Source organism: Quercus robur, chromosome 4 (genome assembly GCF_932294415.1).
Source record: "Quercus robur chromosome 4, dhQueRobu3.1, whole genome shotgun sequence".
In the NCBI taxonomy this organism is placed as follows: Eukaryota; Viridiplantae; Streptophyta; class Magnoliopsida; order Fagales; family Fagaceae; genus Quercus; species Quercus robur.
The window spans coordinates 47,037,156-47,109,244 of record NC_065537.1 but is presented as its reverse complement, the minus strand read 5'-3'; the positions used below and the strand labels follow the sequence as shown (position 1 = coordinate 47,109,244).

The following is a 72,089-nucleotide window of genomic DNA, read 5'->3' as shown; positions in this document are numbered from 1 at the left end:
TCTGGTTCTCACTTTTTTTGTCAAAAGCTTTCCTAAGCCTCCTTTGGTAACCTTGAATATGATACAAGATCTTAAGTCTTTTCTCATCTAGCATGCATAACTGATCATATCTACTTTACAACCAATCTGCTTCAGAGATTTCACTTTCCAATATTGTCTTTAGTGATCGGACACCCATCTCAATGGGAAGGACTGCTTCCATCCCATACACCAATGAATAAGGAGTGGCTCCTATGGAAGATCGTATCAATGTTTTATACCCCCAAAGTGCAAAAGGCAATTATAGGTGACAATTCTTGTAGTTCTTTGTGCTCTTCTTCAAGATTCGCCCAATGTTTTTATTAGCAGCCTCAACTGTTCCATTGGTCTAAGGATGATAAGGTAAAGACTTGTGGTGCCGAATGTTGAATTATCGTAGCAACTTTTCTGTTTGTCCTTTGAAATGCTGCCCATTGTCAGAGATAATTTCATGCGGTACCCCGTATCTGCAGATGATATTGAACTGAATGAATTGAGCCACTTTCTCTGAATTCAAAGCTTTGTATAAGGCAGCTTCTACCCATTTAGTAAAGTAATCAATGGCTACAAGTATAAATTCATGGCCATTGGATGCTGTAAGGTGGATCTTCCTAATAATGTCTATTCCCCATGTAGAGAATGGCCAAGGTGATGTCATGGTACATAATGGCATGGGTAGCATGTGCTTTAGATCTCCATAGACTTGGCATTGATGGCATCTTCGAATATGAGCCGCACAGTTGGATTCCATAGTGGTCTAGTAGTAACCCTGTCTCATTATCTTCCTTGATAGCATGTATGCGTTCATATGTGGCCCATAACTTGACTCATGAACCTTTTCAATTATCTGTTGTGCTTCCTTAGTAGTTACATAGAGGAGATGAATTTCATCATATGATTTTCGGTAAAGCCTATCACCACAAATAATATAATTAGTGGACAACCTTCGGATGGTTAACTAATCATTCTTGTCTATAGACTCCGGGTATGTTCCATCCTTGAGGTATTGTAGAATGTCTGAATACCATTCACCTTGCCCATCCTTTCCTTCATCTTCTTCTATTGATATGCAGTAAGCTGGTTCTTCTTTTTGTTCCAACACTATCGATCTAGCTTCATCTTCTTTTGACCCATCCATCATGGGTTTCATGGTTGCTAAAGCATTTGCAATTTGATTCAGCATCCTCGACATATACTGATATTGGATCTCGCTGAATTTTGATGACCACTTCTGGAGACATTGATGATAAGGCATAAGCCTCTCTTCTTTTATCTTCAATTTATTCTATACCTGAGAGATTATTAGAGCTGAGTCTCCATACACCTCCAACTCTTTCACTCCTAGGCCTAAGGTTGTTTGTAGGCCCATGATGCAAGCTTCATATTCTGTGACATTGTTGGTGGCAGGGAAGTTGAGTTTGGTAGAAAATGGGATGTGTGCCCCTTTTGGAGAAATTAAGAGAACTCCAATTCCATTTCCGTTTTGATTTGTTGCTCCATCAAAATACATCTTTCATGATTCTACTTCAATCTCCATGATGACTTCATCTGAAAAGTCTCCTTGAATCTCTTCAGCTTCTTCTGGTGAACAATGGGCTAGGTGATCAGCAATTGCCCTCCCCTTTACAAATTTTTGAGTCACATACTTGATATCAAATTCTAACAAAAGAAAAACCCATTTAGCAATCTTCCCATCTTGCACAGGTTTTTCCATTAAATACTTCAAAGGATCTATTCTTGCAATCAACAGAACCTTGAAAGCTAGCACATAATGTCTAAGTTTATGGGTTGCCCATACGAGTGCCACATATGTCTTTTCTAATGGTGAATACTTCTCTTTATAAGGCATCATCTTCTTGCTGATGTAGTATATGGCATTCTCCTTTCTAGTCTTCTCTAAGTATTGAGCAAGTAAAACCCCCATTACTGTATTTGTAGTGGTGAGGTATAACAACAATGGCTTTTCAAGAGCTGGTGGAACAAGTATTGGTGGTTTCATTAGATAAATTTTGACCTTCTCAAAGGCTTCTTGGCATTGTTTGTTCCACACGGTTCGGACCTCCTTCTTGAGCAGTCAGAAGATTGGTTCACATGTCATAGTGAGTTGAGCTATGAACCTGCTGATGTATTGTATCCTCCCCAAAAATCCTTGGATCTCCTTTTTAGTCTTTGGAGGCTTCATTTCTACGATTGCCTTAATTTTGTCAGGATCAACTTCTATTCCCTTCTGGCTTATGATAAACCTTAACAGTTTTCCGAATGTGACTCCAAAAGTGAACTTCGGATGCAACCGCAACTTATAGAACCAGATTCTCTCAAAGAACTTCCTCAAAGCTAGTATATGCCCTTCACGGTCTTTGGAATTTACTATCATATCATCAACATAAACTCTTACTTCTTTGTGGATCTAATTATGCAGTAAAGTGGTGGTTGTTTGTTGGTAAGTAGCACCAGCATTCTTAAGGCCAAATGGCATGACCTTGTAGCAATATGTTCCTTATGGTGTAATGAAGGAAGTCTTCTCCATATCTTTTGGAGCCATCTTAATCTAATTGTATCTTGAAAATCCATCCATAAATGAGAGTAGCGCATGCCTCGCTATGTTGTCAACCAGGATGTCAATATGAGGCAATGGAAAGTCGTCTTTTGGGCTGGCCTTATTTAGGTCTCGAAAATCTACACACATTCTAACCTTCCCATCCTTTTTTGGTACCAGAACCACATTAGCTAACCATTCTGGATAGTTAACCACTCTCAGGAATCCTACATTGTACTGTTTTTCTACTTCTTCTTTGATTTGAGAGTCCATTCTGGCTTCATTCTTCTCAACTTCTACTTGATTGGCTTCATGGTTGGATCTGTTGGAATGCAGTGTTGTACTATATCTGTATCAATCCCAGGCATGTCTTCAAATGACCAGGTAAAGATATCTTTGAACTCTGTCAGCAGTGCCACTAATGCATCTTTCTCTAAGGCGGTTAGGGTGTTGCCCACATGGGTCATTTTGGGTTCATCATTAGTTCCCAGGTTAATGGGTTTGGTTTCTTCTTTTATAGGTTCTAGGTATCCATGTTTTAATTCCTTATTATTAAGAGTTTCTTTACCAATTTTAGAAATAAAAACATTCAAAGCCAGCAAATAAGCAAAATCAGAAGTTATATTAAAAGGGAAAGAGTTTTTAACAGACTCAATGTACTTAACAGGAAAACTATCACAAAATGACTTAACAGGAATAGAAACATTAGCAGAATTAGACTCAATAGGAACAGAAACAATGTTTTTGGCAGGAGAGACTGGTTCGGTGTTCTTGATCTTTTTGGCAAAAGTGATTGACTTGACGATCTTGATTTTCCTCACGGAGTCCTCCATAGGGTGGGCGGCTCCCTTCCATACCCAGTTCTTCAACTCGGTCTTGGCTTCCACAATGGTAGGTGGCTCCCAGTAAGCTTCTTCTTCCCTCAACATTAGTACCGTGGGATCTACATCCATATAATCTGTAGCTTCTTCTTCAACCTCCATATCTATGGGCTTGTTGGTCACAAGAGAATCCAGGCACTCTATGCCATCCATCCATTCATCAAATAGCTCATCCTTGTCTCTGTTACCCAAATCAATGGGTTGAGGGAGATGCTCTGGCTCATTTCCTTCCATTCTCTCCCCATTATATTCAGCATTCTCAAGTGTCATGATTCTGAGACTGTGGACCATTAGTTTTTGGTTTAAAGCAGCTAGCCTGGCATCTATGTCATCATCCTCTATAGTATGTAAGGTTAGTGTACTTGGTTCTGACTCATAATACGACCCCAATTCTAGAATCTCTCTTCCATGGTTGTCATACCTAGGGCCAAACCTTAAGCTGACATTGGTGACATCACTCCAATCTGAAAGATGCCCATAGGGATATTCTTTATGATGCATCTTGTTGGCTTGTGCATTTTCCTCTCTTGCATCCTCTAACACTTTTATCAACCTATATTGATTACTATTAGTATCGCTCCACCTATTTGTTTCAGTATCATCTTTAATATCTTGATCATAGTAGTCCACATCACTGTCATATTCCTCATAGAATAGGCCTGTGTCTTCATCTTCTTTATCATTAGGGGGTTCACCCCAATCATCTCCGCTGTATGGGCTATCATAACTTCCGTTACTGTTGTCATCACCATTGGTGTTGCTATCATCATCACCATGTCCATTATCATTGTTGCTGTTATCACTACTACTATCACTCTTGTCTTCACTTCCATCTTCATCATTATCTCTTAGTTCATACAGGCTCTTCAATGTATGCTGGCAAGCCTCCCAATATTCTTGTTCTTCTATGTGGTAGATATGATCTCCAAGGAGCGTAGTCATGACATAAGGATCCATGTGATCAGCCCAATCAGTAGGGACCCGGGTTGTATCTTCCTTCTTCAATTCTGGATCGTTATTGTGACAATCGAGTAGTATCTCGAAACCGGGCACCATTTTCTTTGTTATAGGATCGAATTTTGGTTCTAGGAATCCCCAATAATGTTGACTTTCTCCAGCTTTTACAAACTTCCCATTCAGTGCAGGAGGAGTGTAGGGCTTCAGAGGTTTTAGAGGATAAGGGAGTCCTTTTGCTTTGGCTCAGGCCATCTTTCTCATTTCCATCTCTAACAAATCATCATTAGTGGGCTTATAGCCTAGCCCAAAAGGTGGTGTGGTAGTAGGAATTGCCAAGTCCTGAACGGTTGGTTTCTTCACAGCTCTCCCTAGATTCATCCTGGGAAAGTAGTTCCTCCTTCTTATCATTGCTACGACATTGCTGTTACCATAAGGAGTAAGTCCATTGGGATCTTTTCAACTTCTTCTTCTTCTCTCTTTTCGAAGCCAAGCTTCTCGATCTCAAAGCCATCCAAGGTCAATGGCTCCTTCTTAGAATCAATGCCATAAACGGGTTTAGGCACAATCAAAGTATCTCTATAGATGGTCACAATAGCCCCTTCATGTGGAAAACGAACCTTTTGATATAGGGAAGAAGGCACAGCTTTTGTGTCATGGATCCATGGTCGCCTAAGGAGCATATTAAAGCATGAAGCTATATTAAGGACCTGAAAATCCACCTTCTTGACCATCAGTCTGATAGTAAGCTCTAATGTTATGGTTCCCAAGACTTCTCTTCTACTGTTGTCATATGCCCTCACATGTTAATCTATAGGCACAAAGTCTTCAATGCTCAGGCGAAGGCAGCTTGTAGTGTTCAAAGGACAGACATTCAAGGCACTTCCATCATCTATTAAAACCATTGGTATCATTTTCCCCATGGAATCCACAGTAATATGCAATGGATCATTGTGGTGCTTCCCCTTCTTGATTAGATCCTTGTTGGAATAGGAAATAGTGAGTTCCCTATTTATGGACCCAATCATAGCATTCAAATCTTAGGAGGTTGTGGTTGTTGGGACTTGGATTTGGTTGAGCAAGTCTACTAGGTATTATCAATGTTTGTATGAGGCCGTGAGCAAACCCTATAAGGATATGTTGGCTTATGTCGTCTCCAGTTACTTGAGGACTTCATCTTCTTCAGCAAGTGTTTGTTGAGTGGACCTGTTCAGTGCTTCAACTGGGTTGTCGATCTCTAAATGTAGGGGTTTAAAGTGTCTCCCCCCTTGTGATGTGGGCAATTTTGGTTGAATCATGGGAATCAATGTCTCAAGGTTTGAAGTGTCTCCCCTCATTTGTGGATGTTTGGTTGTTTTCTTGGGAATAAATGTCTCGGGGTTTGAAGTGTCTCCCCCCATTTGTAGATGTTTGGTTGTTTTCTTGGGGTTTGAAGTTTCTTCCCCCATTTGTGGGTGTTTGGTTGTTCTCTTTGGGTTTGAAGTGTCTCCTCCCATTTGTTAATATTTGGTTGTTTTCTTGTTCTGGTACTTCATTCCATATGTCATATTTTGTGACAGTAGCAGTTGTTCTATCATTAATTCTTCCTACATCATCATGAAACACTCGGGTAGGTCATAGATCAAGTCAGACAAGTTTTTCTTATTATCTTCTGAAAGTTCAAAAACGTGTACAAAAACACTTTTGAACGTTTAGACCCCCAAAAACCAACTTAATCAACACAAGCAATATGTTAAACAACTAGTGTGCGGAAACTTAACATATGCTATAATATGGAATTGGTTGAACAACTATCTAAGCCATAACAAAATAAACCACAGCAGATAAAGTAAAGGCAGAGATAGAGAGGAAGGAAGATGCAAACACAGAGATAACACCCGGATGTGTTATCGAAGAGGAAACCGAAGACCTCGGCGAAAAACCTCTCCGCCGCCCTCCAAGCGGTAATCAATCCACTAGAAAATACAGTTGGGATACAAGGACAGCAATAGACCCTCCAAGCCTAATCTACCCAATGCACCTAAGCCCTCCAAGCTTCTTGCTCCAACGAGGTTGCGCCGAACCTTTTTCTTTTCTAGCTTTCCGGATTCCGCTACTACACCGTAGCATCAACCAATGAAGATTGGCTCCTTCCTAACTGCTTCCCAGAACTCCAAACGTCTGTCTCACAGAGATGATAACGGTGAGAGCCAGGTTTGGTATAAGGCCTCTCAAGGATTTGACAATGGAGAGGAAGAGAGTGAGGGAATTTGATGAGACTCTAAGGTAGAGATTGTGGGTGAAACAATCTAGTTTTTCTTTAGGGTTTCTCTCTCAAAATTCTCTCTGGAAGCTCTCTTTCAATCGTGGGTTAAAAGGGTATTTATACTGGAGTGAAGAGGAATGCGAAACGTCAGGTTTTTCCAAAACAGGGGTGGCTCGCGGCTTGACCTCGCGGCTTGACCAAGTCGCGAGATCCAGTCGCGAGTTAACCGTATGGCCAGTTGTCCTGTTTTGTCCTGTAGTGCTCCAGCTAGCATGACTGTTCATCTTCCAGCAGGCTTGGCACGTGTGCATCTTCTGGCGGGTTGAAGCCGCGAGTCCACCCGCGAGTCCCAGCCGCGACACTCTGTTTTCTTGCACACTCTTTAGCAATCTTCACACTATCTCACTCACTACCCTTACAACAATCCCACCTAAATACAGGGTTACTAAATGCTGAATTACAAGCAAATTTGGCACGGAATAAAGCCAATTAGATGGTTGAATAAATTCAACCTTACATCTTCTTTGGTCATCAAGCAATTAACCCTTGTTCCTTTCCCAAAATTGTGATTGGGCGAGGGATTGTTAATGATGCTAGGCCTTGTAGGCGGCTCAATCACTTTATTGTCTATTAGGCCTTGAATTGCATGACGAAGGGCGAAACAACGGTCAGTGTCATGACCAGGTACTTGGTGGTAGGAACATCTTTTATTCATATCAAATCCTGAGGGCAAGGGGTTTGGAATTGGTCTTGGGTCTAAGGGTTTCAGTAACCCTTTTGCCTTTAGCTTATCAAACACTTGGCCCATTGGTCTTGCACAGGTGCAATGCGTGCAATCAATTGATAAGGATCATTTTTATGAATATTGGAAACCTCTACAGTCTTAGAATTAGATCCTAGATTCTTTCTAAACCTTGGAAGGTCATCAATCTTTATAGTACCATTGTTCATAGCATCTTCAATTTGAGTTTCGGCAGCAATTGAAGCTTTAAAATTAGGGAAATACTGTGCAAACAAATATTTATGGTATACAGGCAATAAGTTCTTTACAACCATGGCTAATTGTTCTTCTTCACTCCGCCTACTCATCATCTATGCAGCCTTGGCTCTCCATTTGGTAATGAAAGTAGAGAAGGATTCTTTCGGCTCTTGCTTGGTAGTCTCAAGGTCTCTTCTTGTGATGTCCACTTCTATATTATACTTGTATTGCTTGTGAAACTCTCGGTAGATGTCCTCCCAACCTCTTGCTCTTGCATCATCTAGGTTGAGGAACCATCTAAGAGTAGCTCCGATCAATGTGTTTTGGTACATATAAGCAAGTACTTCCTCAGTCGCACCTAAGGGCTGCATAGCTCTCATATACATCTTCAGATGAGACTTTGCATAGCCGGTCCCATCAAACTTGTCTAGATTTGGCATCTTCAACTTGGGTTGCAACCTTGCATTAAGGAATAGGGAAAGAGAATCGTAATCCACAAGTTCCTCCATCTTGCGGGCTCTTCTAATCATCTCCTCCATTTTATTCATCCTTTCATTGATCTTCTTCTCATTCTCTATGGCTGGTGGATCATGATCAATATTATCCCCTTTTTTATTACTTTTCAAATTCTGAAGCTGTTGCATTATACAGTTCACTTAATCTGACTAGCTACCATAGTGTTAAGTAGCTCTTGGGTGTTCATGGGTTCTTCTGTGTTTGGGTGTTCTCCCTCTTCTGTCATGTTACTAGGAACTTCAGACTTCTTGTAGCTTGAATTGTCATGGAGGTCAAAGATGGGGTTGTGATGTTGTAGCAGTGGAGTTTCTTCTATACTTGAAGGCTTCAGTATTGTGATGGGAGTGATAGGGTTGGAGCTGGAGTTACTGGCTTAAGTGTCGGGCTTTGATTCTCATTGTAGCCTTCCTTTAAATCTTGACTAGATTCTCCCTTAATGACAGGCTTGGTTGGGTTAGTCAAAGCTAAGACCCCATCCACATCCATCAGTCAATCAAAACAAACACACACAACATGCAATGCAATTTTAACCGGGACTGACCTAAGGATAAGTTCTAAGTTATTATGTTGTGGGGTGGGTTTGTTGTTTCATTGTTTCCCATAGCTAGGACATTACACCTCCCAACTTGTAATGTAATGAACATTGCGTTGGTCCAAGCAGCATGGTTTGTCCATTATAGTAAATAGGAAATGATCCAATGACTTTGGGCTATGAGTTGGTGAGTTCGCCACTGGGTACTTGAATCTAGTGAAGACCAGTGATCCATGGTTACTACCACCACAAAATTGTTGAAAGGGGTGCATACATTGTTGTTTGGATGGCACACATTATGACAGTTAGGGAAATATTTTAACACCCAAAACAAACAACAAAATATCATACACCACAATATTATGCAACATCCCATCAAACATAAATAAACAAACAACAACTATATCATGCAAGACCATGCAAAACAAAGGTACATATTTGGTCACTTAAGTCTAATACGAAGCTTAGCCCTTGACAATCCTAGCGGAGTCGCCACTGTGAAAGATGTGTCCTTTAAAAAAAGAGATTCGGGTACCTTTTTAGGGCACCTCTCCTTTTGGGTAAGTGGTATGGAGTCTCCATTTATTTTTCTTTATACAAAAAAATAAGAAAAAAAATACTAATTAATAAATACATGACTGAATAGTTCCAGTCATTGATTGAATAAAAATTACATATATGGAAAATTGAAAAGTTACATTACTTTGGGTCCTAGTTACAATCTACCAAATATTTACATGGCTTGTTGTCCTAGTTACATTCTACCCAAAAAAAAAAAAAAAAAAATGAAGACAAGGCTAGATCTACTAAACCAAAAACCTAAATCTGGAGGCTAGGTTAGGGAATAGGAAGGTGTTCGGCACCCATTCCGCCCAGAAAAAGTTTGATCTTCTAGACTTTAGTGACCAATGTACTATGCTATGCATGTCATGCACGATATGTTGAACATGTGAATGAAAAATTAAATCACACAAATTTATGTATGGATGAAATCTCTTCTTTTGTTAGAAAAATCAGATCTGTTTTTATTATTAAAAAATGATTTTGATTTGTCAAAATATCAGATCTGGTTTGTGGGATGTAAAAAAAAAAAAAAAAAAGGTTTTGTGATGACAAAAATTCAGATCTATTTTGTTATATAAAAAAAAAAAAGTGATTTTTGATGACAAAAATTCAGATCTGTTTTATTATATATATATATTTTTAAAATTTCTAAGAAGAAAACTTCACTTATAGTCTAAAATTATGCAATCATGAATTAAAATAAACACAAACACAATAATACATAATCTCTTTCTTATTTCAACAATTTGCATGTATTAAGCAAATCATATTTGAGAAAAATTTAGATCTGCATCTCATAAAGATGCAAATCTCTTTTTGTTTGAGAAAACTGAGATCTACATCTTAAGAAAGATGCAAATCAGTTTTTGTATTGAGTAAAAATTCAGATCTACATCTTATAAAGATGCAGATCTGTTTTGCTTTAAGAAAAATTCAAATCTACATTTAATAAAGATTCAGACCTATTTCATTTTAAGAAAAAAAATCAGATCTACATCATATAAAGATGCAGATCTATTTTGGAGATGTAGATCTGTCTCGTTTTAAGAAAATAATTGTTCACGTGCAAATTTATTGAAATTCAAGAAAAAGATTATAACAATCATATAGAAAATATCATGCTTCACACAAAAGGACAATTAACAATTCATAGATATTTGAAAAAGAAAGATATATAAAATGCATCATCATATCACAAGAGAAGGGTGAAGGAAACAACCTCTTGCATGAGCACACTTTGTTTTTGAGAAAATGTTTTAGGGTTGAAAGAAATTTATTCAATTCTCTTTGAAACCTAAAAACCCTAATTTTGTAGCAACACTCAGAGAGAGGATACAAAAATATGTGTGGTTTGAGAGTAAAAAACGTATGCCTCTCAGAGCGTAAAAAAAAGATGCTGAATTATGAGGTTCAGTCTCTATTTATAGAGGCCAGAAGACTCTAAAAAATAGATACGGATGATTAGGGTTTAAATCTAGATGCATCCTTTTGCAAAAAGGTCGAAAAGGGTGTGCCTTATCATCACCTGAAAATTGTTGGGCCAAAGCCCATCACATGAAAATTTGGCCTTATGGCTCTGTGTTCGGGTGTCGTTTGGACTCCTTTTCTAAGATTTTTTGGCTAGTCCTTATACCTAGACATGTTTTTGTCCTCCGTCTATGATTTTTCATCTCTTTTTTGGATAATTCCGGCTTTTTTAAGAACAATTATCTTGTGGATAAATCCCTTAAAATAAATCTTGATAATGTTCAAATTATCCCCAATTTTGTTGTTATCCAATCATCCCTTTTATTACTATGCATGCATCCCAATTTTAAAACACTAATTATCAACCAATCACAAAATTATATAATTAATTTTAATTGTTTGACCAATCAGAATTAATTTAAATTAATAATGTGCGGTCGATTCTTCCTAGACACAATGCATGTTGACCGTGCAAACTTGATCATGAGATATCTTTCAATCTGATGGTCCGATTCAGAAACCGGAAACACCGTTGTGACCATAAGAATCCCAAGGTCATTTTTATGATATGCAATGAATGAATTACTACATACAATGCAGGAAAAAAAATTAATGCATGTGATGCAAGAATTATATTTTGTATATGAATTATATTTTTTGGGTTACATTTTTTGTCTCCACTAAGTATAGCAACAGGGGTCGCCCACGTACTGGTGCTTGCAGGGTAGAAAGATGATTCATGATCTGTTGGATCCTTTAAAAGGCTTCCTCTATTCAGTTCCCCAAGTGAACTTAGCACCTTTTTTCAACAGTTTGGATAAACCACTTGTGACCAAAGCTAATCCTGGCACAAACCTCCTGATGTAGGAGACCCTCCCTAGGAAACTTTTGAGCTCTCTAATCATTGTAGGCATTTCCATTGTTGCGATTGCTGTGGCTTTGGCTGGATCTACACTTATGCATCTGTGATGTATTAGGAACCCAAGGAATTTTCCAGCAGATACTCTGAAGGCACACTTCATGAGGTTCATGCGTGGTTTGTACTTTCTGCACCTTTCAAAAATTTGTTTAAGTATTTGGAAGTGTCCTGCTTTGGTCTTTGACTTTACCATAATATCATCCACATAATCTTCCATTTCCCTATGCATCATATCATGGAAGATGGCTGTCATGGTTCTTTGGTATGTGGCCCTTGCATTTTTAAGGCCAAAGGGCATCACAGTGTAATAAAAATTTTCAATTGGGGTCCTGAATGCTGTCTTCTTTGCATCTTTGGCAGCCATGCGGATTTGGTTATACCCACTATATCCATCCATAAATGAAAACATGGAGTTTCCCACAACTGAATCCACAAGGAGGTCAACGTTACACAGGGGGAACTCATCTGTTGGACATGCTTTGTTTAGATTGCAAAAATCCACACAATACCGAATTTGGTCATTCTATTTCTTCACAGGTACTACATTGGCAAGCCATTTGGGGTGCTGGATGGGCTTGATAAAACCACTTGCCAGCAGCTTCTTGACTTCCTGAGTTATTTGAGCTTCTAAGTCAGTGTGAAAGACCCTGGCTGGCTGAACTACTGGCTTGACTCCCGGGTCTACAATGAGAGAATGGACCACCAGTCCTGGATCCATACTAGGCATCTCATCATACATCCATGTGAATACATCCACATATTTCTTGAGTAATGCCACTAACTGCTCCTTTTCTTGTGCTGTCAACTGACTGCTAATAAGGATAGGCTTCTGGGATTCCAGCTTAGGCCCCAGTTTTATCTCTTCTAATTCCTTCTCGGGCGGGATTTTTGCTTCCTTAATTGGGTCCTTTATGATTTCTTCTTGAGCCATCATGCAATCCGGTGATCCAGGACCCTCCTGCATGATGCATTCAAGCCTTGTGCACCTTCATAAATGATAAATTAACCTTCCTCCGGGTTCTCGTACTACCACGCATTCCCGAGATCCTGAGGAGCTAGTCTCCTTCTTTTGCCTCTTTCTATCCAAAAGGTTCTTCAGATCATGGGCACCCTTCTCCTTCTTCTTCTTCTAAGACAGGTGCTCCTAGGGTCCCCAGCGTGGGGCTCTTATCATCCAGTTCTAACTTGTCATAACACATTGTTTCCACAAATTTCACTTCCCTTTGGCTGAAAGGGTTCGGGTTGGCAGGGATCCTTACAGGCCTCTCATTCAATCTTTCTTTAACACATTGATGGTACGTGGAGGGAATAAGGCAATGCTTGTGGAGCCATGGGGATCCCAATAGAATATGGTAAGAAACCTCTGAGTTAATCACATGAAATCTGGTCAGGCCTACTATTAGGCCTACCCTTAAGGCCAACTGCACATATCCCTTAGTTGATTCTGCTAACCCTCCAAATCCTATTATCTCCATGGGAGCCCCCAGGATCCTCCTTTCAGTCAGGCCCATGGCCTCTAGTGTACTTAAGGCTATGAGGTTGAGTGATAACCTTGTGTCTACTAATGCTCTTCTAATTTGGACACCGTTTATGGTGACCATTAAATAAAGAGGTCTGCGATAGTCTAGATACTCAACTTCCATGTCCTCATCAGTGAAGGTTATTACGTTGGTTGTCTCTAAGTAAGCTCGGTTGGCAAAGGATTCTGCTGTGAAATATTCTAATACTCCTGAATCTGCTACTATACTCATGAAAGATTCTATGGCCATCCTTCTCGCCTCTGGCCCAAATCCCAATTGATTGAATAGTGTTTTGAATTTAGGGCTTTTTTGAAGGGTCCTAACTATGTTCGGATGAAAGGATCCTTTAGATTCTTCTGCTTCCGCTGGGTTCCCACAGATCACCACAACCACCACTCCCTTCCCCTTGTGATTGGGTAAAGGGTTCCTTTGCACCTCGGGTTCCTTCTAAGTGAGCTCCAGGGTTCCCTTCCTAAGTTTCTTGTGAAAAAGCCTACGAAGGGTCCAACAATCCTTAGTAGAATGCATGACATAATTATGAGTTCTGCAAAACAATGGATTCTTTCTTTCTTTATTCCAATCCATTTATCCAAAACATTGTTCAATTCTTTTGCAGTACATGGGATCACAGGTGGTTCCTCGACCATTTTTCCTTCAGGTCTCTTCCTTTTTTCTCCTACTGAAGCTGTCATGGCTTGGGGTACTAGCACTCTCTTTGTCCTTATGGTTAATGCGATCCTCTTAGTTCTTTGTAGTAGGTCAACAAACTGGGTTATATATAGATTTTCAAGGTTAAGCCTGTAATCAAAGAGTATATTGGATATGCAGGTTTCCAGAGCTCTTTTTCTTCATGGACTCCATAGCAGTCCAAAGAAACGTCTTCAAACCTTTTGATGAATTGGACAGGATCCTCTCTAGGCCTTTGCCTTACCATTTGAAGGCTTGGGAAGGTGACCTTGTCTTCACCTAGATAGTACTTTACACAAATCCTCTCTATCATCTCGTCCCAGGTCTTGATGGTCCTAGGCCTCAAGGTGGTGTACCACGTATATGCTCTGTTCACGGGGGGGCATTATCCCTGATTTCTTGGGTCCTGCCCTCTTTGAGGAGGAGGATCTCTTGTTACAAATCTATTAGCACTTCTGCCATTCGAGCCACAGGGTCTAGCCCCTGCCTTGTGTGCCTCTGTCCTGAGACGACCTCCTGCTCTTCTAGAGGAACTTCGTTCCTTTGTTTGGAGGCCACTTCATTTTCTTCTGCGGGCTCAGATGCCGCAGGTGGCACATTGGTACCTTTGCTGTTCCTTGGTCTTGGAGCCATGCTCTGCAAAGGGACTACTTCTTCCCTCTCCTTTACCCAATCTCTAGCAGAGTCACCAAAATGTGTGGGTCCTTTTTGGACAATGCCTAAGCCCAAGTAGAAACAAGGACCTCGGGCCTTTTACTTGTTGTTTTAAGGGACTGGGCTTGGTTCACCGTAGCTAAATGGGCTGATTGCGAACCAGATGGTGCACAGAACATGAATCTTACAACAAATACATGCTAGCAAACAAGAAATATATGCATCAAATAGCAAGAAATAGTAAAGGGGCAATGTGGTAAAGAAAGATACAAAATAAAACATTAAGGGTCCTTAAGACAATATGAAATATTCCACTACTTTCTTAATTGTGTAATACATTATGCTCACTAGGACATGTTACAAGGTCCAAATAAGTTCAAAAATCACAGACTTAGATGACTCTTCTGGCCTCTAAGACTTGCAAAGTTTGAATCCCTTTGAATCCGAGCGTGTTCTCTAGTGGCTATTTGAGGATACCAAGCAATATTTTCCTCTCTCTCTCTCTCTCTCTCTCTCTTTTTTTGAATTCTAACAAAGTTTTCTCAATGATTCTATTCTAATTTGCTGTTGCTGAATGTCTTTCACTGTTGACTGCTTCCCTCTTTTTTAGTGTCATCCTAGAGTTCTTGGGGTACCACTGATTCCCCCCTATTTGCTCCCCCAGGTACTAGAACCAATGTAGTGCCAGCAACATTGGTGGTGGGCCCCTTCCTCATTTCTCATAATTTTCTTCTATTGGTGTTTCTTCCCTAAAAGTCTCTTGCTGACTTTCCATTTTGGGGTGTCCTTCGAAAGCTAACCTTTGGTCCTTCTTCCTTCAAGGCTTCTAAACTTCACATTTTCAGACTCAGCTTTTGGCTGCCTTTCCCTTTGTCATTTTTCCTAAGTGAGCTGATTTCTTCTTGCTAGGTTGAAAGTTTCCCAGCCACTTCTCCTTATGGTTCTTCTTTCTGGGTTTCTCGTGGTAGCAGTCCTTTATTCATCAATTGTTGGTTCCCAAGCCTTCTGATTCCTTTTTGCATCATTGGGTGGCTGATAAGGACATATATGTTCTCGTTCCCTGAATTTCTTGGCACTCCCTTTGAACTATTTTAATCCAACCCTGGCTTTGATGCACATCCCGAGGATCCCGAGCTTCTGATAGTCCCCAGGTATCCTGGCCCAGTTCCTACCACTGGGCTCCTTAGTGATTTTCTAACCTTGGCGAGCTGGGCTTTTCTTCTTCCCTTCGTTTCATGAGTTCTAAGGCTTGCCCATTTGTGGGTTTAGGTTCCTCCTTAAAACCCTTAATGGTTTGGGCCTACCATCTTTTTCTTTATTGCAGGCTCATGTATTTTATTTTTATGGAGTTCAATTCTTTGTGCCATTTTGGGCCTTGGTGCAACATTTTAACTTTTTAGACCTCAACACTTAATTTAAAAAAAAAAAGAAAAAGAAAGTATTATGGATATGTATTATGGAATGATGAGTGTTTTTGTATTAAAACTTGGAAGGTAGTAGTATTATGGTTGTCTTATGGAACAATGTCAAGTATTTTGAATGGTTAGGTATTAGGAGTTATGTGTTATGAATGCTTAAGTTTAATCACGATAATGTAATACTTGGAAGTATATGAGCGTTTTTCTCTATTTGGTTATGAATGCTAATGTTTCGTACTTTGAGATTATTTTTTGGGTTTTGTTTTATTGATTCGAGTATTTTTCAAACCAGTAACTAACCCGTAAAATCTAATTGATGGTGAAAATTTGGACTTAAATGTTTCAATGCTCAAACCATTAGTTCTATAATTCCCCATAATTCAAACATTGGTTTATGAAATATTTTTAGAATTTGGACATTCGGCATCCTTAACTCTCTCTCTCTCTCTCTCTAAATATATAGATTCATTTTTCATGTATTTGCAAACTTGAAGACAACTTCACCAAACACCTTCCTAATAATTAAAATTGTCACCATATGTTTTCATTCATTTCAATTTTGTTGGACCCTTTTGTTTTGAAAAGGTTCCTTAAGTCTAAGCCCAATACAATCTTGTGGGTCTGTTAAAGGGTTAGAGGAGTTGTGAGATACTGAGAGAGGGAATTGAGCTCGGTCCCACTATGGCCAATTAGGTAGTTCTAAGGATCCAATATGTGCACAAGTAGGTCCAAGAAACCAACAATATAGAAATATGTTTGTAAAAATCACCCTGGGTGCTTATGTTCTCATCTTTGTTCTTGTTTCTTTTTCCTAGGAACCCTTGTCTAAAAGTATTTTGACATGGAAGCTAACTTTCCATGTCAAAATATTACTAATATGTTAAGATTATGCTATTCCTTTCTATTTGTTTAACAGAGTAACAACTTTCCTATTATACATCCGGTGATAAAATTAAGTATATATGTTAAGATTATGCTATTCCTTTTTATTTGTTTATAGAGTAACAACTTTCCTATTACTTGAACAACTTGGACTTTAATTAAAAAAAGAAAAAGTAAGAGACCAAGCACAATAGATTAATAGGTTCCCAGATATTTAGTTTTCCAAAAATTGGTGATCTCCTTTAATGGTTTGCATTTTGAATTTCTCAACTCCAATTATTTTCCTTGTTCATGCCCTTCAGTTGTTATTTGTATAATATAAACCTAAATGGTCAAAGCTTATTAATTAAAATTAGGACTCAAATTCATTACTTGAAATTAGAAGCTTTTGTTTCTCAAAAAAAGAAAAAGAAAAAGAAAATTAGAAGCTTTTTAATGTAGTACCTATAAAAATGTATACTCATAACATTCTCAATTTTCATCAATCTAGTATTCCCAAAATAAGGCTACACTGAACAGGAGGCAATCTAACATAGGCAAATGAATTGCAATCTACACTTACAACCGAGTACAAAATTAGAATCACATATATTACAGCACTTGCAATTCATGTTGATATAAGAGTCTTAGGATGCTCAGGGATTATAAAACCATAACTTGTATATAGAAAAATTATATCTCTCATAATCTGAAATAAATCAAAAAATTAAGTAAATAAGAAAAAGGTATGAAGAAAAGAAATTGGTGCATAATTCTTAACCGTATTTTATGCTATAATTAAATGAATTCAAATTTTAGTTGCAAATAGGAACTAAATCTAACAAAAATCTACCAAACAGGGAAAAAAAATTTATAACCAAAAAACAATAATCAACAAAACAAAACCCAAGAAATTAAAATTAAGAACAGAAATTCCAATGATTTGCCTTTCCACCTATAAATCCAAAAAAAAAGAAAAGCTAAAAAAAACCCATTAATTTTTTATTACACAGATTGGAATTGAAATCAATCAATGAAAAATGAAATCTACAACTAAATCCAAGAGAGAGTTAAAAAAATAAAAAAAAAATAAAAAATAAAACCTAAATTTGTACTTGATAAATGCGGAGTGAAACGATTGGAAACTCTTCACCAGGAATGCTCATTCAAGAAGTGTAAAGAAATTGAAGAGACCAAACCTACACTTTGCTTTCTACCTTGATTGAAAAATTAATGAAAACCAAACGAACAATACAAATACCCCAACCATATACCAAATCCAATTTAATAACCTTAATCAAAATCAAATGTAACCCAAATGCCTAAATTGAACCTATACAACCAAACATCCAAACATAAATCATAGTTATCGCGTAATTTTAAAAATAAAATACAGAAAACCTTTACTTGTAACAGTTCCGGTTGCGTGACGGTGGTGGCTGCCCTGAGATTTATCTCTCTTTCAATCTCTATTACTCTTCGTCTACAGTCTCAGAGTTTTCTTTCTCCCCAGTCCCCACTCCGTGTCTTCTTTGTTTACCGTTCGGCCTAGGTTTTGGGTCTGTAAAATCGTGTTCTGAAACTTTTTGATTTCTTATGTCCAATTGATGTTGTGTTTACCGTTCTGCCTCTTTCTCTATTTCTTTCTCCATGTCCCAGGCCTCATTGCCTCTAACTATTTCTATCTCCGTGTACAACGTATTTTAACCAGTTAATTTATATATATATATATATATATAATGAGAGGCTTTTAAATGGTGCCGTAGCATTGCCGAACAACATAATTTGTTACTTTTTAACTTATACATGGCAGAATTTTAGATGGGCATTTTTTCTACATAACAGCACCTCCTTAATTGCAGGAAAAGCCATCTATTATTATATATAGTATATATGATATGGTTAGATATAGTTTTTAACACGTGCAATGCACGGTATTTTATTAATGTCAATTTATATGTTATATATTTGGTTTAAGTTATTTAGACTACACCCTAAAAAAAAAGTTATTTAGACTAATAAAATAAATAAGTAATGACAAAAAAAAAAGTAATATTATATATTAAGTCATCAACAAAAAACATATTTATATATATAATGTTGGATTAATTTATGCTTCTAGTTTCACCTCAATTATAAACTATTTAATATTGAAAATTGTACAAATCAATTCATGGTTGTTGTGAATTGATAATATCTCACTATTTATTGATTACATATACTAGTGTGTAGCTCCATGCATATGCATGAGTACAATTAAAAACAATCACAATTATACATATTTTTTTAGAAGAGGTTCAAATTATACATGGTATTAGCTTACATTTTTTTAAATTATATATTTCCAAAATATATAATGATTTCTCATTATATATATATATATATATATATATGATCTAGACTCTTCGGTTTTTTTACCCAAAAATGAACTTGCCACAAAAATTAAAAATTAAATGGAACATGTGGCATAAAATTGAGAATCTAATTAAAATCTAATTGGATTTTCTCTCGACTTAACCTACTAATATATACTAGCTTGTAATCCCATGCATATGCATGGATACACTTAAAGATATACAATAAGATGCATAATATAATTTATATATTTATATATAATTTAAATACTATTGGTAGTCATATTTTGTTAACTCTTTAAAAAAATTTGTAAGGGTATTATTAGGTATAAAATGTAAATTTTCCATTTAAAAAAAAAATTATTGTGAAGCACTTTTTATTTTATTTTTTACGATTCATTTATTATAGACTCTTTTGTTTTTGTACTTAATAAGTCAGTTGGATGAATATTTATAATGTGGTCCTATATTTGATTCTAAAATTAAGAAATAAAATACTTCAAGAATAAATAATTTAGGACACATGGCGCAAAATTGGAACTCTAATTTGAAATTCTAATTTGAGTTTCTTTCAGCTTCAACTATTATTATTATTATTATTATTATTATATATATATATATATATATATAATATGTCCCATTACTGAAGAATAAAAAATTAACATATAGTAAAATCTTCAATAAATTTAGGGTGATATGGACTAATAAATTTATGTGTTAAGTTCCAATTTGATTAAGAATGAAAAAATGGACCACCGCACAGTCTTGATGCGATGGTTACTCTACAAGTACTTATACTTTTGGAGTGTGGGGGGCTAGACTCTTTTGTTTTTGTACTTAATAAGTCACCTGGATGAATATTTATAATATGGTCCTATATTTGATTCTAAAATTAAGAAATAAAACTTTTCAAGAATAAATAATTTAGGACACATGGCGCAAAACTAGAACTCTAATTTGAAATTCTAATTTGAGTTTCTCTCAGCTTCACATATTATTATATATATATATATATATATATATAATATGTGCCATTACTAAAGCCTAAAAAATTAACATATAGTAAAATCTTCAATAAATTTAGGGTGATATGGACTAATAAATTTATGTGGCAAGTTCCAATTTGATTAAGAATGAAAAAAATGGACCACCGCACACCCTTGGTGCGATGGTTACTCTACAAGTACTTATACTTGTGGAGTGTGGGGGCAAGGGTCGGGGTTCAAGTCTCTAGGAGGGAGTTTCACACACATATACATTTAGATTAGGCTAGAGTAAAATTCTATACTGTAAAAAAAAAAAAAAAAAAAAAAAAAAAAAAAAAAAAAAAAAAAAAAAAAAAAAAAAAAAAATTGAAAAACCAAACCCAATAATTTTTAGAAAATTAAAAGATCCTCAGTAGACCACAACTCATTCTTGACCGAAGTAATCCCTGCACCAATTAATACATAGAGTCATAAACGAATAACAAATACAAAGATATGGGTCCATTTGGATACAACTGATTGTTACTGAAACTGAAAGTTGCTAAAATTGAAAACTGAAAACACTGTAGCAAAATAATTTTTAAATGTGTGAATAGTGCTGTGGGACCCATTTTTAATGAAAAAGTTGCTGAAAAGTGATATTTGTGGTTTTCGTGAACAGTAAATGGGACCCACTGGTGTGCACTCCACCGCTTATTTTGTTGTGAACAGTGCATGAGTGGATGAAAAGTGTATAGTGAACAGGTTGAAAAGTCAAAAACAACGGTAGGCAAAAAAAAAAAAAAAGAAACACAAAAACGCAAACGCAGGAATAAGCAGGAATAAGTTGAATCCAAACTCTCACATAAACAAAGCCTTTTGGGAAGCACTTCTAGTATGGATATAATTGGTGCTAGAAATGACTAATAGTGGTTTTAGACAATAAATAACTTTAGAAAATTTTATTTAAGTTATTTACAATAAATCCAAACAAAGAACCATGAGCATAGGAAATCTAAGGTGATAGTTATCACAAATAAAACAATTGCAAAGTTACATATATTGAGATTAGAAAGTTAATTACATGTATAATGAAGTGATATATTCAAACTTGAAGGAAAAAAAGTCTACATCAATCAATCTCGATCAAATTGTCTTAACTTCTTTGCTTCAGCTTCCTTCATAATATTGGGAAAATAGAGAGCAATGTCATTAGTCATTTCTATAATATTGTTTTTATATATATTCAACTAATAGCAAATATGTTTCAAAAAAAAAAAAAATGTAATTTCACTTGAAATTTTAAACACGTTACTCTTTTCTAGATGTCAATATCTATTAGTTAGTTGCTCACCATATTTTGTTTTTTTCCCCCCTTTTTTGAGTTTTTTATTTTATTTAGTTTTAAACACATTACTCTTTTCCAGATGTCAATATCTATTAGTTAGTTGCTCACCATATTTTGTTTTTTTCCCCCCTTTTTTGAGTTTTTTATTTTATTTAGTTTTAAACATGTTACTCTTTTCCAGATGTCAATATCTATTAGTTTGTTGCTCACCATATTTTATTTATTTTATCTATAATATTGTCTTTTTGACTTCTTTGAGTATCCATACAATTGTCTATTTGAATATCTCTTCTATATTTTGCCATAAATATATATGTTCACCAATAGTAATAGGTCATAATGAGGAATTAAAATTATTTTTTTAAGAATAATTGATTTAATTAATTATGCTATTATATAACCGGCCTATGATTTGTCTATTCAAATCTCTCTTCTATATTTTGCTATAAATAAATATATTTCTACTAATAGTGTTTTAATTATGGTATTAGACTTTCATTATACCACTAAATAACTTTATATTAAAAAAAAAAACTATAAACAAATTGAAATGTGCCACAGAGCATTATTAGTCCATGTCTCCCTAGCTTTATTGAGGATTTTGCTGTATGTCAATGTTTTGTACTTGAGTAAAGGGACACGTGTCATTGTAGTGTGCATCTACACGTGGGAAGGAAGAAGAGAGTTTATAAGTGGCTGGGTTTCATCTACACGCAAAGAGGAAAAAGAGAGTTTGTGGGTAAAAATAGGCTTTGATCTAGCCTTTGATCCACATGTGGTGGGGAGGGTCAGACCATTATGCATTGATCTGCCTTTAAGCTTTGATATATACGTGTGTGGGGAGGGTCAAACCCTTTACCCTTTGATCTACAGGTGGGTGGGGAGCTCAAACCTAGGTCATAACGTACAGGCTTGGGCCTTTTGTAAATTTGATCCATTTTTAAAAGATAGTGATTTTATTTTAGAGAATTATATTTGGTCTAATTTTCAAGCTCAGCCAATATTGGATATAGCAGTAAAAATAATTTACTCTAATCTATTAGGTAACAGTTAAAAAAAATTTAATGAAAAGAGGTTAAAAAGACTAAATAGAAGCTTAGAGTGCCACATAATAGGTATTGTTTTTAAACCCGAACCGAACCCTCTAGTTTGCGACGGGTTAACCAGGATGATGCTCATGTGGGAAATGACATGGCTAAAATGTGGTACTTTGCTCATGTGGGAAATGACATGGCTTGGACACATGTCTTTTCTATGTGCGTTGTAGTCACTCATGGGCTTGCCATGCGGCGTGATTTCATTTGTTGATTGTCTGTTGTTGACACATCATCAAATGGAAATTAACTGGATCACAAATATTTCATCATGATCAATCAGACGAATGTGAATACATCATAAAATTTTGATGTCTACAGCAGCATCTGCAATAGCTAGCCGAAGCGAGGAGCTAAGGTTCCTAAACCAGCTACGTGTACGAGACCATCGTATAAGTATATAATGTATTGTAGCATCCTTTAATAGTAGACTTATTGAGTTGGGCTTAGTCTCGTAGTGTTTTTTACAGTTTGGGTTTTTGCCCAATAAAGTCTTTGTGTGGGTGTGTATATTCCTCACTACATTGAAAATGTTTCTCCATGAATAATGTCAAACTTGAATCTTGATTGCTTAACTATCCAGTTAATATTTGATTAAATTGATTAAATTATTACTAAGTTGTTGTAAGGATCTAGCCTCATTTCTTAATATTGTGTTAGAAATGGCCCGTTGGTTGCTATTGCGTTTTGCAAATTGAAGCTTTGTTTTTTTCAATCACAATCATTAGTAGTAGCTGAGAAAATAGTTATGTTTGCCTTGGAATGACGTAACATTCATATTTACAATACATGATATAATAATAATAGATTTCAATAATATTTAAATAGTACGTAAGAAGTACTATTTTTTTGGATATTAAAATAATATTATTTAAAATGTAAAGGGTGTACAATAGATTATATCAATGGGGATACCATTATATGCATAGGCCTAGATTGATCAGTTATGATTGATTTGTACTCAATTATCTTTTACCAACGCCAAAAAAAAAAAAAAAAAAAAAAAAAACCATAAATGTAAATATTTGTCATTTTGAATGAAAAATTTTTAATTTAGGTTTTTTTTTTTTTTTTAAAGTAGTAGTTTGAATTTTATAATTTTATAGATAATATTAGGAGGATTTGAACCGTGATTCCCTTAATAAATGACAGCATGTTATGTCATTGAACTACAAAATTATTGATAAAAGACAATAGTTAATGCAACAAACCATTTAGGTACTTCAAATCATTTAATTTCGCTGTTAATCATTTGTTAGATTATGCAGATTAATCATCCGAAATTGCTTCATTTTATGCTTTGTTTGTTTCGATGGAAAATATTGTGTAAAGATAGTTTTTCTTATTTTCTAGTGTTTGGTAGTATTAGACTAAATGAGTCAGAGGAAAATGATCTTTATTCAACATAAAAAGCATAACTTATTTTAAGACCACTAATTTTTTTTTGGAAAACAACTCTATCTCACAGCAAGCTAAATAAGGGAAGTTATGAGATTGTTTTCCAACTCATTTAATGTTGCTACCAAATGTAGGAAAATGAGATAGTTTTATGGAAAAGGTTTTTTGAAAAATGACTTATTTTCTAGAAAACATTATTGCTAAAATAAATAGAGCGTTAGTAAGAAAATTAAGTAAGTTTACTAAAATATTTATGTAATTGGTTTTATTTCCTACCTTAATTTTTGCGTTGGTGGTATGATCAACTTCAATAATATGTGTTATATTTTCAAAAATAAAAGTGATTAAAGTTTAGTTGTTATATGAAAGTTCAAATATGTGTATAAACACCCTCAAAAGTTTAGACCCCCAAATTACAACTTAACCAATTCAAGCATTATGTCAAACAACTAGTGTGCGGAAAATTAACATAAGCTATAATATGGAATTGGAAAAACTAGTTACGCCAAATTAAAATCACAACCCACAGCAGATAATAAAAGGCAAAGATAAAAGGGAAGGAATATGCAAACACAAAGACAACACGCGATGTGTTATCGAAGAGGATACCGAAGCCCTCGGCGTAAAACCTCTCCGCCGCCCTCCAAGCGGTAAACAATCCACTTGAAAATATAGTTGGGATACATGGACAGCAATAGACCCTCCAAGCCTAATCTACCTAGTGCACCTAAGCCCTCCAAGCTTCTTGCTCCAACGAGGTTGCGCCGAACCTTTTTCTTTTCTAGCTTCCCGGATTCCGCTACTAGACCGTAGCATCAACCAATGAAGATTGGTTCCTTCCTAACTGCTTCCCAGAAATCCAAACAGCTCTCTCACAGTGATGAATATGGTGAGAACAAGGTTTGGTAAAATGCCTCTCAAGGATTTGACAATGGAGAGGAAGAGAGTTGAGGAATTTGAAGAGACTCTAATGTATAGATTGTGGGTAAATCAATCTTGTTTTTCTTTAGGGTTTCTCTCTCAAAATTCTCTCTGGAAGCTCTCTTACATTTGTGGGTAAAAGGGGTATTTATACTGGAGTGAGAGAGGAATGTGAAACGTCAGGATTTACAAAACAGGGGTGGCTCGCGACTTAACCTCGCGACTTGACTAAGTCGTGAGATCCAGTCGCGAGATAACCGTATGGCCAGTTGTCCTGTTTTGTCCTGTAGTGCTCCAACTGGCATGACTGTTCACCTTCCGGCATGCTTGGCACGTGTGCTGTGTCTGGCAGCTTGCAGCCGCGAGTCACCCGCGAGGCCAAGCCGCGAGTCACCCGCGAGGCCAAGCCGCGAGTCTCTGTTTTCTTGCACACTCTTGAGCAAACTTCACTCTATCTCACTCACTACCCTTACAGCAAACCCACCTAAATACGGGGTTACTAAATGCTGAAATACAAGCAAATTTGGCACGAAATAAAGCCAATTAGATGGTTGAATAAATTCAACCTTACAATCTCCCCCTTTGGCTATTCCATGACAAAACCCTAAAACAAACTCTAGACTTAACATGTGAGTTGGGAACAGTTGAACAAAACTCACTCACACCTAACTCTAGAAGCTGTGAAGCACTTGAATCATAAGAACATGAAACTCCTGAAACACAACAATACACCATGATCATTGTATGCAGAAAAACATGAAATGCATATGAAACTAGCTTAAGGTGATCAAGCAAAGATGAAGTGAAGATTCAAATCAAGGCTTGATCAACCAATTAATCACCACAAGGTAGTGATCACAATGCTCATTCACACTTGGAATGAACACAAGGACATACAAGCTAACAAGCACAAGGCATGATACTTGTATGCTCAACACTCAACCAATGCATAATACACAAAGTATACGCATCTAGGAACAATCCTACAAGGGCACAAGAGTGACAGTACATAAATCAAAATGCAAGACATTTAGATAGAAGTACTGATTTCAATATAGCATAAAAGGTTGCATTAAGCAAGGTACAAACCATAAAGCCTACATAATATGCATAAAACATTAACCCTAAAAGCTTACATAAGCACATGGGTACAAAACACAATATATCAGTTTACAAAACACAATATATCAACTTAAACTGAAGAAGAATGCAAAGACACTCCCCCTTAGGTAATATCCTCCCCCTCTGATCAGGCCTATCACTCCCCCTTTTTGTCATGGAATAGTCTATACATCATCTTCCAGCTTTCTCTGAATTTGATCCAATTGAGTTTGAAGTGAGGTAAACTTCATATCCCATCGAGTGCTATGATGGTGTAGAGTAGATGTGAGTCCGGACATCTTTGTATTCAACTCGTGTACAGAGGATACAATGTGATCAAGTTTTTCATCAAGGGAGAGAGTCCTGAAATGAGAGCCACTGTGAGATGCGGAAGTTTCTGGTTTGGCTCTCTTTCGACTATGTCCAATGCTTGCATTGAATGTACGCGTGTTGATTGGACTCGGTTTCGAGAGAGGAGATTCATCTGCCATTGGATAAATTCCCTTGAGCTTCAAGATCCTTGAAATGAGACAGCAGAAAGGAATGCATGTTCGGGACTCAATTCGTAGAACCGTTTTACGCAGAACATAAAAGATATGAGCACAGATGTCAATGACGTGTAGCATTTTGAAAATAATTCTCATGAGACTGATAGGTTGCATAGGATCTGAACTTGTTGGGATCGAATCTCTTTGATGAAGAACGAGTCTCTTTTGTTTGAGGTGGGTAATCATCAACATCAATGACGTGTTCCTTCCCTTTGGAACTGCCTCCTTTCACAGCTGGTTTCTTGAATGGTGACATGTCTAGTATGAATCATGAATAGAGGAAATGACAGAACACAATCCAACAGACATTATTAGCAGTGGGTTAGTGGTAATTTAGGGATAATGAAGAAACCCTAATAGCTAAATGAAAATGACCAGAAAATAGCAATGAGGGACAAAAATGGCCCAAATGTAGCTACACAGTAGAGAGGGTCAGATTAAAGCCACGCAATCAGCTTAGAAAAACACACAGTCAACACAGGAACATTTTGAATCAACACATCAACAACGGATCAGGCAAGATGAGAAAACAACAAATAACAAACCCTAGCTAAGCACATGATGAAGAACAAAACCAACAATTTAATAAAGCTCAAAACTGAAACAAAAGCTTCCACAGGCTAAGCATGGACAAAGAGTAATAGCCGAGCTAAAAACCCATCTCAAAATCACAAACAAATGCGAATAATCCAAAGGGAAAAACACAAAAACAAGTAAAATAGAGTTCAAGACAGAAAACCCATACCTGTTACTTGAGGATTTTCAGCTGAAAAGAAGCAACAATGGAGATCAAAAATGGAGGTACGGTGTGAATGGGTAAAAGCAGTTGAGAGAGACAATGAACAGTCACAAAAAGATCGAGGGAAAACTAAAAAAATTTAAAAACTGCCCCTGTTTTTGCCAAACACGCGTTTTTTGCGACTGAAGTGAGTCACCAAAAAGTCGCCAGTTCAAGCTGCCAAAACACTCAAGGACAAAAGATTGAAAATTTTTTCTAAGTGTTTTTCGCGACTGGAAGGTTTACCCACAAGGGAGTCGCGAGCTGAGCCGCGAAAATCTCTGAGTAACCCTCGCGACTGGACCTTTTACTCGTGATTAAGTCGCCAAAAATGACCCGCGAAGACGCGACTGAGGCTCGCGACTTGACCTACTCGCGACTTGACCTACCCGCGACTGAGTCGCCAAAACAGGGCAAAAATGGATTTTTGAAAATTTCAGATTTTTTAAACAAAATACTTTCCAAAAACACCTAAAACATTCAAAAATCTTTTTGTGCTTGAATTAATAAAGATTGAGCATGTGAAAACACATTTCATCAAGTACAATCACACAAATGAATATGACATTTATTGAACATAAACTTGTGTGTTGTGTGTGGATATCAACAATGAGATAGTCCTTAGTCTAATGTGAAGTTTCAATGATCAATTCAACCAAGACATACACAATTAGCACTAGATCATGTGATCCATTTCAATTATAGAAATATGTATATATGACCTCCCACAAAACTTGATAACATATCTTGGAACTTTACATTTGACTCCACTTTCAATCATACCATTTGATCTTTTTGATCCTTCGAGACAATTACCTCTCATTGTGAGAGTGATATATGATATTTCACATTAAAGAACTAGCCTTTGGCTTTTTGAATAAACATTTTCTTTAATATAAGGTCGCTTACCCTTTTTCCTAGTCGAATACTAGAATGTGCGACAGGCTTTTACAGCTCAATATCTCTTTTCATTAGGAGATTTACATTTGGTGAGCTCTTTTTAGCAAAAACAAAGATAAAGAGTGGGAAGATATATAGACACAAGTCCATGCATGTCTCAAGATCATCATAACCATTCACTAATCATTCATGACAAGTTTGAAGATCTATTTACAACAATCACATAGATTTTAAGATTTTTCCTACAGTGATATGAGCGCAAAGAAACAAGTAATGCTCGAAAATGCACAAAGCCATTAGCACAAAGGTACAAGGCAAAACAAGTTTTGAGACAAAAGCTCAACAATGTCAATCAAACTTTTTGATTTTCTAATTTTTATGTGATTTTTGGATTTTTGACATAAAAGAAGAAAAAGATTGAACAAACATAAGAAGGAGCAACAGTATTCACAAATAGACAAACAAACAATAATCATGCTGCACAAAGAGCTAACAAAGTAGTGTGTGCCCCAACACAAACAAGCTTATCATATTATAAATATGTGAAGCACACATCACACAAGAGAGTCAAGGAATTGTACCAACACCAATGGTCTTACAGAGTGATTCAAACCGTGGACCATCGAGAGGCTTGGTGAAGATGTCCGCCTTTTGATTGTCGGTGTGTATGAACTCAAGACACACAACTCTTTCCTCTACCAGATCCCGAATGAAATGGTAACGTATCTCTATGTGTTTAGATTTTGAATGCTGGACAAGATTCTTGGAAAGATTGATGGCACTGGTGTTGTCACAGAAGACACACATCGTCTCTTGAGGAATTCCATAGTCATGAAGTAATTTCTTCATCCAAAGAAGCTGAGTGCAGCAACTTCCAACGGCGATGTATTCTGCTTCAGCAGTAGATAGAGACACGGAATTTTGTTTCTTGCTCATCCACGAGACAAGATTGTTACCAAGGTAGAAATAGCCGCCTGAAGTACTTTTTCGATCGTCTACACTGCCAGCCCAGTCAGCATCTGAATACCCGACAAGACAAGCATTTGAGTCTTTTGAATACCACAGACCATAGTTTGAAGTACCATTCACATATCGAATGATTCGCTTAGCAGCAATCAGGTGAGATTCCTTCGGATTAGCTTGGTATCTGGCACAAACGCCAACACTGAATGCAATGTCCGGTCTACTGGCTATAAGATAGAGTAAACTCCCAATGATACTCATATATAAGGTAGGACTTACTTCTACTCCAGAAGAATCAACATTCAATTTAGTGGATGAGCTCATGGGAGTGGAGGCATGTTTTTTGGAGTCTAGTCCAAACTTCTTGACAATGTTTCTAGCATATTTCTCTTGTGATACAAATATACCCTCCTTCTGTTGTTTGACTTGAAGACCCAAGAAAAATGTGAGTTCCCCCACCACACTCATCTCAAATTCCTTCTTCATCTCCTCAGAAAATTCAATGGCACAATCTTCAATGGTTGCCCCAAACACTATGTCATCAACATAAACTTGTGCCACAAGGAGATAATCTTCATCATTTTTGACAAACAGAGTTCAGTCGGCATATCCCCTTTTGAATCCTCTATCTAGAAGGTAATGTGTAAGCCGATCATACCAGGCTCTAGGTGCTTGTTTTAAGCCATAAATGGCTTTCTTCAATCTCAATACATGATCTGGAAAGTGAGGATCCTCAAATCCTTTTGGTTGCTCAACAAACACTTCTTCATTTAGATATCCATTCAGAAATGCACACTTTACATCCATTTGATAGAGTTTGAAATTCAAAGTGCATGCAATGGACATGAGAATTCGAATGGATTCGAGTCTTGCCACAGGAGCAAAGAATTCATCAAAGTCTACTCCTTCTACTTGAGTGTATCCTTGAGCTACTAATCGAGATTTGTTTCGAATTATCTCTCCATCTTCATCAGTTTTGTTTTTGAAAATCCATTTTGTGCCTATAACATGAATGTTTTCAGGCCTTGGAGCAAGTTCACACACATCATTCCTCACAAACTGATTTAGCTATTCATGCATTAACTCAACCCAATTCTCATCTTGAAGGGCCTCTTCAACCCTTTTTGGTTCAAACTGCGCAAGATAGCAGTGATATGTTACATGATTGGCTAACAGGATGTTTCCTTTTCTGAGGCGAAGACCTTCATCTAGAGACCCTATGATGTTACTTTCCGGATGGTTCTTAATTACTCTTGAAGATGGCTTCTTTGATGTGGAGACTTCATCACTTCGAGAGATAGGAGGATGAACTTCCGGAGGAGTAAGAGGACTTGATGTTCTAGACATCGATCTCGTTTCCATTCTTGGGTTGATGGGAGTCGATTCTTCTTCTGGTATAGGTTCTTCACCTTCTATATCAAGAGCTTCGACCTCAACATCGGGCTCTTTGGTGCTCGGCCCTTCTCCATCATCAATCATCTCCACCTTAGATAAGGCATCATCAATCTTGACATTGATGGACTCCATCACTATCTTAGTTCTCTTGTTAAAAACTCTATACGCTCGACTCGTAGTAGAGTACCTAAGAAAAATACCCTCATCACTTCTCGCATCAAACTTTCCAAGATTCTCCCGATCATTTAGGATATAGCATTTACTTCCAAAGACCCGGAAATACTTCACTCTAGGCTTCTTTCCATTCCAAATCTCATAGGCGGTCTTCTTTGTTCCTACTTGGAAAAATATTCTATTGCCAATGTGACACGAGGTGTTAACAGCTTCTCCCCAAAATTTTTGAGGTATTTGCTTGTTAAGCAACATGACTCTTGCCATTTCCTGAATCACCCGATTTTTCCTCTCTACCACTCCATTTTGTTATGGAGTTTTGGGGGCTGAAAATTCTCTTTTGATTCCATTCTTTTCACAGAAAGACTCGAATCTTGCATTCTCAAATTCCCTCCCATGATCACTTCTAATTTTGGCAATAGGGACCCCTTTTTCGTTTTGTAGTTTCTTGCACAGAATCTCCAACCTCTCACATGCTTCTGATTTTTCTCTAAGGAATTCAACCCAAGTGTATCTTGAGTAATCATCCACAATGACCATAATGTATCTCTTTCCCCCTAGGCTTTTAGTTCTGGTAGGCCTCATTAGATCAACATGAAGTAACTCCAAACACCAAGAAGTAGCAATCACATTCACCTTGTGATGACTTGCCTTTGTTTGCTTTCCCATTTGGCATGCACCACAAACGGTCTTCTTCACCTTTCCAAACTTAGGAAGTCCCTCAACTACTTCAAGTTTGGACACTTTAGCTACGTGTTTGAAGTTGGCATGCCCAAATCTGTGATGCCACAGCTCCAACATATCCACACAAGCACTTCTACACGAAATGGGTGCCGTGGGAACTATTCCATAACAGTTATCTGTAGTCCGATTTCCCTCCAAAACTTGAATCCCATCTTCATTGATGATCAAGCATCCCTTCTTAGAGAATTGTACAAGGAAATCATCATCACAAATTTGAGTGATGCTCAGCAGATTTGCCTTCAGCCCTTTTATGTATAACACATCTTTCAACAGCGGTAATCCAGGTATCTCAATGGTTCCTTTGCCTAGGACTTGAGCATGACTTCCATCACCAAAGGTCACATAGTCACCAACCTTTTCTTTGAGTGTCTTAAACAGTGACTTATCCCCTGTCATATGGCGAGAACACCCACTGTCAAGATACCACAAACATGCATTAAACACCTTCAATGAGGTATGCACAAATAAGCTCACATGAGACAAATATTCTTGACCTTCAAACAAAAACTCATTATAAGTTTTCATGCTTCTTTCAGATTGAATTTTCATTTTTAGACTCTCAATCATCTCACACAACATTCTATTCTTTCTTTTATATTTCTTAATCAATGATTTAGATTCAGATATGCTACTGTGTAAGACATGATTATGATTTTCAAAATATTCCAGCATGTGAACAAATATCCTAGCATGTTTCTTAGTTTTTAATGACTCTAAAAGATCATTAGTAAAACACCCTTCAGACATATTCATAGAGTCATTTTCACAAACACTTAAGCTACAATTCAGCATAGTATTTTCCAAAATAGCTACCACAACACAAGGGTCTAGGATCACACTTAGGTAATAAAACCACAACAAGTGCACCCGCTCTGATACCAATTGAAAGTTCAAATATGTGTATAAACACCCTTGAACATTTAGACCCCCAAATTACAACTTAACCAATTCAAGCATTATGTCAAACAACTAGTGTGCGGAAAATTAACATAAGCTATAATATGGAATTGGAAAAACTATCTACGCCAAATTAAAATCACAACCCACAGCAAATAATAAAAGACAAAGATAAAAGGGAAGGAAGATGCAAACACAAAGACAACACGCGATGTGTTATCGAAGAGGAAACCGAAGCCCTCGGCGTAAAACCTCTCTGCCGCCCTCCAAGCGGTAAACAATCCACTTGAAAATATAGTTGGGATACATGGACAGCAATAGACCCTCCAAGCCTAATCTACCCAGTGCACCTAAGCCCTCCAAGCTTCTTGCTCCAACGAGGTTGCGCCGAACCTTTTTCTTTTCTAGCTTCCCGGATTCCGCTATTAGACCGTAGCATCAACCAATGAAGATTGGTTCCTTCCTAACTGCTTCCCAGAAATCCAAACAGCTCTCTCACAGTGGTGAATATGGTGAGAACAAGGTTTGGTAAAATGCCTCTCAAGGATTTGACAATGGAGAGGAAGAGAGTTGAAGAATTTGAAGAGACTCTAATGTATAGATTGTGGGTGAATTAATCTTGTTTTTCTTTAGGGTTTCTCTCTCAAAATTCTCTCTGGAAGCTCTCTTACATTTGTGGGTAAAAGGGGTATTTATATTGGAGTGAGAGAGGAATGTGAAACGTCAGGATTTACAAAACAGGGGTGGCTCGCAGCTTAACCTCACGACTTGACTAAGTCGCGAGATCCAGTCGCGAGATAACCGTATGGCCAGTTGTCCTGTTTTTGTCCTGTAGTGCTCTAGCTAGCATGACTGTTCACCTTCCGGCATGCTTGGCACGTGTGCTGCGTCTAGCGGCTTGTAGCCGCAAGTCACCCGCGAGGCCAAGCCGCGAGTCTCAGTTTTCTTGCACACTCTTGAGCACACTTTATCTCACTCACTACCCTTACAACAAACCCACCTAAATACAGGGTTACTAAATGCTGAAATACAAGCAAATTTGGCACGGAATAAAGCCAATTAGATGGTTGAATAAATTCAACCTTACATTATAGAAATCTATATTAAAAATATACAATATTTAGAGAAACAAATTTGAATATATGGTGCCCGTTTTGTGAGTTTTACATCTTACCGTTGTCGAAAAGTATGAGAGCAAGTTAATTTGGTATTAAAAACATGCATGCAGATGAATTGAATGTTACGATGACATGAACACAAGCATTTATTTGGTGAAGAATAAAAAAAATTTACAAAGAGTTTAATAACAATTTTTGTTTTATTCCAAAATATCCCAGCTACAGTAACAGAACAAATACTATCTACAATAGGACTCCAGATCATAGTAGCTTTTAGTAAAAGCTTGAACTCAAACAACTCTAAAAATAACTATCCAACATTCCATAATTTCATTTAAATAAAGAAAAAGGGAACATGATAGACTGAAGTAAATGAAATTCTACTTAATATAGAACTCCTATAACCTATTTGCAAATAGTATTTCCTTATTCTGCATTAAGGATCTAGCCTCGTTTCTTAATATTGTGTTAGAAGTGGCCCGTTGGTTGCTATTGCGTTTTCCAAATTGAAGCTTTGTTATTTTCAATCACAATCATTAGTAGTAGCTGAGAAAATAGTTATGTTTGCCTTGGAATGACGTAACATTCATATTTACAATACATGATATAATAATAATAGATTTCAATAATATTTAAATAGTACGTAAGAAGTACTATTTTTTTGGATATTAAAATAATATTATTTAAAATGTAAAGGGTGTACAAGAGATTATATCAATGGGGATACCATTATATGCACAGGCCTAGATTGATTAGTTATGATTAATTTGTACTCAATTATCTTTTACCAACGCCAAAAAAAAAAAAAAAAAAAAAAAAAAAACCATAAGTGTAAATATTTTTCATTTTGAATGAAAAATTTTTAATTTAGGTTTTTTTTTTTAAAGTAGTAGTTTGAATTTTATAATTTTATAGTTAATATTAGGAGGATTTGAACCGTGATTCCCTTAATAAATGACAGCATGTTATGTCATTGAACTACAAAATTATTGATAAAGACAATAGTTAATGCAACAAACCATTTAGGTACTTGAAGTCATTTAATTTCGTTGTTAATCATTTGTTAGATTATGCAGATTAATCATCCAAAATTGCTTCATTTTATGCTTTGTTTGTTTCAATGGAAAATATTGTGTAAAGATAGTTATTCTTATTTTCTAGTGTTTGGTAGTATTAGACTAAATGAGTCATAGGAAAATGATCTTTAGCCAACATAAAAAGCATAACTTATTTTAAGACCACTAATTTTTTTTTGGAAAACAACTCTATCTCACAGCAAGCTAAATAAGGGAAGTTATGAGATTGTTTTCCAACTCATTTAAGGTTGCTACCAAACATAGGAAAATGAGATAGTTTTATGGAAAAGGTTTTTTGAAAAATGACTTATTTTCTAGAAAACATTATTGCTAAAATAAATAGAGCGTTAGTAAGAAAATTAAGTTTACTAAAATATTTATGTAATTGGTTTTATTTCCTACCTTAATTTCTGCGTTGGTGGTATGATCAACTTCAATAATATGTGTTATATTTTCAAAAATAAAAGTGATTAAAGTTTAGTTGTTATAGAAATCTATATTAAAAATATACAATATTTAGATAAACAAATTTGAATATATGGTGCCCGTTTTGTGAGTTTTACATCTTACCGTTGTCGAAAAGTATGAGAGCAAGTTAATTTGGCATTAAAAACATGCATGCAGATGAATTGAATGTTGCGATGACATGAACACAAGTATTTATTTGGTGAAGAATAAAAAAAATTTACAAAGAGTTTAATAACAATTTTTGTTTTATTCCAAAATATCCCAGCTACAGTAACAGAACAAATACTATCTACAATAGCACTCCAGATCATAGTAGCTTTTAGTAAAAGCTTGAACTCAAACAACTCTAAAAATAACTATCCAACATTCCATAATTTCATTTAAATAAAGAAAAAGGGAACATGATAGACTGAAGTAAATGAAATTCTACTTAATATAGAACTCCTATAACCTATTTGCAAATAGTATTTCCTTATTCCGCATTAAGGATCTAGCCTCGTTTCTTAATATTGTGTTAGAAGTGGCCCGTTGGTTGCTATTGCGTTTTCCAAATTGAAGCTTTGTTATTTTCAATCACAATCATTAGTAGTAGCTGAGAAAATAGTTATGTTTGCCTTGGAATGACGTAACATTCATATTTACAATACATGATATAATAATAATAGATTTCAATAATATTTAAATAGTACGTAAGAAGTACTATTTTTTTGGATATTAAAATAATATTATTTAAAATGTAAAGGGTGTACAAGAGATTATATCAATGGGGATACCATTATATGCACAGGCCTAGATTGATTAGTTATGATTAATTTGTACTCAATTATCTTTTACCAACGCCAAAAAAAAAAAAAAAAAAAAAAAAAAACCATAAGTGTAAATATTTTTCATTTTGAATGAAAAATTTTTAATTTAGGTTTTTTTTTTTAAAGTAGTAGTTTGAATTTTATAATTTTATAGTTAATATTAGGAGGATTTGAACCGTGATTCCCTTAATAAATGACAGCATGTTATGTCATTGAACTACAAAATTATTGATAAAGACAATAGTTAATGCAACAAACCATTTAGGTACTTGAAGTCATTTAATTTCGTTGTTAATCATTTGTTAGATTATGCAGATTAATCATCCAAAATTGCTTCATTTTATGCTTTGTTTGTTTCAATGGAAAATATTGTGTAAAGATAGTTATTCTTATTTTCTAGTGTTTGGTAGTATTAGACTAAATGAGTCATAGGAAAATGATCTTTAGCCAACATAAAAAGCATAACTTATTTTAAGACCACTAATTTTTTTTTGGAAAACAACTCTATCTCACAGCAAGCTAAATAAGGGAAGTTATGAGATTGTTTTCCAACTCATTTAAGGTTGCTACCAAACATAGGAAAATGAGATAGTTTTATGGAAAAGGTTTTTTGAAAAATGACTTATTTTCTAGAAAACATTATTGCTAAAATAAATAGAGCGTTAGTAAGAAAATTAAGTTTACTAAAATATTTATGTAATTGGTTTTATTTCCTACCTTAATTTCTGCGTTGGTGGTATGATCAACTTCAATAATATGTGTTATATTTTCAAAAATAAAAGTGATTAAAGTTTAGTTGTTATAGAAATCTATATTAAAAATATACAATATTTAGATAAACAAATTTGAATATATGGTGCCCGTTTTGTGAGTTTTACATCTTACCGTTGTCGAAAAGTATGAGAGCAAGTTAATTTGGCATTAAAAACATGCATGCAGATGAATTGAATGTTGCGATGACATGAACACAAGTATTTATTTGGTGAAGAATAAAAAAAATTTACAAAGAGTTTAATAACAATTTTTGTTTTATTCCAAAATATCCCAGCTACAGTAACAGAACAAATACTATCTACAATAGCACTCCAGATCATAGTAGCTTTTAGTAAAAGCTTGAACTCAAACAACTCTAAAAATAACTATCCAACATTCCATAATTTCATTTAAATAAAGAAAAAGGGAACATGATAGACTGAAGTAAATGAAATTCTACTTAATATAGAACTCCTATAACCTATTTGCAAATAGTATTTCCTTATTCCGCATTAAGGATCTAGCCTCGTTTCTTAATATTGTGTTAGAAGTGGCCCGTTGGTTGCTATTGCGTTTTCCAAATTGAAGCTTTGTTATTTTCAATCACAATCATTAGTAGTAGCTGAGAAAATAGTTATGTTTGCCTTGGAATGACGTAACATTCATATTTACAATACATGATATAATAATAATAGATTTCAATAATATTTAAATAGTACGTAAGAAGTACTATTTTTTTGGATATTAAAATAATATTATTTAAAATGTAAAGGGTGTACAAGAGATTATATCAATGGGGATACCATTATATGCACAGGCCTAGATTGATTAGTTATGATTAATTTGTACTCAATTATCTTTTACCAACGCCAAAAAAAAAAAAAAAAAAAAAACCATAAGTGTAAATATTTTTCATTTTGAATGAAAAATTTTTAATTTAGGTTTTCTTTTTTTTTAAAGTAGTAGTTTGAATTTTATAATTTTATAGTTAATATTAGGAGGATTTGAACCGTGATTCCCTTAATAAATGACAGCATGTTATGTCATTGAACTACAAAATTATTGATAAAAGGCAATAGTTAATGCAACAAACCATTTAGGTACTTGAAATCATTTAATTTCGTTGTTAATCATTTGTTAGATTATGCAGATTAATCATCCAAAATTGCTTCATTTTATGCTTTGTTTGTTTCGATGGAAAATATTGTGTAAAGATAGTTATTCTTATTTTCTAGTGTTTGGTAGTATTAGACTAAATGAGTCATAGGAAAATGATCTTTAGCCAACATAAAAAGCATAACTTATTTTAAGACCACTAATTTTTTTTTGGAAAACAACTTTATCTCACAACAAGCTAAATAAGGGAAGTTATGAGATTGTTTTCCAACTCATTTAAGGTTGCTACCAAACATAGGAAAATGAGATAGTTTTATGGAAAAGGTTTTTTGAAAAATGACTTATTTTCTAGAAAACATTATTGCTAAAATAAATAGAGCGTTAGTAAGAAAATTAAGTTTACTAAAATATTTATGTAATTGGTTTTATTTCCTACCTTAATTTCTGCGTTGGTGGTATGATCAACTTCAATAATATGTGTTATATTTCAAAAATAAAAGTGATTAAAGTTTAGTTGTTATAGAAATCTATATTAAAAATATACAATATTTAGAGAAACAAATTTGAATATATGGTGCCCGTTTTGTGAGTTTTACATCTTACCGTTGTCGAAAAGTATGAGAGCAAGTTAATTTGGCATTAGAATCATGCATGCAGATGAATTGGATGTTACCGTGACATGACTACAAGCATTTATTTGGTGAAGAATAAAAAAAATTTACAAAGAGTTTAATAACAATTTTTGTTTTATTCCAAAATATCCCAGCTACAGTAACAGAACAAATACTATCTACAATAGCACTCCAGATCATAGTAGCTTTTAGTAAAAGCTTGAACTCAAACAACTCTAAAAATAACTATCCAACATTCCACAATTTCATTTAAATAAAGAAAAAGGGAACATGATAGACTGAAGTAAATGAAATTCTACTTAATATAGAACTCCTATAACCTATTTGCAAATAGTATTTCCTTATTCCGCATTAGTTACAATAGCTTGGGAGACATTTTATTATTGTTTAGTGGTACAAGCAGGAGGATTCTGCTTGCCCGAAACGGCGGGCTTGACATTAACACAAGTGGAAGTAGTAGATCCTCCAGCGCCTTTGTATGCGAGATCAATGTTAGCAACCACCACTTGTTGACATGGTACACCGCTACTACAAATAAGCTTCATAGCTTCCTTTGTTGAAGAAGTGCCTCTAATGTTCTTGAAGCTAACATTGCTGATCTTAACTTTCGAGGGAGACTGAAAGCGAAACAAACAAACAAAAACCCACCCAAGAATTTGATATTAGTATCTGTAATTTGATTTTTTTTTTTTTTTTTTTTTTTTTAACTTTTAACATCAAAATGAGTGTATATATTTGTGATGTTCATAATAACCTTGCTTGAGCATTGACCATTTGGGCAGTAGCCTTGATCAATGAGGATAGGATTGGCAACATTGTTCATGACAATATTCTCGAAATGTATATCAGAAGCAGTTCCAGGTGTGGAAGCAGGCCATGTTTTGATTCTAACACCATTCGTTGTACTGCTAAGGGTGCCACCAATTACTCTAATTCCTGAAACTGGTTGTTCATTTTCGTACTTTCCAAGACTTCCAACGCTGATACCATGGCCAGGTCCACAAGTTACTTGGTTAATAGTAACACCTTGGGTTCCATCACCAATGGAGATGCAATCGTCACCTGTTCCAACTTTGGCATTGTTGATGGTGATGCTAGATGAATGTCCAATGTGGATTCCATCGGTGTTAGGGCTATTTCCGGGTGCAGTGATGGTAACATCTTGGATTTGTAAGCTCTTACATCCGTAAACGTTTATGTGGAAAGCTTTGCTGTCCTTCGATTGAATGTCACTGACTATTGAATTTGTGACAAAATCGAACCTTATACTCTGTTTATGTTTAAAAGTTAGATAAATCAAAACATCAAATATGAACGCCATAGTTTCATTTAAATATTCTCCTAAAAATATTTTCATTTAAATATATTATAGCAAAATGCTGACGCCTCTTTGAATTACTATATTAAAAAAAATTACAAATATATATCAATGAATGTTGTTGGTACTACTTCAACAATATTATATAAAAAATTCTTTCTAGACTGAACAATTTGTCACAAATTGATGTTATATGTGAGTATGATTGGTGAGCTATCACTTTCACCTTTAACCACCACTTTTTCTCCATTACACACAGTTGCACAAGTTAGGGTCATGGCTCAAAAGTTGTGTCCATATTCCGTATATGGACTTTCTCATATATAAATTTTAAATTTTCTTTTTTGGTGAGTTGTGACACCTCACTATATAAAGCTTACGTCAAATTATTAATAATTTGATAATATCCTTAACATCATTAGATGAATAAGTGCTTGAATTAGTATTTTGTGATGGTTAAAGTTCTTAAAGTTGTAGTGTCTGTATATATCTACATAAAAATAATGGAAATTTAAATGCAATTTATTAAGATTGAAATCTTACGGTAGGAAGCATTTTGCAGTCGGAGTCATGGTCACAATTATTTTTTTGCCATGCCGTTTGTCCTTTGCCATCAAAAACTCCACCACCTGACACAGTGAGACTGTCGATATGTTGAAAAGAAACCCAAAAGTCTTTACCCTTGAAGGAGGCAACGTCTGATGGGGCCACTAGGGTACCCTGAAGGTTAAACTCAATAGCACCTTTGCATGGACCTAACAAAGTCACTAGACCTAGTTTGTATGTCCCTGTTGAAATCACAACTTTACTTCCTGCTACTGCGCACGCAGCTGTCCAAGCTTTCGTCAAAGCCTAATAAACACATTATGAAAAATCAAAATCAGTATATTACAATCATTTTTCATGTTAATGTTTTATGATCTGGTCAAGACACCAAATAGTTTTTAGTATAAGCATAGATTGAACCTAAGTTCTTTTATTTGAAATTAAAAGACTTTACTGGTTAAGTTAACTAGAACCCACTTTACATGTTAATTAGGTATAGTTAACTGCGCTACACATATTTATACCTGGGTGATATCGCCATTAGGCTGTCCTCCATATGATTTAATGTCAAAGACTTGCACGGCATTGGTGGATGCCAAAAACAATAGCAAGGAAATTGTTACAATGCTCAAATTCTCTCCCATTTATTGTTCTTTATTTCTCTGCTATTAACAATTTGTTGTATGGTATGATGGTTTCCCTATTTCGTTTGAAGCTATTTATACTGCAGTACCTGAGCTCATCACCATTAAAGCCATCCAACTGATATTAACTAATTTTATGCATGGTTGCGAAGAAATCTCCTTTTTACACTTCAACTTCTATACTATTATTAGCTTTCATGCTTCCTCCTTCACTAATTAATTAATAGTTTATCGTTATAATCAAATCGTTGATGTCCAGTTAAGAATTAATCAATTTTAGAAACCATGGAAGGATAAATTTTTAACAACTTTATGATTGAATTATGCTAATAACTCTAAAGGATTGTAACATGTCTTTTTTTTGGTCCATTATTCTATAAGATAAGATTATTACTACTATATATCACCCTAACTTCTTAGCCTTAAATGGCAAGCTCTTAGCTACCTGAAATCTGTTCATTTTCTCCTTGATGCAAATTGAATACTTGCCGTTAGAGAGGGAGGAAAAAGTCTAGAAAAATAACCACCTCCAAAACTATCCAAATTTAGTATAGGTAGCATGCCTGTCTTCAGTGTAAAATAGGAAATAAAGAAAACACTATATAGGAGAAGCTGAACTCACCTTTTCAATTATTACATTTATCATCATTACTATAATTAGTTTACAGATCCTTGTCAATTATTATATACTAGCCAGTAACCCGTGCAATGCACGAAAAAGTTAGACATAATCCTCTTTGTCTAAATAAGAAATTTGATAATTATGATAACTAACGAACATTTATTATAATCGTAATGCCAAGAATATTGTAGTTGTCACCTTTCGAGTATTTTTAAAGAAAATATTTAGAGTCAAAATTCTCACTTCTCTATTGCGACTATCGAATTAAAAACAAAAGAAATCAACAAATACTTTCAATGGTCTTTCTTTGAATTTAGAATTTTGAAATTGGAAACGTTTTTTGGTTCTTAATGTGGAGACAAAGATTGTCTATCTATGGGTTTCTAGCATGTAGAATACAAAAGCTCTGTCGACTTACCCTTCTTAATTATCCAATCGTGAAAAAGTCTTGCAGTTGATCATTACATGTTAGGCTTATTACACACAGTACTTGATGGAACATAGCAATTATTTCACCATTATTTTGTTGTCATATCATTGTACCATGTTATTCACAAGAAAGATGAAAAAATTAATTGTTAATTGTTTTTGGCTTTTCTAAAGGGAGCTCATTTTATTTGTTTGGCTAGTACAAATTATCAGGTTGTATAATGAGTTTTGTTTTCTTTCTTTTTGTAGGTTAAGACTATTAGGTGATCTATTAAAGAACTAGCAATGGGTTGAGGGAGATGCTCTGGCTCATTTCCTTCCATTCTCAACTTATTATATTCAGCATTCTCAAGTGTCATGATTCTGAGACTGTGGACCATTAGTTTTTGGTTTAGGGCAGCCAAACTGGCATCTATGTCATCATCCTCTACAGTATGTAAGGTTAGTGTACTTGGTTCTGACTCATAATACGACCCCAATTCTAGAACCTCTCTTCCATGGTTGTCATACCCAGGGCCAAACCTTGAGCTGACATTGGTGATATCACTCTAATCTGAAAGATGCCCGTAGGGATATTCTTTATGATGCATCTGGTTGGCTTGTGTATTTTCCTCTCTTGCATCCTCTAACACATTTATCAACCTATATTGATTACTATTAGTATCGCTCCACCTATTAGCTTCAGTATCATCTTTAATATCTTGATCATAGTAGTCCATATCACTGTCATATTCCTCATAGAATAGGTTTGTGTCTTCATCTTCTCTATCATTAGGGGGTTCACCCCAATCATCTCCGTTGTATGGGCTATCATAACTTCCGTTACTGTTGTCATCACCATTGGTGCTGCTATCATCATCACCATGTCCATTATCATTGTTGTTGTTGTCACTACTACTATCACTCTTGTCTTCACTTCCATCTTCATAATCACTAAGGGCTGCTCCCCCTTCCTCATCTTCATCACTAGCTCTTAGTTCATACGGGCTCTTCAATGTATGCTGGCAGGCCTCCCAATATTCTTCTTCTTCTATCTGGTAGCGTAGTCATGGCAAAAGGATCCATGTGATCAACCCAATTAGTAGGGACCTAAGTTGTATCTTCCAACTTTAATTCTGGAGCGTTATTGTGACAATCAAGTAGTATCCTGAAACCAAGCACCATTTTCTTTGTTATAGGATCGAATTTTGGTTCTAGGAATCCCCAATAACGTTAACTTTCTCCAACTTTTACAAACTTCCCATTCAGTGTAGGAGTGTAGGGCTTCAGAGGTTTTAGAGGACAAGGGAGTCATTTTGCTTTGGCTTTGGCTCAGACCATCTTTCTCATTCCCATATCTAACAAATCATCATTAGTGGGCTTATAGCCTAGCCCAAAAGGTGGTGTGGCAGTAGGAATTGCCAAGTCTTGAACGGTTGGTTTCTTCACAGCTCTCCCTTGATTCATCCTAGGAAGGTAGTTCATCCTTCTTATCATTGCTACGACATTGTTGTTACCATAAGGAGCAAAGTCCATTGGGATCTTTTCAACTTCTTCTTCTTCTCTCTTTTCAAAGCTAAGCTGCTCGATCTCAAAGCCAAGCTTCTCGATCTCAAAGCCATCCAAGGTCAATGGCTCCTTCTTAGAATCAATGCCATAAACGGGTTTAGGCACAGACAAAGTATCTCTATATATGGTCACAATAGCCCCTTCGTGTGGAAACCGAACCTTTTGATATAGGAAAGAAGGCACAGCTTTTGTGTCATGGATCCAAGGTCGCCTAAGGAGCATATTAAAGCATGAAGCCATATTAAGGACCTGAAAATCCACCTTCTTGACCATCGGTCTGATGGTGAGCTCTAATGTTATGGTTCCCAAGACTTCTCTTCTACTGTTGTCGTATGCCCTCACATGTTAATCTGTAGGCACAAAGTCTTCAATGCTCAGGCGAAGGCCGCTTGTAGTCTTCAAAGGACAGACATTCAAGGCACTTCCATCATCTATTAAAACCATTGGTAACATTTTCCCCATGGAATCCACAGTAATATGCAATGGATCATTGTGGTGCTTCTCCTTCCTGATTAGATCCTTGTTGGAATAGGAAATAGTGAGTTCCCTATTTATGGACCCAATCATAGCATTCAAATCTTAGGAGGTTGTGGTTGTTGGGACTTGGATTTGGTTGAGCAGGTCTACTAGGTTTTATCGATGTTTGTATGAGGCCATGAGTAAACCCTATAAGGATATGTTGGCATGTGTCTTCTCCAGTTACTTGAGGAATTCATCTTCTTTAGCAAGTGTTTGTTGAGCGGACCTGTTCAGTGCTTCAACTGGGTTGTCGGTCTCTAAATGTAGGGGTTTAAAGTGTCTCTCCCCTTGTGATGTGGGCAATTTTGGTTGAATCATGGGAATCAATGTCTCGAGGTTTGAAGTGTCTCCCCTCATTTGTGGATGTTTGGTTGTTTTCTTGGGAATAAATGTCTCAGGGTTTGAAGTGTCTCCCCCCATTTGTAGATGTTTGGTTGTTTTCTTGGGGTTTGAAGTTTCTTCCCCCATTTGTGGGTGTTTGGTTGTTCTCTTGGGGTTTGAAGTGTCTCCTCCCATTTGTTGATGTTTGGTTGTTTTCTTGTTCTGGTACTTCATTCCATATGTCATATTTTGTGACAGTAGCAGTTGTTCTATCATTAATTCTTCCTACGTCGTCATGAAACACTCGGGTAGGTCATAGATCAACTTGGACAGGTTTTTCTTATTATCTTCTTTGGTCATCAAGCAATTAACCCTTGGTCCTTTCCCAAAATTGTGATTGGGCAAGGGATTGTTAAAGATGCTAGGCCTTGTAGGCGGCTCAATCACTTTATTGTCTATTAGGCCTTGAATTGCATGGCGAAGGGCGAAACAACGGTCAGTGTCATGACCAGGTACTTGGTGGTAGGAACATCTTTTATTCATATCAAATCCTGAGGGCAAGGGGTTTGGAATTGGTCTTGGGTCTAAGGGTTTCAGTAACCATTTTGCCTTTAGCTTATCAAACACTTGGCCCATTGGTCTTGCACAGGTGCAATGCGTGCAATCAATTGATAAGGATCATTTTTATGAATATTGGAAACCTCTACAATCTTAGAATTAGATCCTAGATTCTTTCTAAACCATGGAAGGTCATCAATCTTTATAGTACCATTGTTCATAGCATCTTCAATTTGAGTTTCGGCAGCAATTGAAGCTTTAAAATTAGGGAAATACTGTGCAAACAAATATTTATGGTATACAGGCAATAAGTTCTTTACAACCATGGCTAATTGTTCTTCTTCACTCGGCCTACTCATCATCTATGCAGCCTTGGCTCTCCATTTGGTAATGAAAGTAGAGAAGGATTCTTTCGGCTCTTGCTTGGTAGTCTCAAGGTCTCTTCTTGTGACGTCCACTTCTATATTGTACTTGTATTGCTTGTGAAACTCTCGGTAGATGTCCTCCCAACCTCTTGCTCTTGCATTATCTAGGTTGAGGAACCATCTAAGTACTTCCTCAGTCGCACCTAAGGGCTGCATAGCTCTCATATACATCTTCAGATGAGACTTTGCGTAGCCGGTCCCATCAATCTTGTCTAGATTTGGCATCTTGAACTTGGGTGGCAACCTTGCATTAAGGAATAGGGAAAGAGAATCGTAATCCACAAGTTCCTCCATCTTGCGGGCTCTTCTAATCATCTCCTCCATTTTATTCATCCTTTCATTGATCTTCTTCTCATTCTCTATGGCTGGTGGATCATGATCAATATTATCCCCTTTTTTATTACTTTTCAAATTCTGAAGCTGTTGCATTATACAGTTCACTTAATCTAACTAGCTACCATAGTGTTAAGTAGCTCTTGGGTGTTCATGGGTTCTTCTGTGTTTGGGTGTTCTCCCTCTTCTGTCATGTTACTAGGAACTTCAGACTTCTTGTAGCTTGAATTGTCTTGGACGTCAAAGACGGGGTTGTGATGTTGTAGCAGTGGAGTTTCTTCTATATTTGAAGGCTTCAGTATTATGATGGGAGTGATAGGGTTGGAGCTGGAGCTACTGGCTTAAGTGTCGGGCTTTAGTTCTCTTTGTAGCCTTCCTTTAAATCTTGACTAGATTCTCCCTTAATGACAGGCTTGGTTGGGTTAGTCAAAGCTAAGACCCCATCCATATCCATCAGTCAATCAAAACAAACACACACAACATGCAATGCAATTTTAACCGGGACTGACCTAAGGATAAGTTCTAAGTTATTATGTTGTAGGGTGGGTTTGTTGTTTCATTGTTTCCTATAGCTAGGACGTTACACCTCCCAACTTGTAATGTAATGAACATTGCGTTGGTCCAAGCAGCATGGTTTGTTTATTATAGTAAATAGGAAATGATCCAATGACTTTGGGCTATGAGTTGGTGAGTTCGCCACTGGGTACTTGAATCTAGTGAAGACCGGTGATCCATGGTTACTACCACCACAAAATTGTTGAAAGGGGTGCACACATTGTTGTTTGGATGGCACACATTATGACAGTTAGGGAAAGATTTTAACTCCCAAAACAAACAACAAAATATCATACACCACAATATTATGCAACATCCCATCAAACATAAATAAAAAAACAACAACTATATCATGCAAGACCATGCAAAACAAAGGTACATATTTGGTCACTTAAGTCTAATACGAAGCTTAGCCCTTGACATCCCTAACAGAGTCGCCACTGTGAAAGATGTGTCCTTTAAAAAAAGAGATTTGGGTACCTTTTTAGGGCACCTCTCCTTTTGGGTAAGTGGTATGGAGTCTCCATTTATTTTTCTTTATACAAAAAAATAAGAAAAAAAATACTAATTAATAAATACATGACTGAATAGTTCCAGTCATTGATTGCATAAAAATTACATATATGGAAAATTGAAAAGTTACATTACTTTGGGTCCTAGTTACAATCTACCAAATATTTACATGGCTTGTTGCCCTAGTTACATTCTACCCAAAAAAGAAAAAAGAAAAAAATAAAGACAAGGCTAGATCTACTAAACCAAAAACCTAAATCTGGAGGCTAGGTTAGGGAATAGGGAGGTGTTCGGCACCCATTCCGCCCAGAAAAAGTCTGATCTTCTAGACTTTAGTGACCAATGTACCATGCTATGCATGTCATGCCTGATATGTTGAACATGTGAATGAAAAATTAAATCACACAAATTTATGTATGGATGAAATCTCTTCTTTTGTTAGAAAAATCAGATTTGTTTTTATTATTAAAAAATGATTTTGATTTGTCAAAATATCAGATCTGGTTTGTGGGATGTAAAAAAAAATTGTGATGACAAAAATTCAGATCTGTTTTGTTATATAAAAAAAAATGATTTTTGATGACAAAAATTCAGATCTGTTTTATTATATATATATATATATATTTTTTTTTTTTTTTTAATTTCTAAGAAGAAAACTTCACTCATAGTCTAAAATTATGCAATCATGAATTAAAATAAACACAAACACAATAATACATAATCTGTTTCTTATTTCAACAATTTGCATGTATTAAGAAAATCATATTTGAGAAAAATTTAGATCTGCATCTCATAAAGATGCAGATCTCTTTTTGTTTGAGAAAATTGAGATCTACATCTTAAGAAAGATGCAAATCAGTTTTTGTATTGAGTAAAAATTCAGATCTACATCTTATAAAGATGCAGATCTGTTTTGCTTTAAGAAAAATTCAAATCTACATCTAATGAAGATTCAGACCTATTTTGTTTTAAGAAAAAAATTAGATCTACATCATATAAAGATGCAGATCTATTTTGGAGATGTAGATCTGTCTCGTTTTAAGAAAATAATTGTTCACTTGCAAATTTATTGAAATTCAAGAAAAAGATTATAACAATCATATAGAAAATATCATGCTTCACACAAAAGGACAATTAACAATTCATAGATATTTGAAAAAGAAAGATATATAAAATGCATCATCACATCACAAGAGAAGGGTGAAGGAAACAACCTCTTGCATGAGCACACTTTGTTTTTGAGAGAATGTTTTAGGGTTCAAAGAAATTTATTCAATTCTCTTTGAAACCTAAAAACCCTAATTTTGTAACAACACTCAGAGAGAGGATACAAAAATATGTGTGGTTTGAGAGTAAAAAACGTATGCCTCTCAGAGCGTAAAAAAAAGATGCTGAATTATGAGGTTCAGTCTCTATTTATAGAGGCCAGAAGACTCTAAAAAATAGATAGGATGATTAGGGTTTGAATCCAGACGCATCCTTTTGCAAAAAGGTCGAAAAGGGTGTGCCTTATCATCACCTGAAAACTGTTGGGCCAAAGCCCATCACATGAAAATTTGTCCTTATGGCTCTGTGTTTGGGTGCCGTTTGGACTCCTTTTCTAAGATTTTTTGGCTAGTCCTTATACCTAGACATGTTTTCATCCTCCGTCTATGATTTTTCATCTCTTTTTTGGATAATTCCGGCTTTTTTAAGAACAATTATCTTCTGGATAAATCCCTTAAAATAAATCTTGATAATGTTCAAATTATCCCCAATTTTGTTGTTATCCAATCATCCCTTTTATTACTATGCATGCATCCCAATTTTAAAACACTAATTATCAACCATTCACAAAATTATATAATTAATTTTAATTGTTTGACCAATCATAATTAATTTAAATTAATAATGTGCGGTCGATTCTTCCTAGACACAATGCATGTTGACCGTGCAAACTTGATCATGCGATATCTTTCAATCTGATGGTCCGATTCAGAAACCGGAAACACCGTTGTGACAGTAAGAATCTCAAGATCATTTTTATGATATGCAATGAATGAATTAGTGCATACAATGCAGGAAAAAAAAAATTAATGCATGTGATGCAAGAATTATATTTTTTGTATATGGATGGTCACTCCAGTCATCTTCCTTGATTAAATCATGGGTGCAAAATCGAGTGTCTCCACTAAGTATAGCAACAGGGGTCGTCCACGTACTAGTGCTTGCAGGGTAGAAAGATGATTCATTATCTGTTGGATCCTTTAAAAGGCTTCCTCTATTCAGTTCCCCAAGTGAACTTAGCACCTTTTTTCAACAGTTTGGATAAATCACTTATGACCAAAGCTAATCCTGGCACAAACCTCCTGATGTAGGAGACCCTCCCTAGGAAACTTTTGAGCTCTCTAATCGTTGTAGGCATTTCCATTATTGCGATTGCTGTGGCTTTGGCTGCATCTACACTTATGCCTCTGTGATGTATTAGGAAACCAAGGAATTTTCCAGCAGATACTCTGAAGGCACACTTCATGAGGTTCATGCGTAGTTTGTACTTTTTGCACCTTTCAAAAATTTGTTTAAGTATTTGGAAGTGTCCTGCTTTGGTCTTTGACTTTACCACAATATCATCCACATAATCTTCCATTTCCCTATGCATCATATCATGGAAGATGGCTGTCATGGTTCTTTGGTATGTGGCCCTTGCATTTTTAAGGTCAAATGGCATCACAGTGTAATAAAAATTTTCAATTGGGGTCCTGAATGCTGTCTTTGCATCTTTGGCAGCCATGCGGATTTGGTTATACCCACTATATCCATCCATAAATGAAAACATGGAGTTTCCCACAACTGAATCCACAAGGAGGTCAACGTTACACAGGGGGAACTCATCTGTTGGACATGCTTTGTTTAGATTGCAAAAATCCACACAATACCGAATTTGGCCATTCTATTTCTTCACGGGTACTACATTGGAAAGCCATTTGGGGTGCTGGATGGGCTTGATAAAACCACCTGCCAGCAGCTTCTTGACTTCCTGAGTTATTTGAGCTTCTAAATTAGTGTGAAAGACCCTGGCTGGCTGAACTACTGGCTTGACTCCCGGGTCTACAATTAGAGAATGGACCGCCAGTCCTGGATCCATACTAGGCATCTCATCATACATCCATGTGAATACATCCACATATTTCTTGAGTAATGCCACTAACTGCTCCTTTTCTTGTGCTGTCAACTGACTGCTAATAAGGACAGGCTTCTGGGATCCCAGCTTAGGCCCCAGTTTTATCTCTTCTAATTCCTTCTAGGGCGGGATTTTTGCTTCCTTGATTGGGTCCTTTAAGATTTCTTCTTGAGCCATCATGCAATCCGGTGATCCAGGACCCTCCTGCATGATGCATTCAAGCCTTGTGCACATTCATAAATGATAAATTAACCTTCCTCCGGGTTCTCGTACTACCACGCATTCCCGAGATCCTGAGGAGTTGGTCTCCTTCTTTCTATCCAAAAGGTTCTTCAGATCATGGGCACCCCTCTCCTTCTTCTTCTTCTAAGACAGGTGCTCCTAGGGTCCCCAGCGTGGGGCTCTTGTCATCCAGTTCTAACTCGTCATAACACATTGTTTCCACAAATTTCACTTCTCCTTGGCTGAAAGGGTTCGGGTTGGCAGGGATCCTTACAGGCCTCTCATTCAATCTTTCTTTAACACATTGATGGTACGTGAAGGGAATAAGGCAATGCTTGTGGAGCCATGGGCATCCTAATAGAATATGGTAAGAAACCTATGAGTTAATCACATGAAATCTAGTCAGGCCTACTATTAGGCCTACCCTTAAGGCCAACTACACATATCCCTTAGTTGATTCTGCTAACCCTCCAAATCCTATTATCTCCATGGGAGCCCCCAGGATCCTACTTTCAGTCAGGCCCATGGCCTCAACACTAAATTTAAAAAAAAAAAATAAATAAATAAGAAGAAAGTATTATGGATATGTATTATGGAATGATGTAGTGTTTTTGTATTAAAACTTGGAAGGTAGTACTATTATGGTTGTCTTATGGAACAATGTCAAGTATTTTGAATGGTTAGGTATTAGGAGTTATGTGTTATGAATGCTTATGTTTAATCACGATAATGTAATACTTGGAAGTATATGTGCGTTTTTCTCTGTTTGGTCATGAATGCTAATGTTTCGTACTTTGAGATTAGCTTTTGGGTTTTGTTTTATTGATTTGAGTATTTTTCAAACTAGTAACTAACCCGTAAAATCTAATTGATGGTGAAAATTTGGACTTAAATGTTTCAATGCTCAAACCATTAGTTCTATAATTCCCCATAATTCAAACATTGGTTTATGAAATATTTTTAGAATTTGGACATTCGGGCATCCTTAACTCTCTCTCTCTCTCTCTCTCTAAATATATAGATTCATTTTTCATGTATTTACAAACTTGAAGACAACTTCACCAAACACCTTCCTAATAATTAAAATTGTCACCATATGTTTTCATTCATTTCAATTTTGTTGGACCCTTTTGTTTTGAAAAGGTTCCTTAAGTCTAAGCCCAATACAATCTTGTGGGTCTGTTAAAGGGTTAGAGGAGTTGTGAGATACTGAGGGAGGGAATTGAGCTCGGTCCCACTATGGCCAATTAGGTAGTTCTAAGGATCCAATATGTGCACAAGTAGGTCCAAGAAATCAACAATATAGAAATATATTTGCAGAAATCACCCTGGATTGAAGTACAGCCCCCAAGTAATAATACAAATAAGGGGTACTATTTTTCTGGGAACCTGACCTAAGTTCTATACTTTCTCTATTATTGCCAATTTTCTCCCCTGCTCTTTGCTTTTCTTTCTTCTACTATTTCTCTTTTTCGTACTTTGCTTTTTTCTTGTTCCTCTTCTACGGTTGATTCCTCTCCGTTTATGCTAATCTTGGTTGGCCTAAAATTACTATTTTCTCCCTTCTTCTTGATATTGTCGTTTTCCCTTGGACCAAGGCCCTGGGTGCTTATGTTCTCATCTTTGTTCTTGTTTCTTTTTCCTAGGAACCCTTGTCTAAAAGTATTTTGACACGGAAGCTAACTTTCCATGTCAAAATATTACTAATATGTTAAGATTATGCTATTCCTTTTTATTTGTTTAACAGAGTAACAACTTTCCTATTATACATCCAGTGATAAAATTAAGTATATATGTTAAGATTATGCTATTCCTTTTTATTTGTTTATAGAGTAACAACTTTCCTATTACTTGAACAACTTGGACTTTAATTAAAAAAAGAAAAAGTAAGAGACCAAGCAAAATAGATTAATAGGTTTCCAGATATTTAGTTTTCCAAAAATTGGTGATCTCCTTTAATGGTTTGCATTTTGAATTTCTCAACTCCAATTATTTTCCTTGTTCATGCCCTTCAGTTGTTGTTTGTATGATATAAACCTAAATGGTCAAAGCTTATTACTTAAAATTAGGACTCAAATTCATTACTTGAAATTAGAAGCTTTTGTTTCTCAAAAAAAGAAAAAGAAAAACAAAATTAGAAGCTTTTTAATGTAGTACCTATAAAAATGTATACTCATAACATTCTCAATTTTCATCAATCTAGTATTCCCAAAATAAGTCTACACTGAACAGGAGGCAATCTAACATAGGCAAATGAATTGCAATCTACACTTACAACCGAGTACAAAATTAGAATCACATATATTACAGCACTTGCAATTCATGTTGATATAAGAGTCTTAGGATGCTCAGGGATTATAAAACCATAACCTGTATATAGAAAAATTATATCTCTCATAATCTGAAATAAATCAAAACATTAAGTAAATAAGAAAAGGGTATGAAGAAAAGAAATTGGTGCATAATTCTTAACCGTATTTTATGCTATAATTAGATGAATTCAAATTTTAGGTGCAAATAGGAACTAAATCTAACAAAAATCTACCAAACAGGGAAAAAAAAATTTCTAACCAAAAAACAATAATCAACAAAACAAAACCCAAGAAATTAAAATTAAGAACAGAAATTCCAATGATTTGCCTTTCCACCTACAAACCCAAAAAAAAAAAAAAAAAAAAGCTAAAAAAAACCCATTAATTTTTTATTACACAGATTGGAATTGAAATCAATCAATGAAAAATGAAATCTACAACTAAATCCAAGAGCGAGTTAAAAAATAAAAAAAAAAACCTAAATTTGTACTTGATAAACGTGGAGTGAAACGATTAGAAACTCTTCACCAGGAATGCTCATTCAAGAAGTGTAAAGAAATTGAAGAGACCAAACCTACACTTTGCTTTCTACCTTGATTGAAAAATTAATGAAAACCAAACGAACAATACAAATACCCCAACCATAAACCAAATCCAATTTAATAACCTTAATCAAAATCAAATGTAACCCAAATGCCTAAATTGAACCTACACAACCAAACACCCAAACATAAATCATAGTTATCGCGTAATTTTAAAAATAAAATAAAGAAAACCTTTACTTGTAACAGTTCTGGTTGCGTGATGGTGGTGGCTGCCCTGAGATTTATCTCTCTTTCAATCTCTATTACTCTTCGTCTACGGTCTCAGAGTTTTCTTTCTCCCCAGTCCCCACTCCGTGTCTTCTTTGTTTACCGTTTGGCCTAGGTTTTGGGTTTGCAAAATCGTGGTCTAAAACTTTTTGATTTCTTATGTCCAATTGATGTTGTGTTTACCATTCTGCCTCTTTCTCTATTTCTTTCTCCATGTCCCAGGCCTCATTGCCTCTAACTATTTCTATCTCCGTGTACATCGTATTTTAACCGGTTAATTTATATAAATATATATATATATAATGAAAGGCTTTTAAATGGTGCCGTAGCATTGCCGAACAACATAATTTATTACTTTTTAACTTATACATGGCAGAATTTTAGATGGGCATTTTTTCTACATAACAGCACCTCCTTAATTGCAGGAAAAGCCTTCTATTATTATATATAGTATATATGATATGGTTAGATATAGTTTTTAACACGTGCAATGCACGGTATTTTATTAATGTCAATTTATATGTTATATATTTGGTTTAAGTTATTTAGACTACACCCTAAAAAAAAAAAAAAAGTTATTTAGACTAATAAAATAAATAAGTAATGACAAAAACAAAATATAGTAATATTATATATTAAGTCATCAACAAAAAACATATTTATATATATAATGTTGGATTAATTTATGCTTCTAGTTTCACCTCAATTATAAACTATTTAATATTGAAAATTGTACAAATCAATTCATGGTTGTTGTGAATTGATAATATCTCACTATTTATTGATTACATATACTAGTGTGTAGCTCCATGCATATGTATGAGTACAATTAAAAACAATCACAATTATACATATTTTTTTAGAAGAGGTTCAAATTATACATGGTATTAGCTTACATTTTTTTAAATCATATATTTCTAAAATATATAATGATTTCTCATTATATATATATATATATATATGATCTAGACTCTTCGGTTTTTTTACCCAAAAATGAACTTGCCACAAAAATTAAAAATTAAATGGAACATGTGGCATAAAATTGAGAATCTAATTAAAATCTAATTGGATTTTCTCTCGACTTAACCTACTAATATATACTAGCTTGTAATCCAATGCATAATATAATATATATATATATATATATATATAATTTAAATACTATTGGTAGTCATATTTTGTTAACTCTTTAAAAAAATTTGTTAGGGTATTATTAGGTATAAAATGTAAATTGTCCATTTAAAAAAAAAAATTTATTGTGAAGCACTTTTTTTTTTTTTTTTTTTTACGATTCATTTATTATAGACTCTTTTGTTTTTGTACTTAATAAGTCACTTGGATGAATATTTATAATGTGGTCCTATATTTGATTCTAAAATTAAGAAATAAAACACTTCAAGAATAAATAATTTAGGACACATGGCGCAAAATTGGAACTCTAATTTGAAATTCTAATTTGAGTTTCTTTTAGCTTCAACTATTATTATTATTATTATTATTATTATTATATATATATATATATATATAATATGTCCCATTACTGAAGCATAAAAAATTAACGTATAGTAAAATCTTCAATAAATTTAGGGTGATATGGACTAATAAATTTATGTGTTAAGTTCCAATTTGATTAAGAATGAAAAAATGGACCACCGCACACTCTTGGTGTGATGGTTACTCTACAAGTTCTTATACTTGTGGAGTGTGGGAGGCTAGACTCTTTTGTTTTTGTACTTAATAAGTCACCTGGATGAATATTTATAATATGGTCCTATATTTAATTCTAAAATTAAGAAATAAAACTCTTCAAGAATAAATAATTTAGAACACATGGTGCAAAATTAGAACTCTAATTTGAAATTGTAATTTGAGTTTCTCTCAGTTTCACATATTATTATTATTATTATTATATATAATATGTCCCATTACTAAAGGCTAAAAAATTAACATATAGTAAAATCTTCAATAAATTTAGGGTGATATGGACTAATAAATTTATGTGGCAAGTTCCAATTTGATTAAGAATGAAAAAAATGGACCACCGCACACCCTTGGTGCGATGGTTACTCTACAAGTACTTATACTTGTGGAGTGTGGGGGCGAGGGTCGGGGTTCAAGTCTCTAGGAGGGAGTTTCACACACATATACATTTAGATTAGGCTATAGTAAAATTCTATACTGTAAAAAAAAAAAAAAAAAAAAAAAAAAAAAAAAAAAAAAAAAAAAAAAAAGAAAAACCAAACCCAATAATTTTTAGAAAATTAAAAGATCCTCAGTAGACCACAACTCATTCTTGACCGAAGTAATCCCTACACCAATTAATACATAGAGTCATAGACGAATAACAAATACAAAGATATGGGTCAATTTGGATACAACTTATTGTTACTGAAACTGAAAGTTGCTGAAATTGAAAACTGAAAACACTGTAGCAAAATAATTTTTAAATGGGTGAATAGTGCTGTGGGACCCATTTTTAATGAAAAAGTTGCTGAAAAGTGATGTTTGTGGGTTTCGTGAACAGTAAATGGGACCCACTGGTGTGCACTCCACCGCTTATTTTGTTGTGAACAGTGCATGAGTGGATGAAAAGTGTATAGTGAACAGGTTGAAAAGTCAAAAACAATGGCAGGCAAAAAAAAAAAAAAAAAAAGAAACACAAAAACACAAACGCAGGAATAAGTAGGAATAAGTTGAATCCAAACTCTCACATAAACAAAGCCTTTTGAGAAGCACTTCTAGTATGGATATAATTGGTGCTAGAAATGACTAATAGTGGTTTTAGACAATAAATAACTTTAGAAAATTCTATTTAAGTTATTTACAATAAATCCAAACAAAGAATGAAAGTTCAAAAACGTGTACCAATACACTTTTGAACGTTTAGACCCCCAAAAATTAACTTAACCAACACAAGCAATATGTCAAACAACAAGTGTGCGGAAACTTAACATATGCTATAATGTGAAATAGGTTAAATACTATCTAAGCCATAACAGAATAAAATCCACAGCAGATAATATAAAGGCAAAGATAGAGAGGAAGGAAGATGCAAACACAAAGACAACACGCGATGTGTTATCGAAGAGGAAACCGAAGTCCTCGGCGAAAAACCTCTCCGCCGCCCTCCAAGCGGTAATCAATCCACTAGAAAATACAGTTGGGATACAAGGACAGCAATAGACCCTCCAAGCCTAATCTACCCAGTGCACCCTCCAAGCTTCTTGCTCCAACGAGGTTGCGCCGAACCTTTTTCTTTTCTAGCTTCCCGGATTCCGCTACTAGACCGTAGCATCAACCAATGAAGATTGGCTCCTTCCTAACTGCTTCCCAGAACTCCAAACGACTGTCTCACAGAGATGATAATGGTGAGAACCAGGTTTGGTATAATGCCTCTCAAGGATTTGACAATGGAGAGGAAGAGAGTGAGGGAATTTGAAGAGACTCTAAGGTATAGATTGTGGGTGAAACAATCTGGTTTTTCTTTAGGGTTTCTCTCTCAAAATTCTCTCTGGAAGCTCTCTTTCAATCGTGAGTTAAAGGGGTATTTATACTGGAGTGGAGAGGAATGTGAAACGTCAGGTTTTGGCAAAACAGGGGTGGCTCGCGGCTTGACCAAGTCGCGAGATCCAGTCGCGAGTTAACCGTATGGCCAGTTGTCCTGTTTTGTCCTGTAGTGCTCCAGCTAGCATGACTGTTCATCTTCCAGCATGCTTGGCACGTGTGCAGCTTCTGGCGGCTTGCAGCCGCGAGTCCCAGCCGCGACTCTCTGTTTTCTTGCACACTCTTGAGCAATCTTCACTCTATCTCACTCACTACCCTTACAACAAACCCACCTAAATACAGGGTTACTAAATGCTGAATTACAAGCAAATTTGGCACGGAATAAAGCCAATTAGATGGTTGAATAAATTCAACCTTACAATCTCCCCCTTTGGCTATTCCGTGACAAAACCCTAAAACAGACTCTAGACTTAACATGTGAGTTGGGAACAGTTGAACAAAACTCACTCACACCTAACTCTAGAAGCTGTGAAGCACTTGAATCATATGAACATAAACTCCTGAAACACAACAATACACCATGATCATTGTAAGCAGAAAATTATAAATGCATATGAAACAGGCAATATGAGATCAAGCAAAGATGGAGTTAATAAACAAACCATGGCTTGATCAACTGAGTGAACACCACAAGGTAGTGATCACAGTGCTCATTCTCACTTGGAATGAACACAAGGACATACAAGTTAACAAGCACAAGGCAAGACACTTGTATGCTCAACACTCAACCAATGCATAGCACACAAAGCATATGCATCTAGGAACAATCCTACAAGGGCACAAGAGTGACTGTACATAAACCAAAATGCAGAACATTTAGATTAAAGTACTGATTTCAACATAGCATAAAGGCTGCACTAAGCAAGGTACATACCATAAAGCCTACAAACCATGCATAAAACAATAACCCTAAAAGCTTACAAAAGCACATGGGTACAAACACATTATATTGAATAAAAACTTAAACAATATAAACTAAAAGTGTTTAAAATTTCTCCCCTTCAAAGTGATGAGAAGCTGTGATGCACTTGGAACATATATATACTTGTACCCTGAAACACTTGCACAAAACACATTAGACCCTCAAGGTAAAGCAAGTAATAAATGACAAGTATAACAAGTAGCAAATGATCATCTGAACATGCATTCAATGAAGCATAATAACATAGGGATATATGCTTGTCCAAAGCACAAACATGATGCAATGAGAACACCAAAGCATAACACAAAGCACCATAAAGCCAACAAGAAAACAAACAGAACAAGGTTTTCTAGTTAACACATTGTCTTCTCCCCCTTGGTATATGCATCTCCCCTATGGAATATCTCTCCCCCTACAAATGTGCATGAGAAATAGAATTTCTCCCCCTAAGGATGTGCACATGAGTCATATAGAAATGACAAAACACTCCGACATACTCTTTAGAGTATACTCTCCCCCTTTTTGTCAGGAATAGACAAAGGGTCAAGGAGAAACGAGGGTAAGAGATGAAGGTAAGAACAAAGAGAATGATGCAGGAGGGAAAAATGAAAAAATTTTGGAAAACAACTTTGAAAATAACCCTCAATATGCAAAACACGCGATTTTCGCGACTGAGTTAAGTCGCCAGGGCAAGCCGCCAAAACACTCAAAGACAAAATTTTGAAAAATTTTCTAAGTGTTTTTCGCGACTAGAGGGTCTACCCGCGAGAGAGTCGCGAGATGAGCTGCCAAAATTTCTGAGTAACCCTCGCGACTGGACCTTCCACTCGCGAACAAGTTGCCAAAAATGACCCGCGAAGACGCGACTGAGTCTCGCGACTTGACTTACCCGCGACTGAGTCGCCAAAACAGGGCAAAACTGGGATTCTTGAAAATTTTCAGATTTTTTAACAAAAAACTTTCCAAAAACAACTAAAACACTCAAAAATCTTTTTGCGCTTGAATTAACAAAGATTGAGCATGTGAAAACACATTTCATCAAGTACAATCACACAAATGAATATGGCATTTATTGAACATAAACATGTGTGTTGTGTGTGGATATCAACAATGAGATAGTCCTTAGTCTAATGTGAAGCTTCAATGATCAATTCAACCAAGGCATACACAATTAGCACTAGATCAAGTGATCCATCTCAATTATAGAAATATGTATATATGACCTCCCACAAAACTTGATAACATATTTTGGAGCTTTACATTTGACTCCATAACATTTGATCATTTTGATCTCTTGAGACAATCACCTCTCATTGTGAGAGTGATATTTGATATTTCACTTTAATGAACAAGCCTTTGGCTTTTTGAATAAACATTCTCTTTAATATAAGGTCGCTTACCCTTTTTCCTAGTCGAATACTAGAATGTGCGACAAGCTTTTGCAGCTCAATATCTCTTTTCATTTGGAGATTTACATTTGGTGAGCTCTTCTTAGCAAAAACAAAAATAAAGAGTGGGAAGATATATAGACACAAGTCTATGCAAGTTTCAAGATCAACATAACCATTCACTAATCATTCATGACAAGTTTGAAGATCTATTTACAACAATCACATAGATTTCAAGATTTCTCCCACAGTGATATGAGTGCAAAGAAACAAGCAATGCTCGAAAATGCACAAAGCCATTAGCACAAAGGTACAAGGCAAAACAAGTCTTGAAACAAAACTCAACAACGTCGATCAAACTTTTTGATTTTCTACTTTTTATGTGGTTTTGGATTTTTACACACACAAACCAAAGACATAAAAGTAAGATCAAAACAAAAACAAAACAATGCATATAAAGATATGCATGATGCACAAATGCATGACAATGAAGCATCTAATGCATGAAGGGTCCTACAAAGATCGAAAGAATTAGATCAAGGACCAAAAGAGCAAAAGCTCAACCATAGGAACCCTTCCTCATCCAAACAGAACAATTGTTTGGAATGAGTGTCTCATGAGAAGTGAGAAGAGGGTTGGAAGAATGAGTACCGGAGATGCACATAGACAAGGAGTTAAGAGCATTAAACACTTTCTTTAACAACATGCTATTATCACTCAAATCCGGTTTATCCTTTTTAGCACAACTTCCAAGAAGCTCAAGTTTTTCTTTTCTTTTGATTCTTTTAAAAGCATGAAACTTAGAGCATTGAGGTCTTACATGACCAAAGGCACCACAATGGTGACACACAATGTGTTTAGGTCTACTAGGCTTTTTGGGAAGAGATCTAGCAACAAAGGTTTGTTCTCTTTTTAACTTGGGGCATTGGGGTCTTATGTGACCAATCACACCACAATGGTGGCAAGTTGGAACAAACTTAGATCCATCCAAAGCCTTAGGTTGAGACCTAAACAGAGGCTTTGACTTAACAACCTTTCTCTCCACCTTTTGATTTCTTTTATGTGGAGGAATGTACACCGATTTGTCCTTTACGGTAGAACACACACTAGGCACAAAATCGGGTACCACAACATGATTGCAACACATATTTTCATCCTTTTTAACAGTAGGTTCAGCAATCAAACACTTGGCATGCATCTTAAGAGATTCATTTTTACATTTAAGATCATCAACAAGTTTGTTAGACAAAACAAGTTTAGCATCCAAGTCCATATTCAAATGTTCAAACTCTTTTAGCTTTTCAAGAGAAATTTCAGCAAGTTTTTTATATTTCTCAACCAATTTGTTGGATTCATTGAGCTTAGCAATCAAATCATCCTTTTCACAAAATAACTTGCTCAAATTCTTTTGAAACTTCTTAGCATTTTTCTTCAAGAGTTTGTCAACAACACCCATAGATTCAAATAACATGTCATCACACTTATGAGGATTAACACTCATAGAGGCATTTTCACAAACATGTGGCATGTTACATTCATCACCAACCAAATCATGCAAAGAGTCATACAAAGCACAATCCATGGCAAATAAACACAAGGGGTCAAGGATCACACTTAGGTATTTAAACCAAAACAAGTGTACCCGCTCTGATACCAATTGAAAGTTCAAAAACGTGTACCAATACACTTTTGAACGTTTAGACCCCCAAAAATTAACTTAACCAACACAAGCAATATGTCAAACAACAAGTGTGCGGAAACTTAACATATGCTATAATGTGAAATAGGTTAAATACTATCTAAGCCATAACAGAATAAAATCCACAGCAGATAATATAAAGGCAAAGATAGAGAGGAAGGAAGATGCAAACACAAAGACAACACGCGATGTGTTATCGAAGAGGAAACCGAAGTCCTCGGCGAAAAACCTCTCCGCCGCCCTCCAAGCGATAATCAATCCACTAGAAAATACAGTTGGGATACAAGGACAGCAATAGACCCTCCAAGCCTAATCTACCCAGTGCACCTAAGCCCTCCAAGCTTCTTGCTCCAATGAGGTTGCGCCGAACCTTTTTCTTTTCTAGCTTCCCGGATTCCGCTACTAGACCGTAGCATCAACCAATGAAGATTGGCTCCTTCCTAACTGCTTCCCAGAACTCCAAACGACTGTCTCACAGAGATGATAATGGTGAGAACCAGGTTTGATATAATGCCTCTCAAGGATTTGACAATGGAGAGGAAGAGAGTGAGGGAATTTGAAGAGACTCTAAGGTATAGATTGTGGGTGAAACAATCTGGTTTTTCTTTAGGGTTTCTCTCTCAAAATTCTCTCTGGAAGCTCTCTTTCAATCGTGGGTTAAAGGGGTATTTATACTGGAGTGGAGAGGAATGTGAAACGTCAAGTTTTGGCAAAACAGGGGTGGCTCGCGGCTTGACCACGCGGCTTGACCAAGTCGCGAGATCCAGTCGCGAGTTAACCGTATGGCCAGTTGTCCTGTTTTGTCCTGTAGTGCTCCAGCTAGCATGACTGTTCATCTTCCAGCATGCTTGGCACGTGTGCAGCATCTGGCGGCTTGCAGCCGCGAGTCCACCCGCGAGTCCCAGCCGCGACTCTCTGTTTTCTTGCACACTCTTGAGCAATCTTCACTCTATCTCACTCACTACCCTTACAACAAACCCACCTAAATACAGGGTTACTAAATGTTGAATTACAAGCAAATTTGGCACGGAATAAAGCCAATTAGATGGTTGAATAAATTCAACCTTACAAAGAACCATGAGCATAGGAAATCTAAGGTGATAGTTATCACAAATAAAACAATTGCAAAGTTACATATATTGAGATTAGAAAGTTAATTACATGTATAATGAAGTGATATATTCAAACTTGAAGGAAAAAAAGTCTACATCAATCAATCTCAATCAAATTGTCTTAACTTCTTTGCTTCAGCTTCCTTCATAATACTGGGAAAATAGAGAGCAATGTCATTAGTCATTTCTATAATATTGTTTTTATATATATTCAACTAATAGCAAATATGTTTCAAATAGGCTTGGGCATTAATAGGCTTTGATCTAGCCTTTGATCCACACGTGGTGGGGAGGGTCAGACCATTAGGCATTAATCTACCTTTAAGCTTTGATATACACTTGTGTGGGGAGGGTCAAACCCTTTAGCCTTTGATCTACAGGTGGGTGGGGAGCTCAAACCTAGGTCATAACATTCAGGCTTGGGCCTTTTGTAAATTTGATCCATTTTTAAAAGATAGTGATTTTATTTTAGAGAATTATATTTGGTCTAATTTTCAAGCTCAACCAATATTGGATATAGCAGTAAAAATAATTTACTCTAATCTATTAGGTAACAGTTAAAAAAATTTAATGAAAAGAGGTTAAAAAGACTAAATAGAAGCTTAGAGTGCCACATAATAGGCATTGTTTTTCAACCCGAACCGAACCCTCTAGTTCGCGCCGGGTTAACCAGGATGATGCTCATGTGGGAAATGACATAGCTAAAATGTGGTACTTTGCTCATGTGGGAAATGACATGGCTAAAATGTGGTACTTTGCTCATGTGGGAAATGACATGGCTTGGACACATGTCATTTCTATGTGCGTCGTAGTAACTCATGGGCTTGCCTTGTGGCGTGATTTCATTTGTTGATTGTCTGCTGTTGACACATCATCAAATGGAAATTAACTGGATCACAAATATTTCATCATGATCAATCAGACGAATGCGAATACATCATAAAATTTTGATGTCTACAGCAGCATTTGCAATAGCTAGCCGAAGCGAGGAGCTAAGCTTCCTAAACCAGCTACGTGTACGAGACCATCGTATAAGTATATAATGTATTGTAGCATCCTTTAATAGTAGACTTATTGAGTTGGGCTTAGTCTCGTAGTGTTTTTTACAGTTTGGGCTTTTGCCTAATAAAGTCTTTGTGTGGGTGTGTATATTCCTCACTACATTGAAAACGTTTCTCCATGAATAATGTCAAACTTGAATCTTGATTGCTTAACTATCCAATTAATATTTGATTGAATTGATTAAATTATTACTAAGTTGTTGTAAGGATCTAGCCTCGTTTCTTAATATTGTGTTAGAAGTGGCCCGTTGGTTGCTATTGCATTTTCCAAATTGAAGATTTGTTATTTTCAATCACAATCATTAGTAGTAGCTGAGAAAATAGTTATGTTTGCCTTGGAATGACGTAACATTCATATTTACAATACATGATATAATAATAATAGATTTCAATAATATTTAAATAGTACGTAAGAAGTACTATTTTTTTGGATATTAAAATAATATTATTTAAAATGTAAAGGGTGTACAAGAGATTATATCAATGGGGATACCATTATATGCACAGGCCTAGATTGATTAGCTATGATTAATTTGTACTCAATTATCTTTTACCAACGCCAAAAAAAAAAAAAAAAAAAAAAAAAAAAAAAAAAAAACTATAAATGTAAATATTTGTCATTTTGAATGAAAAAATTTTAATTTAGGTTTTTTTTTTTAAAGTAGTAGTTTGAATTTTATAATTTTATAGTTAATATTAGGAGGATTTGAACCGTGATTCCCTTAATAAATGACAGCATGTTATGTCATTGAACTACAAAATTATTGATAAAAGACAATAGTTAATGCAACAAACCATTTAGGTACTTGAAATCAATTAATTTCGCTGTTAATCATTTGTTAGATTATGCAGATTAATCATCCAAAATTGCTTCATTTTATGCTTTGTTTGTTTCGATGGAAAATATTGTGTAAAGATAGTTTTTCTTATTTTCTAGTGTTTGGTAGTATTAGACTAAATGAGTCATAGGAAAATGATCTTTAGTCAACATAAAAAGCATAACTTATTTTAAGACCACTAATTTTTTTTTGGAAAACAACTCTATCTCACAGCAAGCTAAATAAGGGAAGTTATGAGATTGTTTTCCAACTCATTTAAGGTTGCTACCAAACATAGGAAAATGAGATAGTTTTATGGAAAAGGTTTTTTGAAAAATGACTTATTTTCTAGAAAACATTATTGCTAAAATAAATAGAGCGTTAGTAAGAAAATTAAGTTTACTAAAATATTTATGTAATTGGTTTTATTTCCTACCTTAATTTCTGCGTTGGTGGTATGATCAACTTCAATAATATGTGTTATATTTTCAAAAATAAAAGTGATTAAAGTTTAGTTGTTATAGAAATCTATATTAAAAATATACAATATTTAGAGAAACAAATTTGAATATATGGTGCCCGTTTTGTGAGTTTTACATCTTACCGTTGTCGAAAAGTATGAGAGCAAGTTAATTTGGCATTAAAAACATGCATGCAGATGAATTGAATGTTACCATGACATGAACACAAGCATTTATTTGGTGAAGAATAAAAAAAATTTACAAAGAGTTTAATAACAATTTTTGTTTTATTCCAAAATATCCCAGCTACAGTAACAGAACAAATACTATCTACAATAGCACTCCAGATCATAGTAGCTTTTAGTAAAAGCTTGAACTCAAACAACTCTAAAAATAACTATCCAACATTCCATAATTTCATTTAAATAAAGAAAAAGGGAACATGATAGACTGAAGTAAATGAAATTCTACTTAATATAGAACTCCTATAACCTATTTGCAAATAGTATTTCCTTATTCCGCATTAAGGATCTAGCCTCGTTTCTTAATATTGTGTTAGAAGTGGCCCGTTGGTTGCTATTGCGTTTTCCAAATTGAAGCTTTGTTATTTTCAATCACAATCATTAATAGTAGCTGAGAAAATAGTTATGTTTGCCTTGGAATGACGTAACATTCATATTTACAATACATGATATAATAATAATAGATTTCAATAATATTTAAATAGTACGTAAGAAGTACTATTTTTTTGGATATTAAAATAATATTATTTAAAATGTAAAGGGTGTACAAGAGATTATATCAATGGGGATACCATTATATGCACAGGCCTAGATTGATTAGTTATGATTAATTTGTACTCAATTATCTTTTACCAACGCCAAAAAAAAAAAAAAAAAAAAAAAACCATAAGTGTAAATATTTTTCATTTTGAATGAAAAATTTTTAATTTAGGTTTTTTTTTTTTTTTTTTTAAAGTAGTAGTTTGAATTTTATAATTTTATAGTTAATATTAGGAGGATTTGAACCGTGATTCCCTTAATAAATGACAGCATGTTATGTCATTGAACTACAAAATTATTGATAAAAGACAATAGTTAATGCAACAAACCATTTAGGTACTTGAAATCATTTAATTTCGTTGTTAATCATTTGTTAGATTATGCAGATTAATCATCCAAAATTGCTTCATTTTATGCTTTGTTTGTTTCGATGGAAAATATTGTGTAAAGATAGTTATTCTTATTTTCTAGTGTTTGGTAGTATTAGACTAAATGAGTCATAGGAAAATGATCTTTAGCCAACATAAAAAGCATAACTTATTTTAAGACCACTAATTTTTTTTTGGAAAACAACTCTATCTCACAGCAAGCTAAATAAGGGAAGTTATGAGATTGTTTTCCAACTCATTTAAGGTTGCTACCAAACATAGGAAAATGAGATAGTTTTTATGGAAAAGGTTTTTTGAAAAATGACTCATTTTCTAGAAAACATTATTGCTAAAATAAATAGAGCGTTAGTAAGAAAATTAAGTAAGTTTACTAAAATATTTATGTAATTGGTTTTATTTCCTACCTTAATTTCTGCGTTGGTGGTATGATCAACTTCAATAATATGTGTTATATTTTCAAAAATAAAAGTGATTAAAGTTTAGTTGTTATAGAAATCTATATTAAAAATATACAATATTTAGAGAAACAAATTTGAATATATGGTGCCCGTTTTGTGAGTTTTACGTCTTACCGTTGTCGAAAAGTATGAGAGCAAGTTAATTTGGCATTAGAATCATGCATGCAGATGAATTGGATGTTACCGTGACATGACTACAAGCATTTATTTGGTGAAGAATAAAAAAAATTTACAAAGAGTTTAATAACAATTTTTGTTTTATTCCAAAATATCCCAGCTACAGTAACAGAACAAATACTATCTACAATAGCACTCCAGATCATAGTAGCTTTTAGTAAAAGCTTGAACTCAAACAACTCTAAAAATAACTATCCAACATTCCACAATTTCATTTAAATAAAGAAAAAGGGAACATGATAGACTGAAGTAAATGAAATTCTACTTAATATAGAACTCCTATAACCTATTTGCAAATAGTATTTCCTTATTCCGCATTAGTTACAATAGCTTGGGGGACATTTTATTATTGTTTAGTGGTACAAGCAGGAGGATTCTGCTTGCCCGAAACGGCGGGCTTGACATTAACACAAGTGGAAGTAGTAGATCCTCCAGCGCCTTTGTATGCGAGATCAATGTTAGCAACCACCACTTGTTGACATGGTACACCGCTACTACAAATAAGCTTCATAGCTTCCTTTGTTGAAGAAGTGCCTCTAATGTTCTTGAAGCTAACATTGCTGATCTTAACTTTCGAGGGAGACTGAAAGCGAAACAAACAAACAAAAACCCACCCAAGAATTTGATATTAGTATCTGTAATTTGTTTTTTTTTTTTTTTTTTTTTTTTATAACTTTTAACATCAAAATGAGTGTATATATTTGTGATGTTCATAATAACCTTGCTTGAGCATTGACCATTTGGGCAGTAGCCTTGATCAATGAGGATAGGATTGGCAACATTGTTCATGACAATATTCTCGAAATGTATATCAGAAGCAGTTCCAGGTGTGGAAGCAGGCCATGTTTTGATTCTAACACCATTCGTTGTACTGCTAAGGGTGCCACCAATTACTCTAATTCCTGAAACTGGTTGTTCATTTTCGTACTTTCCAAGACTTCCAACGCTGATACCATGGCCAGGTCCACAAGTTACTTGGTTAATAGTAACACCTTGGGTTCCATCACCAATGGAGATGCAATCGTCACCTGTTCCAACTTTGGCATTGCTGATGGTGATGCTAGATGAATGTCCAATGTGGATTCCATCGGTGTTAGGGCTATTTCCGGGTGCAGTGATGGTAACATCTTGGATTTGTAAGCTCTTACATCCGTAAACGTTTATGTGGAAAGCTTTGCTGTCCTTCGATTGAATGTCACTGACTATTGAATTTGTGACAAAATCGAACCTTATACTCTGTTTATGTTTAAAAGTTAGATAAATCAAAACATCAAATATGAACGCCATAGTTTCATTTAAATATTCTCCTAAAAATATTTTCATTTAAATATATTATAGCAAAATGCTGACGCCTCTTTGAATTACTATATTAAAAAAAATTACAAATATATATCAATGAATGTTGTTGGTACTACTTCAACAATATTATATAAAAAATTCTTTCTAGACTGAACAATTTGTCACAAATTGATGTTATATGTGAGTATGATTGGTGAGCTATCACTTTCACCTTTAACCACCACTTTTTCTCCATTACACACAGTTGCACAAGTTAGGGTCATGGCTCAAAAGTTGTGTCCATATTCCGTATATGGACTTTCTCATATATAAATTTTAAATTTTCTTTTTTGGTGAGTTGTGACACCTCACTATATAAAGCTTACGTCAAATTATTAATAATTTGATAATATCCTTAACATCATTAGATGAATAAGTGCTTGAATTAGTATTTTGTGATGGTTAAAGTTCTTAAAGTTGTAGTGTCTGTATATATCTACATAAAAATAATGGAAATTTAAATGCAATTTATTAAGATTGAAATCTTACGGTAGGAAGCATTTTGCAGTCGGAGTCATGGTCACAATTATTTTTTTGCCATGCCGTTTGTCCTTTGCCATCAAAAACTCCACCACCTGACACAGTGAGACTGTCGATATGTTGAAAAGAAACCCAAAAGTCTTTACCCTTGAAGGAGGCAACGTCTGATGGGGCCACTAGGGTACCCTGAAGGTTAAACTCAATAGCACCTTTGCATGGACCTAACAAAGTCACTAGACCTAGTTTGTATGTCCCTGTTGAAATCACAACTTTACTTCCTGCTACTGCGCACGCAGCTGTCCAAGCTTTCGTCAAAGCCTAATAAACACATTATGAAAAATCAAAATCAGTATATTACAATCATTTTTCATGTTAATGTTTTATGATCTGGTCAAGACACCAAATAGTTTTTAGTATAAGCATAGATTGAACCTAAGTTCTTTTATTTGAAATTAAAAGACTTTACTGGTTAAGTTAACTAGAACCCACTTTACATGTTAATTAGGTATAGTTAACTACGCTACACATATTTATACCTGGGTGATATCGCCATTAGGCTGTCCTCCATATGATTTAATGTCAAAGACTTGCACGGCATTGGTGGATGCCAAAAACAATAGCAAGGAAATTGTTACAATGCTCAAATTCTCTCCCATTTATTGTTCTTTATTTCTCTGCTATTAACAATTTGTTGTATGGTATGATGGTTTCCCTATTTCGTTTGAAGCTATTTATACTGCAGTACCTGAGCTCATCACCATTAAAGCCATCCAACTGATATTAACTAATTTTATGCATGGTTGCGAAGAAATCTCCTTTTTACACTTCAACTTCTATACTATTATTAGCTTTCATGCTTCCTCCTTCACTAATTAATTAATAGTTTATCGTTATAATCAAATCGTTGATGTCCAGTTAAGAATTAATCAATTTTAGAAACCATGGAAGGATAAATTTTTAACAACTTTATGATTGAATTATGCTAATAACTCTAAAGGATTGTAACATGTCTTTTTTTTGGTCCATTATTCTATAAGATAAGATTATTACTACTATATATCACCCTAACTTCTTAGCCTTAAATGGCAAGCTCTTAGCTACCTGAAATCTGTTCATTTTCTCCTTGATGCAAATTGAATACTTGCCGTTAGAGAGGGAGGAAAAAGTCTAGAAAAATAACCACCTCCAAAACTATCCAAATTTAGTATAGGTAGCATGCCTGTCTTCAGTGTAAAATAGGAAATAAAGAAAACACTATATAGGAGAAGCTGAACTCACCTTTTCAATTATTACATTTATCATCATTACTATAATTAGTTTACAGATCCTTGTCAATTATTATATACTAGCCAGTAACCCGTGCAATGCACGAAAAAGTTAGACATAATCCTCTTTGTCTAAATAAGAAATTTGATAATTATGATAACTAACGAACATTTATTATAATCGTAATGCCAAGAATATTGTAGTTGTCACCTTTCGAGTATTTTTAAAGAAAATATTTAGAGTCAAAATTCTCACTTCTCTATTGCGACTATCGAATTAAAAACAAAAGAAATCAACAAATACTTTCAATGGTCTTTCTTTGAATTTAGAATTTTGAAATTGGAAACGTTTTTTGGTTCTTAATGTGGAGACAAAGATTGTCTATCTATGGGTTTCTAGCATGTAGAATACAAAAGCTCTGTCGACTTACCCTTCTTAATTATCCAATCGTGAAAAAGTCTTGCAGTTGATCATTACATGTTAGGCTTATTACACACAGTACTTGATGGAACATAGCAATTATTTCACCATTATTTTGTTGTCATATCATTGTACCATGTTATTCACAAGAAAGATGAAAAAATTAATTGTTAATTGTTTTTGGCTTTTCTAAAGGGAGCTCATTTTATTTGTTTGGCTAGTACAAATTATCAGGTTGTATAATGAGTTTTGTTTTCTTTCTTTTTGTAGGTTAAGACTATTAGGTGATCTATTAAAGAACTAGCAATGGGTTGAGGGAGATGCTCTGGCTCATTTCCTTCCATTCTCAACTTATTATATTCAACATTCTTAAGTGTCATGATTCTGAGACTGTGGACCATTAGTTTTTGGTTTAGGGCAGCCAAACTGGCATCTATGTCATCATCCTCTACAGTATGTAAGGTTAGTGTACTTGGTTCTGACTCATAATACGACCCCAATTCTAGAACCTCTCTTCCATGGTTGTCATACCCAGGGCCAAACCTTGAGCTGACATTGGTGATATCACTCTAATCTGAAAGATGCCCGTAGGGATATTCTTTATGATGCATCTGGTTGGCTTGTGTATTTTCCTCTCTTGCATCCTCTAACACATTTATCAACCTATATTGATTACTATTAGTATCGCTCCACCTGTTAGCTTCAGTATCATCTTTAATATCTTGATCATAGTAGTCCATATCACTGTCATATTCCTCATAGAATAGGTTTGTGTCTTCATCTTCTCTATCATTAGGGGGTTCACCCCAATCATCTCCGTTGTATGGGCTATCATAACTTTCGTTACTGTTGTCATCACCATTGGTGCTGCTATCATCATCACCATGTCCATTATCATTGTTGTTGTTGTCACTACTACTATCACTCTTGTCTTCACTTCCATCTTCATAATCACTAAGGGCTGCTCCCCCTTCCTCATCTTCATCACTAGCTCTTAGTTCATACGGGCTCTTCAATGTATGCTGGCAGGCCTCCCAATATTCTTCTTCTTCTATCTGGTAGCGTAGTCATGGCAAAAGGATCCATGTGATCAACCCAATTAGTAGGGACCTAAGTTGTATCTTCCAACTTTAATCATGGAGCGTTATTGTGACAATCAAGTAGTATCCTGAAACCAAGCACCATTTTCTTTGTTATAGGATCGAATTTTGGTTCTAGGAATCCCCAATAACGTTAACTTTCTCCAACTTTTACAAACTTCCCATTCAGTGTAGGAGTGTAGGGCTTCAGAGGTTTTAGAGGACAAGGGAGTCATTTTTCTTTGGCTTTGGCTCAGACCATCTTTCTCATTCCCATATCTAACAAATCATCATTAGTGGGCTTATAGCCTAGCCCAAAAGGTGGTGTGGCAGTAGGAATTGCCAAGTCTTGAACGGTTGGTTTCTTCACAGCTCTCCCTTGATTCATCCTAGGAAGGTAGTTCATCCTTCTTATCATTGCTACGACATTGTTGTTACCATAAGGAGCAAAGTCCATTGGGATCTTTTCAACTTCTTCTTCTTCTCTCTTTTCAAAGCTAAGCTGCTCGATCTCAAAGCCAAGCTTCTCGATCTCAAAGCCATCCAAGGTCAATGGCTCCTTCTTAGAATCAATGCCATAAACGGGTTTAGGCACAGACAAAGTATCTCTATATATGGTCACAATAGCCCCTTCGTGTGGAAACCGAACCTTTTGATATAGGAAAGAAGGCACAGCTTTTGTGTCATGGATCCAAGGTCGCCTAAGGAGCATATTAAAGCATGAAGCCATATTAAGGACCTGAAAATCCACCTTCTTGACCATCGGTCTGATGGTGAGCTCTAATGTTATGGTTCCCAAGACTTCTCTTCTACTGTTGTCGTATGCCCTCACATGTTAATCTGTAGGCACAAAGTCTTCAATGCTCAGGCGAAGGCCACTTGTAGTCTTCAAAGGACAGACATTCAAGGCACTTCCATCATCTATTAAAACCATTGGTAACATTTTCCCCATGGAATCCACAGTAATATGCAATGGATCATTGTGGTGCTTCTCCTTCCTGATTAGATCCTTGTTGGAATAGGAAATAGTGAGTTCCCTATTTATGGACCCAATCATAGCATTCAAATCTTAGGAGGTTGTGGTTGTTGGGACTTGGATTTGGTTGAGCAGGTCTACTAGGTTTTATCGATGTTTGTATGAGGCCATGAGTAAACCCTATAAGGATATGTTGGCATGTGTCTTCTCCAGTTACTTGAGGAATTCATCTTCTTTAGTAAGTGTTTGTTGAGCGGACCTGTTCAGTGCTTCAACTGGGTTGTCGGTCTCTAAATGTAGGGGTTTAAAGTGTCTCTCCCCTTGTGATGTGGGCAATTTTGGTTGAATCATGGGAATCAATGTCTCGAGGTTTGAAGTGTCTCCCCTCATTTGTGGATGTTTGGTTGTTTTCTTGGGAATAAATGTCTCAGGGTTTGAAGTGTCTCCCCCCATTTGTAGATGTTTGGTTGTTTTCTTGGGGTTTGAAGTTTCTTCCCCCATTTGTGGGTGTTTGGTTGTTCTCTTGGGGTTTGAAGTGTCTCCTCCCATTTGTTGATGTTTGGTT

At 35.4% G+C, this 72,089-nt stretch overlaps 2 protein-coding genes across 2 annotated transcripts; both read right to left on the bottom strand.

Moving 5' to 3' along the window:
• Window positions 1–38,669: 38,669 nt before the first annotated feature.
• On the bottom strand, window positions 38,670–43,191 carry LOC126724467 (exopolygalacturonase-like). The gene is made up of 5 exons (XM_050428994.1): window positions 43,174–43,191; window positions 40,686–40,796; window positions 40,159–40,467; window positions 39,052–39,567; window positions 38,670–38,914 (listed from the first exon to the last, which is right to left on the bottom strand). Exons 1-5 carry the CDS (start codon window positions 43,189–43,191, stop codon window positions 38,678–38,680), a joined length of 1,191 nt encoding a protein of 396 aa, XP_050284951.1. The 3' UTR covers window positions 38,670–38,677.
• Window positions 43,192–66,311: 23,120 nt separating this feature from the next.
• Window positions 66,312–70,825, bottom strand: LOC126722009 (exopolygalacturonase-like). The gene is made up of 5 exons (XM_050425149.1): window positions 70,808–70,825; window positions 68,320–68,430; window positions 67,793–68,101; window positions 66,686–67,201; window positions 66,312–66,548 (listed from the first exon to the last, which is right to left on the bottom strand). Exons 1-5 carry the CDS (start codon window positions 70,823–70,825, stop codon window positions 66,312–66,314), a joined length of 1,191 nt encoding a protein of 396 aa, XP_050281106.1.
• Between the last annotated feature and the right edge of the window lie 1,264 nt (window positions 70,826–72,089).

Bases quoted from the DNA above. Each gene is read 5' to 3' on its own strand.
- LOC126724467 (XM_050428994.1), bottom strand. The intron at 39,568-40,158 runs GTAAGATTTCAA...AAACATAAACAG, and splicing joins ACTGCAAAATGCTTCCTACC to AGTATAAGGTTCGATTTTGT. The intron at 38,915-39,051 runs GTTATTATGAAC...TTTCGCTTTCAG, and splicing joins ATGGTCAATGCTCAAGCAAG to TCTCCCTCGAAAGTTAAGAT.
- LOC126722009 (XM_050425149.1), bottom strand. The intron at 68,102-68,319 runs GTATAAATATGT...TGTGTTTATTAG, and splicing joins CTAATGGCGATATCACCCAG to GCTTTGACGAAAGCTTGGAC. The intron at 66,549-66,685 runs GTTATTATGAAC...TTTCGCTTTCAG, and splicing joins ATGGTCAATGCTCAAGCAAG to TCTCCCTCGAAAGTTAAGAT.